Source organism: Oncorhynchus gorbuscha, unplaced genomic scaffold (assembly GCF_021184085.1).
Source record: "Oncorhynchus gorbuscha isolate QuinsamMale2020 ecotype Even-year unplaced genomic scaffold, OgorEven_v1.0 Un_scaffold_726, whole genome shotgun sequence".
In the NCBI taxonomy this organism is placed as follows: Eukaryota; Metazoa; Chordata; class Actinopteri; order Salmoniformes; family Salmonidae; genus Oncorhynchus; species Oncorhynchus gorbuscha.
This window is the reverse complement of record NW_025745781.1, coordinates 209,260-263,802: the sequence shown is the minus strand read 5'-3', so window position 1 is coordinate 263,802 and position 54,543 is coordinate 209,260. Positions and strand designations below refer to the sequence as shown.

Below are 54,543 nucleotides of genomic sequence, written 5' to 3'. Positions count from 1 at the left end.
TGTCAAACCCACGAGTTTTTCCCAAGGCAGCTCCATCTCATTTACACATCTTGACACCTCTTCATACAAATCATGCCCCGTAGTTGTGCCATGCATAGGACGTAAAGCCAAAAACTCCTCTGTCACGCTTAGGCTGGAGTCCACTCCGCGGATGAAAATTGACAACTGGGCAATGTCAGAAATGTCGGTGCTCTCATCCACAGCCAAGGAATATGCAATGAAATCTTTTCCCTTTTTCACAAGCTGCTCTTTTAGATTGATGGACAACTGGTCTACTCTCTCGGCAATGGTGTTTCTGCTCAGACTCACATTTAAAAAGAGTTGCCTTTTTCTGGGCAAACTTCGTCACAAACTTTAATCATGCAGTTTTTGATGAAATCCCCTCCGTAAATGGCCGGGCTGATTTAGCGATCTCTTCTGCCAAAATAAAACTGGCCTTGACAGCAGCCTGGCCTTGTGATTTGGCTTTTTTGAACAGAGCCTGTCGAGATTTGAGGCCTCGTTTTAATTCCTCTGCCTTTTGTAGCCTTTGTTCCATGTCCATATTCTTGTTGTTGTCCGCGTGTTTCGTTTCATAATGTCGTCTCAGATTATACTCTTTCAGTACCGCCACACTTTCTCCACACAGAAGACACACAGGTTTTCCAGCTACCTCCGTGAACAAATACTCCGACTCCCACCTTGTTTGAAACCCCGGTTCTCAGTGTCCACCTTCCGTTTTGCCATTTTTGATGGGTATCTGAAAGTTAATTTTACTGTGATGCTGACAACTGCTGTGCCAATAAATATTGAAATGAAGCAGCCTACTGCTCGGTGCGTCACCGTTGCATTGTGGGAAATGTAGTATTGGTGCGTGTAAAAGATCTGCGGGCTGCCGGCTTGCTGCGGTCTGCGGGCCGGTTCTAATAATAAATCAAGATCATCCCAGGGGCCGTAAAAAACCTTCTCGCGGGCCGGATGTGGCCCGCGGGCCTTGACTCTGACATATGTGGATTAGAGCATCAGGTTATGTGTAATAACGAGTCGATTAGAAGGATTATTTGTTAAAGACTTATGTCAGAACACAGGTTAACAGTGTATTTTTCTACGCTATTTCTTAGTGAAAGTCAATCTGACACTCAAACATGTAACTAAAACCCCTCTTTCTCTGTCATATAAACCAGTGGAGAATCCGGTGCAGGAAAGACTGTCAACTAAGGTGAATGCACTAATTTGTAAGTCGCTCTGGATAAGAGCGTCTGCTAAATGACTTAAATGTAATGTAAATGTAAACACCAAGCGTGTCATCCAGTACTTTGCCACCATTGCAGTGTCTGGTGGAGAGAAGAAGAAGGAAGTAGACCCCAGCAAAATGCAGGTAGGTTGTTCTTGTGTTTGCCTTTTTAACACATTTCAAGCAATGAAGAAAAATTTACTTTAGCACTTTACCAGTTTTTGAGCAACTTGTGTTTGTCTCAATCAGGGGTCTCTTGAGGATCAGATCATTGCAGCAAACCCTCTACTGGAGGCTTACGGTAATGCCAAGACAGTGAGGAACGACAACTCGTCTCGCTTTGTAAGTATGAAGGGCATACTGTGGAAGTTAACTTATATTGGAAAAATGTATTTCATTAGTTCCCTATAGTATACACTTTAAAATTGTATTCTTGATTTTGCTATAGTAAGAAAATAAAAATATCAACCCCTACCAATTTTCTTTAAATGATTTGCAATCCACTTAATAATTCACATTTCCTGTTGCTGCAGGATTTCCTCCCCTGCTGTAGCAAACTGGATCCTACATCAAGATCCTATATATGTATCAATAGACCCAACATCTGTCCAACAAACTGTAACGTTTAAAGGGGTCTATCAAAGTAAAATGTTAAATTAATTTGTTGGCCTATTTCTAACCCCCATAATCTTCAACAGGGTAAATTCATCAGGATTCACTTCCAAGCTGGTAAACTGGCTAAAGCTGACATTGTGACTTGTGAGTTGGTTTTGATTGTGTCTCAATGCTTTCCTAAATTCACACAGATTCTTTTTTGGAGATCATTAATCAAATGTAATTTTATCCCATGTTCTCTTCTCTCTTTCTCTGTGTGTCATTCACTCATTCACTCATTCTCTCTCAGACCTGCTGGAGAAGTCCAGAGTGACCTTCCAGCTGCCCGATGAGAGAGGCTACCACATCTTCTTCCAGATGATGACAGGCCACAAACCTGACATAGTTGGTACGACAAAGTAGAGGTCCAGAGAAAATGATTCCCACCCAGATTTTCCCCTAACCCTACCACTCCTCCCCTAACCCTATCATCCCTACCACTCCTCCCCTAACCCTACCACTCCTCCCCTAACCCTATCATCCCTACCACTCCTCCCCTAACCCTACCACTCCTCCCCTAACCCTATCATCCCTACCACTCCTCCCATAACCCTACCACTCCTCCCATAACCCTACCACTCCTCCCCTAACCCTATCATCCCTACCACTCCTCCCCTAACCCTACCATCCCTCCCCTAACCCTATCATCCCTACCACTCCTCCCCTAACCCTACCACTCCTCCCCTAACCCTATCATCCCTACCACTCCTCCCCTAACCCTACCACTCCTCCCTAACCCTACCACTCCTCCCCTAACCCTACCACTCCTCCCCTAACCCTATCATCCCTACCACTCCTCCCATAACCCTACCACTCCTCCCCTAACCCTACCACTCCTCCCCTAACCCTACCATCCCTCCCCTAATTGGAGTTAACAAATGGACAACAATACTTAGGCTTCTACTTCCAGTTTATACATACTATATACATTTTACATACACAATGTATTTTACAATAGTTGTCTTTTGTTTGTTATTTGTCCCATGCTTCATCTACCCTCAACCCCTCCACACTATAATCCACACTAATAATACTATTACAATGAGTACATGCAAGGTAACAAGGCATCTAGACATGGGTCAGGTCTCTGGGAAATATCTATAAAGTTATACACTGTGATGCACTAGTCCACAAGTCTCAGTCTCCTCTTTTGATATTATTCATTATATACTACATGTATCCTTGAGTCCATCTATTGAGTAAAGGAGGGAGAGATACTGAAGTTAGAACAGCAGAATTCTAAGAGATTTAACTGACAAGCTGTTCTCTGTTGTCCACAGAAATGGCGCTCATCACCACCAACCCCTACGACTTCCCCATGTGTAGTCAGGGACAGATCACTGTGGCCAGCATTAATGACAATGACGAGCTGGATGCCACAGATGTGAGTCAAACAAAGGGTTAACCAAACTCTAGATATGGAATGGATAGGACCACCATACACACTGAATGCACTGTGCAATTCCAACTTGGTGGTAGTTGGGAATCTTCATGTATTATTTTTCACATAGCAAACTACCATTCAGTTCATCACTGTTGTACTTCCTCTTTAATGTCAGGATGCCATTACCATCCTGGGCTTCACTAATGAAGAGAAGCAGGCCATCTACAAGCTGACAGGAGCTGTATTGCACCATGGCAACTTGAAATTCAAGCAGAAGCAGCGTGAGGAGCAGGCCGAGCCAGACGGCACAGAGGGTGAGTCCCACTCATAGATATACATTATATAAAGCATTAGTCCCATTCCCAAAGATAGAAATATACTGAGTGCATAAAACATTAGGAACACCATCCTAACATTGAGTTGCACCCCCTTTTGGCCTCAGAACAGCATAAATTTGTCAGGGCCTGGACTCGAAAACGTGTCGAAAATGTTCCACTGGGGTGTTGGCCCATGCTGGCTCTAATGCTTCCCACAATTGTGTCAAGTTGGCTGGATGTCCTGCTGGTGGTGCATCATTCTTTATACACACAGGAAATTGCTGAGTGTGAAAACCCTGCAGCATTGCAGTTCTTGACACACTCAAATCGGTGCGTCTGGCACCTACTACCATACCCTGTTCAAAGGAACGTAAATATTTTGTCAGGCCCATTTAGCCTCTGAATGGCACACATACACAATCCATGTCTCAACAGTATCAAGGCTTAAAAATCCTTCTTTAACTTGTCTCCCCCCTTCATCTACACTGATTGAAGTGGAATTAACAGGTGACATCAACAAGGGATCATAGCTTTCACCTGGTCAGTCTATGTCATGGAAAGAGCAGTTGTTCCTAATGTTTTGTACACCCAGTGTAGTCAGGCAGGAGTTATTTTTAAGACACAATTCCAACCTCCAGAAATGATTTGAAATGATAGATATGTGAGAAAACCTAAACCTAACCCACAAAAAAGATAGCCAAACTATTTTGTCAGTGTGAAATCAGAAACAAGTGATCTTGTGTCCCTGAGTCTGTTGTTGTTGGTTCTCTCTCCAGTGGCTGATAAAATCGGCTACCTGCTGGGCCTGAACTCAGCTGAGATGTAGAAGGCTCTGTGCTACCCCAGAGTGAAGGTCGGCAACGAGTATGTGACCAAGGGACAGACTGTGCCTCAGGTAAGTCAGCCAAACAGAGCATCTACCATTTTCTGAGCACCATAATTATTTTGGGGATGAGTGCATAGCTTTAAAAAAAAAAGTATCTTGTTTTTCCCTAGCTCTTATCAAGAGACATGGTCAATATCTCACGTATTAATTTGAGGTATTATCATTGCAGGTTAATAACTCAGTCAGTGCTCTGGCCAAGTCCATCTATGAGAGGATGTTCTTGTGGATGGTCATCCGTATCAATGAGATGTTGGACACCAAGCAGCCAAGGCAGTTCTATATCGGTGTGCTTGACATTGCCGGGTTTGAGATCTTTGATGTGAGTATGAGACCAGTACAAGACAATTAGTTCTGATTGAGATGGATTACAACCTTGTATGATGAAATGATCCCTTTTAAAACTCCATCAACAGTACAACAGCATGGAGCAGCTGTGCATCAACTTCACCAATGAGAAACTGCAACAGTTTTTCAACCACACCATGTTCGTCCTGGAGCAAGAGGAGTACAAGGAGGGAATCGTCTGGGCCTTCATTGACTTCGGCATGGACTTGGCTGCCTGCATTGAGCTTATTGAGAAGGTAAGATGTCTGAGGATTATAATGGTATAGCGTATCTGTTGAGAACTCTGTTGAGAACTCAATGTTTCCTAAATGAATATAACCCGCAAATAGAATGTTTGCAAAAGGAATAAATGTGATCCTAAATGGAAATATCACTAATTTGATATACATCTCTTTTCGTAAAGCCATTGGGCATCTTCTCCATCCTTGAAGAGGAGTGCATGTACCCCAAGTCTTCAGACACCACCTTCAAGGACAAGCTGTACTCCCAGCATCTTGGCAAAACACAGGCGTTTGAGAAGCCCAAGCCTGCCAAAGGCAAGGCAGAGGCCCACTTCTCCCTGGTGCACTACGCCGGCACTGTGGACTACAACATCACTGGATGGCTGGAGAAGAACAAGGACCCCCTGAACGACTCAGTTTGTCAACTGTACGGGAAGTCAGGAGTCAAAATTCTGGCTGCCCTGTATCCTGCTGCCCCACCTGAGGGTAAGACTGGCATCACGTCAAAATATTTAATTTAAAGCACTTGTTACAACCAAATGTTCTTTAAAGTCTTTGAATGTATCACACTTTCTCAGGGTTTATTACTGGGTTAATTTAATCATACAATAGGTGTTATTCTACACAATCTCATTGGCAGCATTTGACTCTAGATAAGTGTGAAGTTAACCAGAGATTATCTGGTTTATAATTAGTGTGCTTGCTGAATACAAGACCACTCTAGATTTCTTACATACTCTTCTAATTATTATATTCATTCCACCCGCTCTAGGAAATGTACTTTTCTAGTTATATTTAACTTTTCCACATTTTAACAGATAAAGCCAAGAAAGGAGGCAAGAAGAAGGGTGGTTCCATGCAGACTGTGTCCTCCCAGTTCAGGGTGAGCTTTTGAAATGTGTAGATTCAGTCCTTCAAAAGGTGCATTGATTATCATAAATGATGTCTGAGAAAATGCTTTGTAACCCTCTTACAGGAGAACTTACATAAGCTGATGACCAACTTGAGGAGCACTCATCCTCACTTTGTGCGCTGCCTGATCCCCAATGAGTCAAAGACTCCAGGTACAAGAAATATTGAGTTAAATATGTCATCTTATCAGTATAGTAGCAGTAACCTTAACAATCCCAATATATAACCTGTTTATGAGTATTAAAAGAGACTTGTTTTGTTTTACCATGTCTGATGGAGAACTTCCTGGTTATCCACCAACTCAGGTGTAATGGTGTACTGGAGGGTATCAGGATCTGCAGAAAGGGATTCCCCAGCAGAATCATCTATGCTGATTTCAAGCAGAGGTACACAAACATAAATTCACACATGCTCACAGATCTGCTCCAAGGATAAGCTTACCTTTTACGTAATATAACCAACCTACAACTGCACATATGTAAATAATCTATCTTTATTCAGGTACAAAGTACTGAATGCCAGCGTCATCCCTGAGGGCCAGTTCATGGACAACAAGAAGGCTTCTGAGAAGCTGCTTGGGTCCATTGATGTGAATCACGAGGATTACAAGTTTGGACACACCAAGGTCAGTCAAAAACAACTGGAATAAAACAACAAAACACAACTGGAATAATAATTTAAACCGGTACCATATAAAATCTCTCCAGGTGATCTATCCATCCTTTGTTCTTTCTTCTTCATTTAACTAATGGAAAAGGTGGAAAAACATTGTACTGTTTTTCTTCAAAGTCATGCATCACAAGTATAGAAGAGAAACTAAAGTCATTATCATGTACATTGTGTTAGAGTGGTATGGCTGCAGTTATCTGCATCTGTGTACATTATTAATCTACAATTGTACAATAACTAACAACTTAGAAACAACCCATCCCGTGGTTTGTTTGTAACCATTGCAGAGTTAATGTTGTTTAAATCAATCTAGTGGTGTTGTTCCCCTCTTTTGATTCAACCCTTTCTATCTGTGGTTCCATTGACCATGTTAACCTGTGTCTCAGGTGTTCTTCAAAGCCGGTCTGCTGGGTGTCCTGGAGGAGATGAGAGATGAGAAGCTGGCCACTCTGGTCGGCATGGTCCAGGCTCTCAGCCGTGGATTCCTCATGAGGAGAGAGTTCACCAAGATGATGGAGAGGAGGTGAGGAATAGTAGCCATCTTGGCAAAGCTTTCTGTCAACCACCTGTATCTAATGCATTATGATTACATACTGTATATGCTGTGAGTTGTTCAGAATGAGAAAGTACATCTTATAATGGTCTACTACAGCTTTTGGGTTAATTCATTTAGTCCAGAAATGGATGTAGCAACTAAGGATTCTAGCTTTATAGCTGCAGTTTGGGATTTGGCTGTTCAACTGTCATTTACATTTTTGGTATTTACCTTTTCATTCTTGAAGAATATAAAATGTCTCATGAGCTTAGAATGCACGACCTGTCAGATTTGACATCTAGAGCACTGTCTATGAATTTAGGAGGGGTTACATTTCCCTCGCCCCATTCCTCAACTGTAAACAAACAGTGGCAGGTGGTTCTGTTTTGTTGTTCATCTAATCCCAGAATGTAGCTTTAAGCATGTCACTCACCATGTCACTCTGTCCTTTCTGTCAACCAGAGAATCAGTTTACACCATCCAGTACAACATCCGCTCATTCATGAATGTCAAAACCTGGCCATGGATGAAGTTGTACTTCAAGATCAAGCCCCTGCTGCAGAGCGCTGAGACTGAGAAGGAGCTGGCCAACATGAAGGAGAACTATGAGAAGATGACAGCAGACCTGGCCAAGGCTCTGGCCACAAAGAAGCAAATGGAGGAGAAGTTGGTGGCCCTGACGCAGGAGAAGAACGACCTGGCGCTCCAAGTCGCGTCTGTGAGTGACCCGGGCACATTTACATACATATGAACAAACATTTGCATACACATGAATACACATTTGTATTTCCCATGTTATATATCTCTTGAATGTCTATTGATTTGCTCTGACCTCTTTGAGTGACATGTATACTTGGATACAAAGTAAGGCCTCTGATTTTGTTTCTGCTGTTCTGAAACCAGGAAGGAGAGAGTCTGAACGATGCTGAGGAAAGGTGTGAGGGGCTCATCAAGAGCAAGATCCAGCTGGAGGCCAAACTCAAAGAGACGACCGAGAGGCTGGAGGATGAGGAGGAGATCAATGCTGAGTTGACTGCCAAGAAGAGGAAGCTGGAGGATGAGTGCTCTGAGCTGAAGAAGGACATTGATGACCTGGAGCTCACCCTGGCCAAAGTGGAGAAGGAGAAGCACGCCACTGAAAACAAGGTCTTGTGTCTTACTATAGACAGTCTAACCAAACAATAATCCAATCAATAATCAACTCAAAACATAGCTTAACAGAAATGGAATTCACGTTGTATTGTGGGTGCAGGAACAATTAGGACACAATAGTAGAATTTCAGTTGTGGGGTACTCCCCAAATGTATTGCATGTTCTGCTCCCCTCTCATGGGTCGGCAAGTAGTCTAGTGGTATTGGACTAGTAACAGAAAGGTTACCCGAGATGACAAGGTAAAACATCTGTCGTTCTGCCCCTGAACAAGGCACTGTTCTTTGGCCATCATTGAAAATAAGAATTTGTTCTTAACTGACTTGCCTATTTAAATAAAGTTTTTTTTATTTTATGTCATGTTTGACTTCCATTCAGTAGAGGGGCATGATGAACACTGCCACCTAGTGTTGAATCTATAGTACAGTAATTGTTGAGGCATTTCTAATCTAAATTAATTGAAGGCAACATATAACAAACTAAATCTCCCCATTATGGTAAAGTATAATTATGTTGTGGCCATTTCAGGTTAAAAACCTGACAGAGGAGATGGCGTCTATGGATGAGAGTGTTGCCAAGCTGACCAAGGAGAAGAAAGCCCTCCAAGAGGCCCACCAGCAGACACTGGATGACCTGCAGGCAGAGGAGGACAAAGTCAACACTCTGACCAAGGCCAAGACCAAGCTGGAACAGCAAGTGGACGACGTGAGTGGAGTTTGACATTTTGGCCATGATAGTATGTAAGATTAAATTATCTTCAGTTGTTTAGATTTGAACAATATATGTGTTTTATCTTCTAGCTTGAGGGTTCTCTGGAGCAAGAGAAGAAGCTCCGTATGGACCTTGAGAGATCCAAGAGAAAGCTGGAGGGAGATCTGAAACTGGCCCAGGAGTCCATAATGGACCTGGAGAATGACAAGCAGCAAGCTGATGAGAAAATCAAGAAGTAAACACAAACAAATGACTACAGTATTACCTGCTATAATGGTTGTTTTTGTTTTTTACACTATCGAACCAAAACCAACTCTGCATTTGACATATTTGTGTTTCTTAGGAAGGAGTTTGAGACCACCCAGCTCCTCAGCAAGGTTGAGGATGAACAGTCTCTGGGAGCTCAGCTGCAGAAGAAGATCAAGGAACTCCAGGTACAGTACAGGATATAAACTCCAGTACAGAAAAGCACAGACTTGAACCATTTCCTTTAAAAAAATGGACACTTTTTCTGTCAGCAGACAGTTTTCCAGGTGGCTTCTGATGGCTCAGTAGGTTGGAAGATGGTGTTTCTTGTTGGTGCTTCTTACCATCCCCACTCAGCCCTCAATGACAACATACATGTTAAAATGGCTCATATCCATGTAGAGTCCTCTGTCTAACTTCTTACCTTTGAGGGTTTGGCTTCTGCATGGGGCACTGTCTACTGAATATATTAGTGTAACTGGGTTTTTATTAAACACATTCATGCAATATATACATACTGTTACTCTTTTGTGAGGTTCAATTGTTTCAACTGTATTGTAGTGTTCATCCACCTGCTCCTGCCCCTGTTCTAGGCCCGTATTGAGGAGCTGGAGGAGGAAATTGAGGCTGAGCGTGCTGCCAGGGCTAAGGTTGAGAAGCAGAGGGCCGATCTCTCCAGGGAACTTGAGGAGATCAGCGAGAGGCTGGAGGAGGCCGGAGGCGCCACTGCTGCTCAGATTGAGATGAACAAGAAGCGTGAGGCTGAGTTCCAGAAGCTGCGTCGTGATCTTGAAGAGTCCACCCTGCAGCATGAGGCCACAGCCGCCGCTCTGCGCAAGAAGCAGGCCGACAGTGTGGCTGAGCTCGGGGAGCAGATCGACAACCTGCAGCGCGTCAAGCAGAAGCTGGAGAAGGAGAAGAGCGAGTACAAGATGGAGATTGATGACCTCTCCAGCAATATGGAGGCCGTCGCCAAGGCTAAGGTGAGTAGTGATGTTTTGATCAAGCAGTGTTGAGGAGGGTCAACTACATCACCATTAAAGTGACATGAAGTTGACAGGAGTCACATATATAAAGTAATGATGGAACGTGTTTCACTAACAGGGCAATCTGGAGAAGATGTGCCGTACTCTTGAGGACCAGCTGAGTGAGCTGAAGACTAAGAATGATGAGAATGTTCGCCAGGTCAACGACATCAGCGGACAGAGAGCCAGACTCCTGACAGAAAATGGTACCATCAACAATGATCAACAACCCAATGCTTTCCTTCAGTAAAACACAATAACGTGTTGGGGGCTATATCCACATAGTCCACTCCACATACATTGTGAACAGTACAGTAGAAACTAACATTGCCCTATGATACTTCAAAATACATTTTCAATCTTAGAGAACAGAGACCCTATTAACAAGATGTCCCTCTGTCCCTGCAGGTGAGTTTGGTCGCCAGCTGGAGGAGAAGGAAGCCCTGGTGTCTCAGCTGACCAGAGGCAAACAGGCCTTCACCCAGCAGGTGGAGGAGCTGAAGAGGGCGATTGAGGAGGAGGTCAAGGTAAGGGACCCAAGATGGACTCCACCGTCCACAGAGTTTATAGCCAAATCTTAATATAGATGGTGACTACACCACCCTGTCTCTCCACCCTCAGAGACTTCTACTGTCTCACCAACCTCAGAGACTCCTACTGTCTCTCCATCCTCAGAGACTCCTACTGTCTCTCCACCCTCAGAGAGTCCTACTGTCTCTCCATCCTCTGAGACTCCTACTGTCTCCTACTGTCTCTCCACCCTCTGAGACTCCTACTGTCTCTCCACCCTCAGAGAGTCCTACTATCTCTCCACCCTCAGAGAGTCCTACTGTCTCTCCACCCTCAGAGAGTCCTACTGTCTCTCCACCCTCAGAGAGTCCTACTGTCTCTCCACCCTCAGAGAGTCCTACTGTCTCTCCACCCTCAGAGAGTCCTACTGTCTCTCCACCCTCAGAGACTTCGACCATAATGTGTTTGACTATCTCACTCATCTCTCCTTGTCTTTCATTCTCACAGGCTAAAAATGCACTGGCCCATGGTGTCCAGTCTGCCCGCCATGACTGTGACCTTCTGAGGGAGCAGTTTGAGGAGGAGCAGGAGGCCAAGGCAGAGCTGCAACGCGGCATGTCCAAGGCCAACAGTGAGGTGGCTCAGTGGAGGACTAAGTATGAAACTGATGCCATCCAGCGCACAGAGGAGCTGGAGGAGGCCAAGTGAGTCGCACGCAACAGAAACACTCAGATATGGTGTGGATGGTGAGGGTGGTAGGGGGCTCTGAGAAAATGTTACATCAATATGTATTGTAACATTTCTTTCAGTCCCTAAAACCTCCCTCTGTTGTCCAACAGGAAGAAGCTGGCCCAGCATCTGCAGGAGGCGGAGGAGACCATTGAGGCGACCAACTCCAAGTGCGCCTCCCTGGAGAAGACCAAGCAGAGGCTGCAGGGAGAGGTGGAGGACCTCATGATTGATGTTGAGAGAGCCAACGCAATGGCCGCCAACCTCGACAAGAAGCAGAGGAACTTTGACAAGGTGAAAATGAATAAACCTCACCTTCGGCTGATATTTACTGTTTGAAATATGATGAATTGTAGTATAATTGTAGCATATATTTCTGATTCAAAACTCTTCATCAATGACATCTGATGAAAATCCCATGGATTCCCCTAGGTTCTGGCAGAGTGGAAGCAGAAGTATGAGGAGGGCCAGGCTGAGCTGGAAGGAGCTCAGAAGGAGGCTCGCTCTATGAGCACTGAACTCTTCAAGATGAAGAACTCCTATGAGGAGGCTCTGGATCATCTGGAGACTCTGAAGAGAGAGAACAAGAACCTGCAACGTGAGCATTTGACAGCAGTTCTATTTGGCTCATGTTTCATTAGCAATATTAATTGCTGTTAATATGATTCAATGTCAACTTCAGTGCATTGGCGATATCCAGTGAAAATCTCCCAAGTCTAAATTGCTTCTGTGTGTGTGTGTGTGTGCAGAGGAGATCTCTGACCTGACTGAGCAGATCGGAGAGACTGGCAAGAGCATCCATGAGCTGGAGAAGGCCAAGAAGACCGTGGAGACAGAGAAGTCTGAGATCCAGACCGCTCTGGAGGAGGCTGAGGTACAAACTGCAGCTGTTTGATGGGAAAAGCACTGTTACACTAGCCAACGCCAGCTACAGTCCAATAGTCCCTATATTGGAGTTTATTGTAGTCATATATATTTAATTCCTACATCCAAATGTATTGAACACAATTGGCCTGACTGCCTCTGTTTGTCCAGGGAACACTGGAGCACGAGGAATCCAAGATTCTGCGTGTGCAGCTGGAGCTGAACCAGATCAAGGGTGAGGTGGACAGGAAGATCGCTGAGAAGGATGAGGAGATGGAGCAGATCAAGAGGAACAGCCAGAGGGTGGTTGACTCCATGCAGAGCACCCTGGACTCTGAGGTCAGGAGCAGGAATGATGCCCTGAGGGTGAAGAAGAAGATGGAGGGAGACCTGAACGAGATGGAGATCCAGCTGAGCCACTCCAACAGGCAGGCCGCTGAGGCCCAGAAACAGCTGAGGAATGTCCAGGGACAGCTCAAGGTAAAGGGACTGGGACATCAGGTTCAAACACCTGAACATGGAGAGGGATTTGTGAGAGATGTGTTTGTAGATTTGTGAATCTGTAGAAAATAATAGAATAGAGGATTTGAATAGAGTGGTTTATGTACTAAAGGTAGCGATACTGGGGAAATTCTTACCAATGAATATTTCTATCACTGATCGATCCTATCACCTCTACTTCCACAAGTCCTAATGAACCTATGTCATTGTGAACCCCAGGATGCCCAATTGCACCTTGATGACGCCGTCCGTGCTGCAGAGGACATGAAGGAGCAGGCAGCCATGGTGGAGCGCAGAAACGGTCTGATGGTGGCTGAAATCGAGGAGCTGAGAGTTGCTCTGGAGCAGACAGAGAGAGGCCGCAAAGTGGCTGAGACTGAGCTGGTAGACGCCAGCGAGCGTGTTGGACTGCTGCACTCCCAGGTATCTGTCAAAGCCGTTTCTAATGAAACTCAACCAAGCATACTATTTAAACACACCTGGAATTTGACAGTGCTTGCTTTAGATGTACAGAATTTCAGTCTTGTGACTTGCAAGTTATCTTGAGAGTCAAACAAATCGTCTTCCTCCTTCAGAACACCAGCCTTCTGAAGACCAAGAAGAAGCTGGAGACTGACCTGGTGCAGGTGCAGGGAGAGGTGGACGACATCATCCAGGAGGCCAGGAATGCAGAGGAGAAGGCCAAGAAGGCAATCACTGACGTGAGTCCTTTAATTACATCAACTTGATTTGTCCCCAAGTGCCAATGGTAGCTGGGCTGGATAAGAACAACAAAGATCTGCGAGGGACATTATGATTGGTGCATAAATTAAACAAACTACTATTCTAGGCGGCCATGATGTCTGAGGAGCTGAAGAAGGAGCAGGACACCAGTTCTCACCTGGAGAGGATGAAGAAGAACCTGGAGGTCACAGTCAAGGACCTGCAGCACCGCCTGGATGAGGCTGAGAATCTGGCCATGAAGGGAGGCAAGAAGCAGCTCCAGAAACTGGAGTCCAGGGTGAGATACCACCACGGTGGATTAGGGTGGATTGAAAGACGGATTGCTGGAAATGTATTTGATCATATAAAAATAAACAGGAACATTGTTTAATGACTTGTTCTCACAATAACCCACCTAGATTCTTTGCATCAGGGACCACCCCTTTTGTGGTAGCGAATTCATCAGGGACCCCCTTCATAATATCAGAACACAACTCCTACTTTAAAGTGCATCAAAAATAGCATCCACGCAGATTTACTATGACTTCTTCAGTGCATGACTGGACTAACCAAGTCTCGGGCCCTGGGAAATAACATTTTTAAGTCCCCCTTGTTTGCATCTGAGAGAAAATGTTGCGGTTTTAAAGCTTAAATTACTATTACATTTAAATTACTATGGATTTATGATCACAACAAAACAAATTATAATAATTGTACACTTATTTAGTGGAGTTGATCCAAGACCTTTAAATAAAAAGGTATTGGATCAAGACTTCTTCTAATCTGCCATTTCGATCATAATAATAATAATAATTCCCAATAAATATCAACACAGAATATAATATACATTCATCGAATTAATGTCATGGTAATAATTTATCTCTCTATTGTTACGTCTCATTCAACAACCGTTGCTAGGGAAGCTAGCGTTGCTATGCGGGGCTACCAGCTAGCAGGCTAATGGCTGAATTAGCTTTTAGGCTAGCGGACTAGCGGAGGTTAACCTAGCGGAGTTTAATAAGTTCGTAAAACCTGAAAATACAACATAACATCTCAAACATATGTACACATCCAGAAACTTTGCCGTCTTGAATATGGTGTTTTTCCACTCGCTTACCTTCAAAATAAAGACATTAAAATGTATTTATGTCGGTGCTTCTGTCTTGCTGTTGACTCAAATGGCGAACTCCTCTCAACTGCCAGAGCGCGAGCTCCATAATAGAAGCAATGTCACAACATTAAAACATGCGAGTGGCGACCTCTAGTCGCCGCACTGGTACTGCACCATACACCACAAAACTCATGACAAAATGTTTGAAAGTCATATTTCAAATACAAGAAGAATTGAGTTGTGAGCCTCCCAGACCCGTTTTTTAATCTAAGAGTTAATAACATAAATTGTGGATGAATAATATTACATTGTACTGTATTGCACCCTCTAAACGTTTTCCAAAGATCCCTGGCTGTTTAATCTGTTCTTGCTATAAATAAACATAAACAAATTGAAATGTAAATTCCACTTTGAGAACCACTGACCTCGATAATGAAAAGTTGTTGTTATAATTACAGAGTACATAGGAACAGATAACAATTGTGCCTCCTTGACTGGGTAGAAGATTCTACCGTTTTACAAATAGTTGTTAGGTCTGATTTGATTTCACCACCTCAAACAAATGCCTACATGTATTTGTTCCACAAAGGTGCGTGAGCTCGAGACTGAGGTGGAGGCCGAGCAGAGAAGAGGTGTAGATGCAGTCAAGGGAGTCCGCAAGTATGAGCGCAGAGTCAAGGAGCTCACTTACCAGGTAAGAGAAAGTGCCTTCTTCACACACTTGACACTAACACAGACAGGTTTGTGTATAAAACTCTTGTGACATTGATTCTTTGATCTTCTCTCACAGACTGAGGAGGATAAGAAGAATGTTAGCAGACTTCAGGACCTGGTAGATAAGCTGCAGATGAAAGTGAAGGCCTACAAGAGGCAGGCTGAGGAAGCGGTGAGTCACAGACTAGGTCAAATACTCTGAAAGCATACAATGGAAAATGTTTTTTTTTCCCCCTACAAAACGTAATGTCCATACAGTTTAGTTGAAGTGTTGCTACAGCACACCAGTCAACAATGATAATTGATAGTGCAAGTAAATGCTGAAGAAATTATGCACATTTTTGAGTGCCTCTTATGTGTTACCAACTTAAAGGAGATTGAATATTAATTAGCTGGTCTAGTGGTAGTGCTGGAGGCAGCGGTTTGTTCCCGTTCTGACACTCACTTTCTCTGCAGTATCATATATCTCCCTGTATACATTGCTATCCTAAATCTGCCAATATGTGTTTTTCTGAAAATAATATTTTTATTTGCTACCTGAAGCTTCAAACGCTAATGTTCTGCTCTCCCTCCCTTTCCTCACCCAGGAGGAAGCAGCAAACCAGCACATGTCTAAGTTCAGGAAGGTTCAGCATGAGCTGGAGGAGGCTGAGGAGCGTGCTGACATCGCTGAGACTCAGGTCAACAAGCTCAGAGCTAAGACCCGTGACTCTGGAAAGGTACAGAACTACATTTACATTTACATTTAAGTCATTTAGCAGACGCTCTTATCCAGAGCGACTTACAAATTGGACTGCTGCTAAACCTGTACCTGACTCATGTTCAGATATGACCACATCATCACCACCTATGATTCAGTCTTCTCAGAGGTCAATACTGAACTTTTACACTCAACTGTATTGAAGATCTCTAAGAAGAACATCCCAGGAAGGGCAACAACAAACAAAAAAATATTATATAGGACTTATAGTATATATATACAGTACTTCAAAATTGAAAATCCAAGCTGAGCACTGAGCATTAAATGCTTGATCCAAATATTTATCATGTTCATTATTATTACTGATCCATTATATTCTATCCATATATTTATCATGTTTATTATTATTACTGATCCATTATATTCTATCCATATATTTATCATGTTCATTATTATTACTGATCCATTATATTCTATCCATATATTTATAATTTTCATTATTATTACTGATCCATTATATTATTTCTTTCTTCTTACAGGGAAAAGAAGTTGCTGAATAAACAAGACCAAAGTATTGAAGATCAAAGTCTTACCATTTTCCTGTGTATCATAAAATATGATTTTCATGGTGAAATGTTGAGCATTGATTAAAAACATGTGGATCTACATACACTTCCTTTGTGACTGTGGACTTATTACTCAGCAAACAGATGTTTAATACCATAAAATATTGTACTTTAATTAAAGGAGCAATCTGGGATTCCAAAATCAACAAAGTGTTTTCCCCAAAAAAAGCGGTCCCTTTTTTTGGTAAACAGCTGAGGGGTGAGGCCAGAGAAATGGAACCACTCTCACTATTCATACTGAGCTATGGATCACAGGGACTGACCTTCCAAACATCAGCATGATCATTTAAACTATGGACAGGCCCAAATATATATATATAAATAAATATAAAGTTATATATATATATAATATAAATGTTTCAAAAAGAAAAAGACATGAGCAGCAGATGTATGCATAACCATGGTAGCAATTGAAAGGAAACAATTTGGAGATTGTTGGGAAATTCTCAGAACAAAGTTCTAAGGAAACAACAAACCGTATTTTTGTATATGAATGTTATCACATATTATGCAAATATGAATCTATTGTAAAAAAAAACATTACTTAAACATACATGGTAATCGAGCATCTGACCAAATTATGTGAGACTTTAGTTCTGGGTTCAATTGATATTATGCCCACATAAATGGGGAAAGAAATGACGAATGTGATATTGATTTATCATTAGACAATTTGCATTATCCAATAGATTTTCGGCAGATATAGACTTCCATAATAAATAGCGTTCCCCTACTGTCCTCAAGTGTGAACATTTTGGTAATACACCTTCTGAACACAGTAATAGACCTTCCAAACACAGTAATACACAGTTTAAACACAGTAATATACCTTCCAAACACAGTAATACACAGTAATATACCTTCCAAACACAGTAATATACCTTCTAAACACAGTAATACACCTTTTAAACACAGTAATATACCTTCTAAACACAGTAATACACCTTTTAAACACAGTAATAGACCTTCTAAACACAGTAATAGACCTTCTAAACACAGTAATAGACCTTCCAAACACAGTAATACACCTTCTAAACACAGTAATACACCTTCTAAACACAGTAATACACCTTCTAAACACAGTAATACACCTTCTAAACACAGTAATACACCTTCCAAACACAGTAATAGACCTTCTAAACACAGTAATACACCTTCTAAACACAGTAAAACACCTTTTAAACACAGTAATACACCTTTTAAACACAGTAATAGACCTTCTAAACACAGTAATACACGTTCTAAACACAGTAATACACTGTAAAGAGAGGAAGAGGCAAAGCGAGAGGTTTCACTCTCCAAAATCTGTCCAAAATGTGTTCCTATGGGTTCATTTTGGACCTAAACTTTCCCGCCTTTTGGACAACGACTCGCATTGTTATGACGGAGACATGAGTATCTCGTTATTATATATAGCTATCTATATATATAGCTAACTCCAACCTTGCGGGGATATACTGGATACATTGACTCCCCACCCCGCATGTGTTAAATTTGCCAAACTAACAAGAAGTCTTAGTTTTCATCCTATCCAGCAGGTGGCGGTAATACACCATTGTTTTATATATTCCGCCCTTAAAGAAGAAGAAGAACGCATCCGGAAGTTTACATCCTTGGTTTTTAACCTTGCGTGTTCTTACTCAAGTCAAACAACTGTCGATAAAGACTTTTAGCCACAACGTTTGAAGGTGAGTTTGTGATATGTTGAACTAATTATGAGCGCGCCTGAAGCATGACTTCCATTGACAATCGTCGGTGATAGAGCAAATGGTGTAATAACGGGTACCGAGGGCCAATAACGTAGCTATCTACTGTTAGCGTTAGCTACGGAGCTTGTTTTCTTACTAGCAGGCTGGACACATGACATTTTTAACAAGGCTTTTTTTCTAATAAAAACTAGTTCATTGCATGCGCCGTGGAGCCCAGTTTAATAATATGACCATATTTCCTAACTACTTGCTGTCAATTTGGAGTAATCACGAAAAACAACAGGCCTTATTGTAGGGACATTTTCACCCTGCCAGTTCTATTGAGCACCAACCTGCCTTCCGAACGTTCTATTCCGAGCTTATTGTTCCGCGTCACAATGCCTGCTTCGCTATCGTTGGCAATGATACATGCTCATGTTGTTTATAGTTCAAATGTAAACAACAACACAAATACTCATGGAAATCTGAGGTCGGCAGGTTGGACCGTTGGACTAGTAACCAAAAGGATCGAATCTCCGAGCTGACAAGGTAAAAATCTGTCGTTCTGCCCCTGAACAAGGCAGTTAACCCACTGTTCCTTGATAGGCCATTATTGTAAATAAGAACTGATTTGCCTAGTTAAATAAAATACATGTAATTATGTATGTCTGGGCAGCGTGCTTGTTTGTCATCGATCACTAGACCAGAAATATTTATACATTTTCACTTTTCCCTACTTTCTCATTACGCAGACATAAGCACAGTTGACACCATCGAGGTGCGGATATTTACTTTCTACGAAAGTTGTTTTTCCCCCAGTTTCATCAGAGGAACAGATTGTAGTGGTAAAATAAAAAGGATACAGTTTTTTTTGTTTTTTTAAACATTTAGGCGAAATTGAATTCTAAGCATCACTCCAGTCAAAACAGGCTCTGCGAACATTCAATTCCATTAATTTGCTATGGGCTCGCGCTAGTGTTCCAGCTTAGCCAACGTTCTTTTGCTGTTTTTCAGCCTTGGGTGAATTTTGACTCATTCTATTGTCCAGCCTATTACTAGCTGTGAGGCAAAACATATACAGTACAACCATTTTTTTTTAGTAGCTATTTAGCTAACTCAAGTTGAGGCTACCTGGTAGAACCCATGCAGTCTGATTTCACCTCAGAGAAGTTATCAGATATATGGAACGAAAACAATTAGCTAGGTTTCTCTGGATAGTTAGCAAGCCAACTCTACCTGTGATGAGAAACATGGAAGCTAGATACCTAGCTAGCTCGCTATCTGTGACATTACAAAATAAGTGTTTGGAATGTAACTTGACTTAGAGTGGAGGGTGATTTTCACTCTGCTATCTGCCTCTTATGACTATACCACCTTCAGATCCACCTACCTACTAGCCTGCCACGGCTGAACCCAAGTCTATGGAGTCCCCAGGTTCTGGCTGTGGTGTTCCAGCCCAGAGAAGCTCACAGCAGGGTCCAGAGATGGTGTCAGTGAAGCTGGAGGACTGCAGTCAAACACTGGAACTCAATGTGATTGTGATCGGGGAAGAGAGAGAACTTCAAGTAGAAGATCAGAAGGTAGAAGTTAAAGAAGAAGAAAAGGTGGTGGAGGAAAAGAGAGCAGTCAAAGAGGATGAGATGGATGTTAAAGAGGACCATAAGGAGATAGAGATTAAACAGGAGGTGGAGGAGAAGAGAGCGGTCAAAGAGGAGGAGATGGAGATTGAAAAGGAACACAAGGATACAGAAGTCAAAGAAGAGCTGGAGGAGAACGCAGTCATCAAGGAGATGGAGGAGAGAGGTGTGAAAGAGGATGAGGAGACAGAAGTCAAAAAGGAGAGAGGACTAGAAGAACAACAGGAGAGAGAAGTCAAAGAAGAAGAAGAAGAGGAGAACAGGGACATGTCTGATCCAGACCTAGAGGAAGAGGAGGCAGCATTAGATAGTATCACTGACCCAGGTAAGTTCAGGTGTGGAGTACAGAGAGAGGTTGGTGCCTTGGCGGCCACAGGTGATTCTAAAACTCTTATTGCGTGTCTGCTTGCATCATCAAGACTAGTAAAACCCCCTCCAATGCTCTGTTCCTGATTCTAACCCTTCATCTGTCCATATTCCCACAGGAGAGCGCCCCAACCCAGGTTCAGACGGTGAGCCCAGTTCCACAGCATCAGGAAAGCATCAACAACACCAACGGAGGAACTCAAGACAGAAACATCACCACTGCATGGACTGCTTCACTAGTTTCTATGATCCAGAGGAGTTGAGAAGGCACACTTGTAGGCCCCACCCCTGCTCAGATTGCAGAGGCAGTTCCGTGTGTCCAACTCACATCATACCATGCAAAAAGACTATCAAAAGAAAGAAGACTTACCCCTGTGGTCAATGTGGGAAGAGTTTTCAGGCACCAAGCAAACTAAAGAAACACCAGATAACTCACACAGGAGAGAAGCCTTTCCACTGCTCTGTTTGTGGAAAGAGTTTTCCTCTTTCACAGACCTTAAATAGACACCAGCTGATCCACACAGGAGAGAAGCCTATCCACTGCTCCCAATGTGGGAAGGGCTTTAAGCGACCCGATTCCCTGAAAAATCATCTTAGAATACACACGGGAGAAAAGCCTTTCCACTGCTCTCAATGTGGGAAAAGTTTCAGTCATTCAAACTACTTAAAGACACATCAGCGAACTCACACAGGAGAGAAGCCTTACCACTGCTCCCAGTGTGGGAAGAGTTTCAATCAGTCTTCAGATCTAAAGATACACCAGCGAACTCACACAGGAGAGAAGCCTCACAAATGTTTTCAGTGTGGAAAGAGTTTTAGTCATTCAAGCTACTTAAAGACACACCAGCGAACTCACACAGGAGAGAAGCCTTACCACTGCCTTCAGTGTGGGAAGAGTTTCAATCAGTCTTCAGATCTAAAGACACACCAGCGAACTCATACAGGAGAGAAGCCTTATCACTGCTCTCAGTGTGAAAAGAGTTTCAGTCAGTTTTCAAGTCTGAAGACACACCAGCTAACTCACACAGAAAATAGGTCATACCACTGCTCCCATTGTGGAAAGGTTTTCAGTCTGTTGCACCACCTAAATAGACACCAGCAAACTCACAAAGGAGAAAAGACTCACCAATGCTCTCGATGTAGGAAAAGTTTCAGTCAGTCATCAAATCTGAAGACACACCAGTTAAAGTATCACAGCCCTGACACCGGACAAAGTTCTCTTGCTTTAGAAGAAAGTCAACTTAAAACCACAGAAGTAAAACACATGTAAACATGTCTTATGATGTTAAAGGAGCAGAGCAGTTTTAATAAGGTTGAAATAACACTTTTAAAATATATATATATTTTGCCTGGATTTTCAGCCTATTTAGGTGGGATAGAGTTTTTGGCCCAGCGTGTGACATCACAATCTGATCTGACCAATCATATTTTATTTGCATATGTATCCTCTTATATTGAAGAGGTAAGTGGGGTAGGCTCTAGTGCAGGGTTCCCCAACTGGCTGCCCGCGGGTGGTTTTGATTGGCCCCCCATGTTTTCTGGTTAAAAAAATCTAATAATGTATCATTTTTTATGGACCCTCTATTTCTGAAACTATCCGCCGCCATTGTCGCAACCCCTATTACCAGCCTGTTCAATCTCTCTTTCATATCGTCTGAGATCCCCAAAGATTGGAAAGCTGCCGCAGTCATCCCCCTCTTCAAAGGGGGAGACACCCTGGACCCAAACTGTTACAGACCTATATCCATCCTGCCCTGCCTATCTAAGGTCTTCGAAAGCCAAGTCAACAAACAGGTCACTGACCATCTCGAATCCCACCGTACCTTCTCCGCTGTGCAATCTGGTTTCCGAGCCGGTCATGGATGCACCTCAGCCACGCTCAAGGTACTAAACGATATCATAACCGCCATCGATAAAAGACAGTACTGTGCAGCCGTCTTCATCAACCTTGCCAAGGCTTTCGACTCGGTCAATCACCATATTCTTATCGGCAGACTCAGTAGCCTCGGTTTTTCGGATGACTGCCTTGCCTGGTTCACCAATTACTTTGCAGACAGAGTTCAGTGTGTCAAATCGGAGGGCATGCTGTCCGGTCCTCTGGCAGTCTCTATGGGGGTGCCACAGGGTTCCATCCTCGGGCCGACTCTTTTTTCTGTATATATCAATGATGTTGCTCTTGCTGCGGGCGATTCCCTGATCCACCTCTACGTAGACGACACCATTCTATATACTTCCTCATTCACTCACGCCGCCAAACTTACCCTAGTAAAACTGACTATCCTACCGATCCTCGACTTCGGCGATGTCATCTACAAAATTGCTTCCAACACTCTACTCAGCAAACTGGATGCAGTTTATCACAGTGCCATCCGTTTTGTCACTAAAGCACCTTATACCACCCACCACTGCGACTTGTATGCCCTAGTCGGCTGGCCCTCGCTACATATTCGTCGCCAGACCCACTGGCTCCAGGTCATCTACAAGTCCATGCTAGGTAAAGCTCCGCCTTATCTCAGTTCACTGGTCACGATGGCAACACCCATCCGTAGCACGCGCTCCAGCAGGTGTATCTCACTAATCATCCCTAAAGCCAATACCTCATTTGGCCGCCTTTCGTTCCAGTTCTCTGCTGCCTGTGACTGGAACGAATTGCAAAAATCGCTGAAGTTGGAGACTTATCTCCCTCACCAACTTCAAACATCTGCTATCTGAGCAGCTAACCGATCGCTGCAGCTGTACATAGTCTATCGGTAAATAGCCCACCCATTTTTACCTACCTCATCCCCATACTGTTTTTATTTATTTACTTTTCTGCTCTTTTGCACACCAATATCTCTACCTGTACATGACCATCTGATCATTTACCACTCCAGTGTTAATCTGCAAAATTGTAATTATTCGCCTACCTCCTCATGCCTTTTGCACACAATGTATATAGACTTTTTTTCCTACTGTGTTATTAACTTGTTTATTGTTTACTCCATGTGTAACTCTGTTGTCTGTTCACACTGCTATGCTTTATCTTGGCCAGGTCGCAGTTGCAAATGAGAACTTGTTCTCAACTAGCCTACCTGGTTAAATAAAGGTGAAATAAAAAAGAAAAATTAAAGACTTTTAAACACCAGCCAATCAGCTCCAAGTGATTTGAATTTTGAAAATCTGTTCCCACGCATAAGATACATATATATATATATATATATGTGATCATATACAAATGTAAGCAAGGTTTGAAATTATGTTTTAATAAAATGTTATCTGTTTGGGCTTCCTGTATTCAATTTGTTCTGGCCCCATGACCATCCTCGTGAGAAAAAAATATCTGAATCTCGATGATGATCCATCCCTGTTCTAGAGTCTATAGGCGATCCTATCCACCAATCAGGGCTAAATATAGTCCCATTTGTGTCAACACGCCCCCACAATCAGACTGAGCATTCCAACAGCTAAAGGAGACTCAGAGAAATAAATGATAAACAATATAGTTGGAGTTATTTTCATGAAAAACACAGTGATGATTCATTAGACATAGTGATGATTTACAAATAAAAAGTCTACATTAACATTTATAATATAGGTAATATATTCCATTTAGCAGCCGCTTTTATTCAAAGTGACTTACAGCCATGCATATGGTTGGTCCAGGGACTCCAACCCACTACCCTGGCGTTATAAGCACACCGCTCTACCAACTGAGCTGCAAAGGACCACCTCTCCTGTTATTCTACAGTAGAGCAGGGAGTCTTGTTTTCTCCATCACCTCACCTGTTATTCTACAGTAGAGCAGGGAGTCTTGTTTTCTCCATCACCTCTCCTGTTATTCTACAGTAGAGCAGGGGTTCTTGTTTTAGCCATCACCTCACCTGTTATTCTACAGTAGAGCAGGGGTTCTTGTTTTCGCCATCACCTCACCTGTTATTCTACAGTAGAGCAGGGGTTCTTGATTTAGCCATCACCTCTCCTGTTATTCTACAGTAGAGCAGGAAGTCTTGTTTTAGCCATCACCTCACCTGTTATTCCACAGTAGAGCAGGGAGGAAAATATAGTTGGACATTTTATCCTTTAAAAGAAATGTATTTCTGTTAAGAAAACATGTATTTCATTATACCCCCAAATATTTGCTCTGCATTAAAATGGCCTAGAGGAGTGTCCTAGTTTAACAGTAACAGGGTGTCCCAGTTTGACAGTAACAGGGTGTCCCAGTTTGACAGTAACAGGGTGTCCCAGTTTGACAATAACAGGGTGTCCCAGTTTGACAGTAACAGGGTGTCCCAGTTTAACAGTAACAGGGTGTCCCAGTTTGACAGTAACAGGGTGTCCCAGTTTGACAGTAACAGGGTGTCCCAGTTTGACAATAACAGTTTGACAGTAACAGAATGTCCCAGTTTGACAGTAACAGGGTGTCCAGTTTGACAGTAACAGGGTGTCCCAGTTTGACAGTAACAGGGTGTCCCAGTTTGACAGTAACAGGGTGTCCCAGTTTGACAGTAACAGGGTGTCCCAGTTTGACAGTAACAGGGTGTCCCAGTTTGACAGTAACAGGGTGTCCCAGTTTGACAGTAACAGGGTGTCCCAGTTTGACAGTTGGTGATTGGCATACTGGGACACATCAAAATGTACATTTTCTCAAAAGGTGAGATTAGTAAGAAATACATTTACAGTCATTTTGTTTACAATTACACCCCATTACAAAATATGTTATGAGACACTGAATATCTTTCCTTCGTTTAAAAAAAAAAAGCTTTACATTACTTACCTCAGAACACTGTCATTTTACTTACCAGTAAGACTCCAGAGACGTGTCATTAGACGGGAGGCCACGCCCACAACGATGACATCATACCAATTGAACCCATTTTTTTTTTAAATCATCACATACTTCCACACTAACTGACAGGCATTGATTGGTGGTTATGATAGTGTATACATTTAAATATATCCATTACAAAGCTTAAGTGTCCCACTTTTACCAGCTGTCACACAGCGAAGCTTAAGCTGTCCCACCAATACTCACCCTACATTTGGTCTCCAGTCTATAGACTACCGTAAAACCACTTAGGCTACTACTCTTTCGACTGTACACTACAGAATTCACACTGAATTAATTTGATGGAGCGTTGGTGGAGCGCTGAAGGACTGCGTCTCTCCAACAGCACACTAAAGAGGTCGTGCTGGGCATGGACAACCTAAATATTTTGCGCCAATGCCTTTGGAAAGTGGGCACTGGTTATTACGGGGTGGCATCAACGCTCACCTAAATAGCCCTAATGCCACTGTGTGAGAGAAGTTATCATTGTTTTTTGGGCAGAATAATGTGAGTTGTTGGAGGTGCGTCTTGGTCAGTTTAGCACGGAAAATGCTGCCCGCGTAAAACTACCGCTGGGGCTTAGTCATATAATTACATATAATAGAATCCCTTTTAATCAAATAGCATCTCTGTGAGTCATAAAGATTTGTCATTTGACTTTATAAATCTATTGCCTTTTATTGTGGCATAAACACAACCAGGCATGATGTTTTAATCTGGTTGTAAAACAATCACTTCAAATGCCTGTTTTACTAGGCTACCCACACACGTTCACCCACTAGCAACATATTTCCAGCCTTTGAACACCAAGTGTCATGAAGTTTGGTGATTGTCATTAGGCCAATATTTATGCCTCCACTGCTGTCCGTGCAAGTCTTGGTGTCAGCCACTTGTCTCTGCCTTGGTAAAATGTCAGTGTTTCCGTCGAACCAAATGGCATTTTGGAGCAGAGGCTATACCTATGCTCATTTTTCATGACTCCGACATGCAGTAATGATATAAAAATGGTGTAATAGCCTAATGTTTTCTTTATTGTGATAGGCTCATGTTTTACTGTAAGGAGTTCCCCTACTATTCCGGACCTCACCGCCTTACTTTCACCCCTGATGGTTGCTGACATTGTTTGTAAAATTCACTATGTGAAAAATTAATGGTGGCAAGACGAGTGGAACCATTCCCGTGTTTGACCGCTAGGTTTTATTGGGTATTATGACGTGCCCATTGTGGGGGACAATTCCCTTTTCTGCAAATTTACATTTATTTTTTTTGTTCTCTAGCTTACTACCATGCAGTAGGTGGCGGCATGCACATTCAAATTGTGTCAACGCCTTTATACCATAGAATAAGAGATGTAGAACGCGGAAGTTACGTTCCTGATAGTTTTCCTCTCGTTCCCTGTCAACAATTGGCGACAATTAATCTTAGCTACTCTACAACTTTTAAAGGTGAGTTTATGATCTGTTGAGCTATTTATGAGCGCAAATAAACCCCGACTCCCATTGCAAATCCTCAGTGAAAGTCAAATTGGTGGAATGATGTCTACCAAGGGCAGATATCTAGCTATTATACTCTTAGCTAGCTTGTTGTGTTACCAGCAGAGTAAAAGGTGAAGCATTTTCCACCACCTTTTAGAAGATAGTCAATTAGCTAACCTAATATGTTACTCTTAAGGAGTCTACCCTTACTCTTAAGGTCCAAGCTCCTTATGGTATTTTCAGAAGTAGATTGGCTCTGGCAGCCAAAACAGCCAAATACTCCATAACGTGAATCGATTCTCTATTGCGATACGGTTTTAGAAACATAAAGCCATCTACTTTCATATGACATCAAAAATAATTTCATAAATGCAAAATGTACACTGTTGTAACAGGCTTTATCACAGTTGCAGCCGACAGTATTTTTCAGTTACAACACGTTTCAGGCGGCCTTCTTCCGTTACACACAGGTGCTATGAGCATGCTAATGAGCACAGGTGGTCCCTCTTGTCTTCTGCAAACACGTGCAGTAACATGGAGATATGGCTGTGTGGGAACCCTAACCCTAAAAAAGGTGTGTAAAAACTCAAAAGATACTAATGGTCCCTGTAGCTCACAGAAGATACCTTACGAATGTATGCCAATGACTTTAAAAAAAATTATATTTTATTATATTACTTATTTTTATTTTTTTATTAATATCAAATCAATACATAAAGCACATGAGAGAACACAAGCATACATAGATTACAAACAATAGACAATCGAGCTCTTATGAGTAATTGAATGGAACTGAGAGTCATGATCAAGGGCTAGCCTGAGGCTACCTAGTAAAACCCATGCAGTCTGATTTCACCTCAGAGTAAATAGATATACGTTTGGGTAACAATTGGCTAAATGTCTCATTGCGTAGTAAGTCATTAAAGTTAACTCAACCTGTGATGAGAAAAGTTGAGAAAAGTTGTAATTTTAACAACTTGCTATAGCTAGCTAGCTAGTAAGCTACGACTTTAGAAAATGTATTTGGAATGTAGCGTCAGCTAGCTATGTGTAACTCACCCTTCACTGCCTCTTGTGACTAAACCACCTTCAGATCCACCTACCTACATGGGCCTACTATGGCTGAACCCAAGCCCATGGATTCCCCGGGTTCTGTCTGTGGTGTTCCATCAGAGAAGCTCACAGTGGGGTCCAGAGATGGTGTCAGTGAAGCTGGAGGACTGCAGTCAACCACTGGACCTCAATGTGATTGTGATCAGGGAAGAGAGAGAACTTCAAGTAGAAGTTAAAGAATAAGAAGAAAGGGTGATGGAGGAGATGAGTCAAAGAGGAGAAGAGAGGAGTGAAAGAGGAAGCTGATATACAAGTCAAAGAAGAAGAGAACAGGGAAGTGTCTGCTCCAGATCTAGAGGAAGAAGTAGATAGTATCACTGACCCAGGTAAGTTCAGGTGTGGAGAACAGAGAGAAGTTGGTGCCTTGGTGCCCACTGGGGATTCCAAAACGATTATTATGCTTGAATCAACAAGTATTTTAAAGCCCCCTTTTAATGCTCTTACTGTTCCTGAAAGTGTTGTCACGATACCAGAATTTTGACTTCGATACCAGGTTTAGTATCACGATACTCAATACCAAAACGATACCACAGCAATTTTGTTGCCATTTCCATAGTTACAGAATGCCAATTAATCCAGACAGAATGCTCTGTTCAATCGTTGGGCATTTGAGTCAAATATCATTAATTTAAATGTTTCACATCAGAATTTTTCAGAGACACCTATTAATGCATTAATCAATTAGACAATCAATTTGACTTTGTTTCTACCGAATGAATGACATTGTATTTTTGTGTGAAATCTCTAATTGGCAACCCATCCCTTATTGACACAAACAAACATTACAATAATTCACTATGGTAATTAAATTATAATTATTCCTGCGTTCTCTGCATTGCACCTCACATAAATAGTGAACAAATATTTTTTAACAATACATAACAGTAAATAAGATTATCCAAAAAATAATTACATCCCTAGAGCAGTAAAATATATATGTATATATATACACACACACAGTTGAAGTTGGAAGTTTACATACACTTAGGTTGGAGTCATTAACTTTTCAACCACTCCACAAATTTCTTGTTAAACTAGTTTTGGCAAGTCAGTTGGGACATCTGCTTTGTGCATGACAAGTAATTTTTCTAACAATTGTTAACAAACAGATTATTTAACTTAATTCACTGTATCACAATTCCAGTGGGTCAGAAGTTTACATACACTCAACTCAGTTGGCTGTGCCTTTAAATAGCTTGGAAAATTCCAGAAAGTGATGTCATGGCTTTAGAAGCTTCTGTTAGGCTAATTGACATCATTTGAGTCAATTGGAGGTGCACCTGTGGATTAGAGGTCGATCATTATGATTTTAACTCCGATTGGAGAACAAAAAAGGGCCGATACCGATTAAAATCGCCCGATTTTTAATATATATATTTGTAATAATGACAATTACAACAATACTGAATAAACACTTATTTTAACTAATATAATACATCAAAATCTATTTAGTCTCATAAATAATGAAACCTGTTCAATTTGGTTTAAATCATGCAAAAACAAAGTGTTGAAGAAAGTAAAAGTGCAATATGTGCCATATAAAAAAGCTAACGTTTAAGTTCCTTGCTCAGAACATGAGAACATATGAAAGCTGGTGGTTCCTTTTAACATGAGTCTTCAATATTCCCAGGTAATAAGTTTTAGGTTGTAGTTATAGGACTATTTCTCCCGAATCCATTTGTATTTCATATACCTTTCACTATTGGATGTTCTTTTAGGCACTATAGTATTGCCAGCCTAATCTTGGGAGTTGATAGGCTTGAAGTCAAACAGCACAATACTTGAAGCACAGCAAAGAGCTGCTGGCAAACGCAGGAAAGTGCTGTTTGAATGAATGCTTACGAGCCTGCTGCTGCCTACCACCGCTCAGTCAGACAGCTCTATCAAATATCAAATCATAGACTTAATTATAATAACACACAGAAATACGAGCTTTAGGTCATTAATATGGTCAAATTCGGAAACTATCATTTTGAAAACAAAACATTTGATTCATTCAGTGAAATACGGAACCATTCTGTATTTTATCGAACGGGTGGCATCCCTAAGTCTAAATATTGCTGTTACGTTGCGCAACCTTTAATGTTATGTCATAATTATGTACAATTCTGGCAAATTAATTACGGTCTTTGTAAGGAAGACATGGTATTCACACAGTACGCAACGAGCCAGGCAGCCCAAACTGCTGCATATACTCTGCTTGTACAGAGAAGTGACACAATTTCCCTAGTTAAAAGAAATTCATGTTACTGGACAATATTAACTAAATATGCAGGTTTAAAAATATATACTTGTGTATTGATTTTAAGGAAGGCATTGATGTTTGTGGTTAGGTCCACACTGGTGCAACGACAGTGCTTTTTTTGCAAATGCGCTTGTTAAATCATCACCTGTTTGGCGAAGTAGGCTGTGATTCGATGATAAATTAAAAGGCACCGCATCGATTATATGCAAACGCAGGACAAGCTAGATAAACTAGTAATTTCAAACATGTGTAGTTAACTAGTGATTGTTAAGATTGTTTTTTTACAAGATAAGTTTAATGCTAGCTAGCAACTTACTTTGGCTCCTTGCTGCACTCACGTAATAGGTTGTCAGTCTGCCACGCAGTCTCCGTGTGGAGTGCAATGTAATCAGCCATAATCGGTCTCTAAAAACGCTGATTTCTGTTTGTTATGAAAACTTGAAATCGGCCCTAATTAAATCGGCTATTCCGATTAATCGGTCGACCTCTACTGTGGATGTATTTCAAGGCCTTCCTTCAAAGTCAGTGCCTCTTTGCTTGACATCTTGGGGAAATTAAAAGAAATCGGCCACAATGTCAGAAAAAAAAAAAACTGTAGACCTCCACAAGTCTGGTTCATCCTTGGGAGCAATTTCCAAATACCTGAAGGTACCGCGTTGATCTGTACAAACAATAGTACGCAAGTATAAACACCATGGGACCACGCAGCCGTCATACTGCTCAGGAAGGAGACGCGTTCTGTCTCCTAGAGATGAATGTACTTTGGTGCAAAAAGTGCAAATCAATCCCTGAACAACAGCAAAGGACTACTGCAATTACAAGCAGGACTACTTCAATTACAAGCAGGACTACTCCATCCAGATGCAAGTGAGATACTTGGGTCATTATATTACCACAATTAAAATTATTTTACAATATTGAACCCATTTGGTCAGAATTCACATATTAAACCTGTATATACAGTCGCTAGTGAAGTCTACACACCTCTTGCCCAGTATTCACATTAAGCTGCCTTCAAATTAAAAACATTAAGGACACATGCTCTTTCCATGACAGACTGACCAGGTGAAAGCTATGATCCCTTGTTGATGTCACCTGTTAAATCCACTTCAATCAGTATAGGTGAAGGGGGGGAGACAGGTTAAATAATTATTTTTAAGCCTTGATACAATTGAGACATGGATTGTGTATGTGTGCCACGGGTAAGACAATATTTAAGTACTTTTGAACGGGGTATGGTAGTAGGTGCCAGGCGCACCGGTTTGAGTCAAGAACTGCAACGATGCTGGGTATTTCCTGCTCAAGTTTCCCATGTGTATCAGGAATGGTCCACCACCCAAAGGACATCCAGCCAACTTGACATAACTGAGCTTGTATTTATTATGGATGACCATTAGTTCCTGCCAAAGCAGCAGCTACTCTTCCTGGGGTTTATTATGGATCCCATTTAGTTCCTGCCAAAGCAGCAGCTACTCTTCCTGGGGTTTATTATGGATCCCATTTAGTTCCTGGCAAAGCAGCAGCTACTCTTCCTGGGCTCCAGCAAAATAAGGCAGTTATATGAGATAAAAACATTGCATTTCACAACACATTAAGTGTGTGCCCTCGGGCCACTACTCTATAAATGACTTCAGGCTGCATGTATTTCTGACACCCAGTTTTGGATCACGGCCATGTTAGAAGGTCACTGGCAGGGGGTAATACTTTTGACTACTTGTTTGTCTAAAGATCTGTAAATCTTGCTGTAAAACACTACATCTCCCCATTTGATCCAACTGTTTCTCCTTGTAAATGTATTAGATTAATATTACATTTATCCCTCCATTGACTTCACTCTGCATGCTGAAAGGTGAAGACCTCATACCTTTACTGTGGACCACAGAGAGATCTGATACAGGCCAGCACATTATTTTGACCTTATTAGTCAACCACGAGGTCCTCACATTGCTGACACCGTAATAGATTTACAGCGAGATATGTGACCTGGAAAATAAGATCTGAATTAACCGAGCCAAGACTGGTTGTTTTGTGGATCCATGCCACAAGCATCTGACCTTTCATGTCCAGATTTTTACTGGCTGTGACATTTTAATGGAATGATTTGTGTAAAAAGAAATGCTGACATAAGCCAAGCCGCTGGGGTGTCTAAGCCAAACGCCTGTCTGTGCGTTTACTTGACAGCTACCTACACAAATAGCTAGCTAGAACAAAGTGTTAATAAGAAATTAATTTAAAAATATTAAAAACAATACAAATAAGTTATCCAGTAGACATCTACTGAGGGAGCTAAGAGCTGTGTTGTCAGTCATATATATATGTATGTTATCCAGTAGGCATCTACTGAGGGAGCTAAGAGCTGTGTTGTCAGTCATATATATATGTATGTTATCCAGTAGGCATCTACTGAGGGAGCTAAGAGCTGTGTTGTCAGTCATATATATATATGTATGTTATCCAGTAGACATCTACTGAGGGAGCTAAGAGCTGTGTTGTCAGTCATATATATATGTATGTTATCCAGTAGACATCTACTGAGGGAGCTAAGAGCTGTGTTGTCAGTCATATATATATGTATGTTATCCAGTAGACATCTACTGAGGGAGCTAAGAGCTGTGTTGTCAGTCATATATATATGTATGTTATCCAGTAGACATCTACTGAGGGAGCTAAGAGCTGTGTTGTCAGTCATATATATATATGTATGTTATCAGTCATCTATGATAAGAGCTGTGTTGTCAGTCATATATATATGTATGTTATCCAGTAGGCATCTACTGAGGGAGCTAAGAGCTGTGTTGTCAGTCATATATATATGTATGTTATCCAGTAGGCATCTACTGAGGGAGCTAAGAGCTGTGTTGTCAGTCATATATATATGTATGTTCTCCAGTAGGCATCTACTGAGGGAGCTAAGAGCTGTGTTGTCAGTCATATATATATATGTATGTTATCCAGTAGGCATCTATGAGGGAGCTAAGAGCTGTGTTGTCAGAGGCATCTACTGAGGGAGCTAAGAGCTGTGTTGTCAGTCATATATATATGTGTTCTCCAGTCCAGTAGAGCATCTATATAAGAGCTGTGTTGTCAGTCATATATATATGTATGTTATCCAGTAGGCATCTACTGAGGGAGCTAAGAGCTGTGTTGTCAGTCATATATATTTATGCATGTTATCCAGTAGGCATCTACTGTAAGAGCTGTGTTGTCAGTCATATATATATGTATGTTCTCCAGTAGGCATCTACTGAGGGAGCTAAGAGCTGTGTTGTCAGTCATTTCTAGGCATCAGAAAAAAGGAAAAGAAAGAGGACAACAAAGTGAAGAGCTTCTATTGTTGTCAGTCATGATCTTGCCAGCTAGCAAACGTCCACCGTATAGCAGCACTGTAGAAACTATTACACTCAACTGAACGACTTGATTAGTGTAGTGTTAGCTAGCTACATAGTTGTCTTTGCTGTCTTCGTATCCAAGATAATTGTGTAGTTTAGAGCGTGTAGTCTTAGAGTGATTATCTTAATTTACCGTTAGCTAGCCAGCTAGTTGTCAACGTCACTGCTAGCTAGCCAACAGCCCAACTAATAGAACTTCCGCAAACAACCCAGATAGTATCACATTTTTCATTTCATTTCATTACAGCACAACGGTTTGATTTGTTTGATTAGCTAGCTACATAGCTTCAGCTACAGACTAATGAGTCTAGAGCGTTTTCTAAGCTAGCAGCTATTGTCATTAAAAACATGTATCAACAGTGCTAGCTATCAAGAGCACTGTAGAAACTACTCCTCAACGTTTAGTGTAGTGTCAACAACGGCCACTGTCAGCTAGCCTACAAAGTCAACAACGGCCACTGCCAGCTAGCCTACTTCAGCAGTACTGTATCATTTTTAATAATTTTAGTCAATAAGATTCTTGCTACGTAAGCTTAACTTTCTGAACATTCGAGACGTGTATATCCACTTGTCAGCATTAGCGTAGCCTCTTCTGTAGCCTGTCAACTATGTGTCTGTCTATCCCTGTTCTCTCCTCTCTGCACAGACCATACAAACGCTTCCACAGTGACCCTGCCAGTTAATAACAGTTATCAGGGCCTGGAACTCCTGTTCATCTCAGCCTATGCCTCCCTCCAGTCCCTCGACTTCTTGGCATCCAAACATGGATCACCACAGATAACACTGCTACTTAATACGTGTACAAGGCTTCTGGTCAGCGGGGTGGTGGCATAGGGATCATCTCTCCCATGTGGTCATTCTCTCTTTCTCCCCTTACCCATCTGTCTATCGCCTCCTTTGAATTTCATGCTGTCACAGTTACCAGCCCTTTCAAGCTTAACATCCTTATCATTTATCGCCCTCAGGTCCCCTCGGAGGTTCATCAATGAGCTTGATGCCTTGATAAGCTCAGGACTGGGTGACTTTAACCTCCCCACGTCCTACCTTTGAATTCTCTCTGCCTCCTTCTTTCCACTCCTCTCCTCTTTTGACCTCACCCTGGGCAGGCAATCGCTTAACCTCATCTTTACTAGATGCTGTTCTTCCAGCAACTCCCCTCCAAGTCTCCGACCACTTTCCTTTTCCCTCTCGCTCTCAAACACTTCCCACACTGCCCCTACTCGGATGGTATCGCGCCGTCCCAACCTTCAGCTCTCGCTACTCTCTCCTCTTCCATCCTATCATCTCTTCCCTCTGCTCAAACCTTCTCCCACCTATCTCCTGATTCTGCCTCCTCAACCCTCCTCTCCTCCCTTTCTGCATCCTTTGACTCTCTATGTCCCCTATCTTCCAAACTCAACTCCCCTCCCGCTCCGTGGTTGACACTCAATGCGAGCTCACAGAACAGGGCTTGTCCTGGCATCCTTTCACTCCCTCCTCTCTACATTTTCCTCCTCTGTCTCTGCTGCTAAAGCCACTTTCTACCACTCTAAATTCCAAGCATCTGCCTCTAACCCTAGGAAGCTCTTTGCCACATTCTCCTCCCTCCTGAATCCTCCTCCCCCTCCCCCCTCCTCCCTCTCTGCAGATGACTTCGTCAGATATTTTGAAAAGAAGATCTGGCGACATCCGATCCTCAAACTTTGCTAAGTCAAACAACACCGCTACACTGCCCTACCCTGTGCTCTGAAGATGAAATCTCGCCTCTTGTGACGGCCGGCCGCCCAACAACCTGCCCGCTCGAACCCTATCCCCTCCGCTTTGGAGACCTTCTCCCTTCACCTCGCTCATCAAAACTTCAAGAGAGCATTGCACCCCTAAAAAACCTACACTCGTTCCGATGTCAAAACTACAGACCAGTATCCCTTTCCTCTCAAAACTCTTGTGCCGTCCTTGGTCACATGAATGACCTTCTTGAAAATCAGTTTTCAAGACTACATTCAACTGTTCTTCTCTGTATTGGAGAAAAGCTAACTCTCTCTCCTCTGCTCTCATCCTTCTAGACCTATGCCTTCGAACTGTGAACCATCAGATCCTCCTCTCCAAATCTCCGGCATGTCCTACCTGATCGCTCCTACCAGAAATCACCACGCGCTCTCATGGTGTCCCCCAGGGCTTGTTCTAGGCCCTCTCCTATGTACTCACATAACCTCACATGGTTTCCTATCATTGCTATTCTTCAACCAGGTGGCGAATTATTCTGGCAGACATATTGTGGATGACGGAAACTTCAGCAAGACGGAGCTGCTTTCCTCCCGGGGAAGGACTGCCCGTTCCATGATCTCACCATCACGGTTGACAACTCCATTGTGTCCTCCTCCCAGAATGATCCTGGACAACAAACTGTCGTTCTCAACTAACATCAAGGCGGTGGCCCGTTCCTGTAGGTTCATGCTTACAACATCCGCAGAGTACAATCCAGGCACTTGTCATCTCCCGTCTGGATTACTGCAACTCGCTGTTGGCTGGGCTCCCTGCCTGTGCCATTAAACCCCTACAACTCATCCAGAACGCCGCAGCCCGTCTAGTGTTCAACCTTTCTGATCAGGGCCTGCTCGCCTCCCTACCACTGAGGAAGTACAGTTCCCGCTCAGCTCAGTCAAAACTGTTCGCTGCTCTGGCTCCCCAATGGTGGAACAAACTCCCTCACACGCCAGGACAGTCAATCACCACCTTGAAACCCCACCTCTTTAAGGAAAAGTAATCCTTCTCAATGCACTATTGTAAAGTGGTTGTTCCACTGGATGTCATAAGGTGAATGCACCAATTTGTAAGTCACTTAAATGTAATGTAATGTAAATTTCCCAGCCACTTCAGTAAAAAGGCAGATCTCCATAAGACTAATTTGCGAGCACAGACTTGAGTCGTTTAAAGGACCCTTAAAATGTATTGGATCAAGAGTTACTATCCGATATTCCCAAGGCCCTGCTAAAATACGACATATGTACATTAACAATTTTATAAGGACAGTTTACTCAACTGCTTAATGACATCTGTCAGTTAATAACAGTATATCAGGGGCCTGTAACTCCTGTTCTGGACAGCCCATCCAGTTAATAACAGTATATCAGGGGCCTGGAACTCCTGTTCTGGACAGCCCATCCACATGTGGTGCAGGCTTTAATTCCGTCCCAGCACAAACACAGCAGGTTCAGCTAAATCAACTTGTTGTGAAGGGTCGTGACACTTAGGAGGGGATTTGATTAAACTGGCCTGGGTTACACTGGGCTATGGTCCGTCACGTGACCCGAGTGAAGCCGGTGAGGGATGCTCATATTGAAAAGCGATCTGCGCTACTTGGTCATATTGTCAATAAAGCAGCATGATACATCGTTCAGAAACACAGATATTTTCCATAAAGTACATGTTTGAATTTTCAAACTAGTTTGTATTGGGAAGACAGCCTTTTTATTAAAAAATAAATAAAATCAATTTGGCATGTGTCAACACATCCTACTCATTACCCCACGTATTAACCTACGTGACCTTTGATTTGAGCCGACTTCACCGTCGACCAGAGTGATATCTTGCAAGGCAGCTTCCAAAATGAATGATTCACTTTTCAAAAAACATCCAGCAAGAGATTTTTTGGGGGGCCTTTCAGAGTTGTAAAAGTATCTATATTATTCTTTTTTGGGGGGGGGGTAAATTTTGGGTAAAGAAAAAGCTAATCACTAGAAATTCAGCTAAAAATGTGTTTAATTTAGGAATTTCAAATTATTACACAAAAAAAGATGTGATCATGTCCCAATGTAATCAAGGTATGAAATTGTGATTAGTTGGGGTCAGTTTGCAGCTGAATCTATTTGGATACCCCTGAAGGCCCTTCCCTCCACACCAGGGGTATGTCACGCCTTGGTCATTGTATTTTGTGTTTTCATTATATATTTGGTCAGGCCAGGGTGTGACATGGGTTTATGTTGTTGTATTTCGTATTGGGGTTTTTGTATTATTGGGATTGCGGCTGAGTAGGGGTGTTGTATGGACTTGGCTGCCTGAGGTGGTTCTCAATCAGAGTCAGGTGATTCTCGTTGTCTCTGATTGGGAACCGTATTTAGGTAGCCTGGTTTCGCTTGGTATTTTGTGGGTGATTGTTCCTGTCTCTGTAGTTTCACCAGATAGGCTGTAATTAGATTTTCACGTTCCGTTTGTTGTTTTTGCATTTGTATAGTTATTTCATGTATCGCTTTCTTCATTAAAGACATGAGTAACCACCACGCTGCATTTCGGTCCGACTCTCTTTCTACAAACGAAGAACGCCGTTACAGGGTATTGTTTAGTTGTATTATTTTGCTAAACATTTAGTAAACTGGGAGGGGACCTACCATAAAGGAATACTTAGGGATTTTGGAAATTAAGACCTTTATCTACTTCCCCAGAGGTAAATGATCTCGTAGATACCATTTTTTTTAAAATGTTTGTCTGCATGCAGTTTGAAGGAAGTTGCTAACTAGCATTAGTGCAATGACTTGAAGTCTATGGTGTAGCTGCGCTAATGCTAGTTAGCATTGGCTTACAAAACGACCTCTAACTTCCTTCATACTGGACACAGAGACAGACAAATGGTATCCATGAGTTAATCTGACTGGGGAAGTAGATAAAGAGCATCATTGCCAAAATCCCCAAGTATCCCTTTTAATTTGTCCAATAGAAATTCTTGTTGATGCAAATCGTTTTTCGTTTGGAGTAAACGGTTTCAGTGGCAAAACGTTTTGCAACAGACCCAACGTATTGCAACTGAATTCAACTAATGAAAACACCCATGTTATTTCTCCCTATTCGCCTTTCCTCTGCCTTTTTCACCTCTCATTTCCCATACAAGCCGTATGCTACTACCTACCTACCTAATAGGTAATAGTAATAGTTCATGCTTGATGAGGCCATGAGGTGACCTGATTCCTTCCTTCCTTCGTGCGTAACATGAGAAAGGAAGTTTGTTACATTAGACATTTGTCATTTAGCAGACGCTCTTATCCAGAGCGACTCACAGGACCAATTAGGGTTAAGTGCCTTGCTCAAGGGCACATCAGATTTTTTTCACCTAGTCTGCTTGGGGATACGAACCAGCAACCTACTGGCCCAATGTTCTTAACCACTAGACTACCTGCCATCCCTAAGTTCCTTTCTAATATTATAAATGTGCATTTGGAAAATATTCAGACCCCTTCTCTTTACACATTTTGTTCCATTACAGCCTTATTCTAAAATAGATTTGTTTTAAGTCCTCATTCTACAAACAATATCTTGTAATGACAAGGCAAACTGTTTTTTTTTTTTTTTTTAATTTTTTAGAAATGAGCTCTGAGACAGGACTGTGTCGAGGCACAGATCCAAAAGAAGTCTGCAGCATTGAAGGTCCCCAAGAACACAGTGGCCTCAATCATTCTTAAATTGAAGAAGATTGGAACCACCAACTCTTTCTCGAGCTGGCTGCCCGGCCAAACTGAGCATTCGAGGGAGAAGGGCCTTGGTCAGGAAGGTGACCAAGAACCCGATGGTCACTCTGACAGAGCTCCAGAGATCCTCTGTGGAAATGGGAGAACCTTTCAGAAGGACAACTATTTCTGCAGCTCTCAGGGCTTTATGGTAGAGTGGCCAGATGGAAGCCACTCCTTTTTTTCCAGTTTTACTTCAGTATTTTATTGCAAACAGGATGCATGTTTTTGAATATTTTTTTATTCTGTACAGGCTTCCTTTTGAATCTTTCATTATGTTAGTATTGAGGAGTAAGTAAAATGTTGATCCATCCTCATTTCTCCAATCACAGCCATTAAACTCAACTGTTTTAAAGTCACAATTGGCTATGGTGAAATCGCTGAGTGGTTTCTTTTTTCTCTGGCAACTGAGTTAGGAAGGACGCCTGTATCTTTGTAGTGACTGGGTGTATTGCTACACCATCCAAAGTGTAATCAATAACTTCCCCCTGCTCAAAGGGATATTCAATGTCTTATATATTTTCTACACATCTACCAATAGGTGCCCTTCTTTACGAGGCACTGGAAAATCTCCCTGGTATTTGTGGTTGAATCTGTGTTTGAAATTCACTACTCGAATGCGGAACCTTACAGATAATTGTAGGTGTGGGGGACAGAGATGAGGTAGTCATTCAAAAAAATCATGTTAAACACCATTATTGCACAGAGAGAGAGTCCATGCAAATTATTATGTGACTTAAGCACATTTTTACTCCTTTACTTTTTTTAGGCTGTAAAGGGGTTGAATACTTGACTCAAAACATTTCAGCTTTTAATTTCCATGACATGATGGGCTATTGTGTGTTGGCCAGTGACACAAAATCCCAATTGAATCCAGGCTGTAACAACATAATGTGGGGAAACATCAAGGGGTGTGAATACTTTCCGAATGGACTGTATTCATAACCAGCAGTCTATGGTCTAGCTAGCGGTATACTCACCACCACTGGGGACCAACAAACTCCAACCACCTATTCCTCATGATAGGGTCCTTTGGCTGGGCATGCAAAGTATACCCTGTGCATCTGCTGGAAGCATTACAGGGTCAGTTCGTATAGGGCTTTTCAGTCTCAAACGGCCATGATCCTTTGAACGCGTTGGGGGCAATGAAACAACAGAGCTCCATTCATTGAAGGGACTCGAAGTGGGCAGAGGGGCAATTTGCACTTGGAGAATGGCAAAAGGAGGCATGATTTGTTGACATAATTGTAATCCAAACCCAACCTTCATTTACTTGTGACGCACTGAAGATCAAATTCCATTTTAAAACCAGACTGAGGAGGCAGGGTAGCCTAGTGGTTAGAGTTGGACTAGTAACCGAAAGGTTTGTACCTTGTCAGCTCGTGGGTTTGAACTCGCAACCTTTCGGTTACTAGTCCAACGCTCTAACCACTAGGCCGTGTTTGAAAATAAGAATTTGTTCTTAACTGACTTGCCTAGTTAAATAAAGGTAAAATAAAAAAGCCCATTTCAATGCTCTGTTCCTGATTCTAACAACATATCTGTTCATATTCCCACAGGAGAGAGCTCCAACCCAGGTTCAGACAGTGAGCCCAGTTCCACAGCATCAGGAAACCATAAACAACACAGACGGAGGAACTCAAGACAGAAACATCACCACTGCATGGACTGCTTCACTAGTTTCTATGAGCCAGAGGAGTTGAGAAGACACACTTGTAGGCCCCAACCTTGCTCAGACTGCAGACCGTTTTATTTGTCCAATTGACCTTAAATCACACCAACAGACTCTCAAAAGAAAGAAAACTTACCCCTGTGGTCAATGGGGGAATAGCAAACTAAATATGCACCAAGTTACTCAAAGGGAACGAGTTGAACTACTGCTCTTTTTGTAGAAAGAGTTCCCTCTTTTACAGACCTTAAATAGATACCAGCTGAGCCACACAGGAAAGAAGCCTTTTCACTGCTCAGTGTGGGAAGGGTTTCTGATGGTCATAAAGTATGAATACACACTGGTGAATGTATCACAGGCCTGACACTGGACTGTTGCTTTAGAAGAAAGTCAACTTCAAACCACAGAAGTAAAACATGCAAACAGCATTTACCAACCGCAACTGTTATGTGACAATAGAGCAGGGGTTCTTGCGTTAACATGAACACTACTTGTCATCAGTACTCAGTATATACTTACCCTGCATTATCACTTCAACTCTGGGCAACATGTAATAATTCCTTTAGTATCCGGTAAAAACTCGATGTCTAACAAATTATGGTACATGGTAATTCAGATGTTAGTACCACTGCTGCAAACAAAACTTCCACATACCAATGCTAACGATGCTAGTTAACTTTGCTAGCTTGCTCTATCTGTGACTGGCCTGTCCTGACTCTTTTTTAAATATAGTTTAACTATTTAATTCTCTAGCGTTTTGGTAGTGGCAGAAGGGAAGAAGTATCAATACTATATAATTTTCAGCTTCCTTATATTTTTTGAATTATTGGAAAGCCGTTGAGTTGCTGGCTCCATACCTACAGTATCTAACTGACGGCAGCACAAATATAACGTCACTTCCGCTTTTAGAAACGCGGGCGGAAGTTTACGTTCCTGCTTCTTTTCGTCGCGTGTCCTTACTCAGCCAAGCAACTGACGACAGGGCTATTTTTAAAGGTGAGTTTATGATCTGTTGAACTATTTATGAGCGTGAATAAAGTCTGGCTTCCATTATCAATCGTCAGTGAAAACCCCATTGGAAGATTAACCGCTACTGAGGGCCAACAACCTATCTACTGTTAGCTAGCTAACGTTAGCTTGTTTTGTTTACTAGCAGTGAAGAGGAGCAACAGTCCTGAACTATTTTCCACCACGTAAGGCTTGGCGATAATTTACTTCTGGGTAACCGAGATTAGCTAGAAATCGACAACAAAAAAATTCTCATCACTTCAATAGCCCCAATGTAGACCCACCCACATTACTTAGTACTAGCTATACTACTTACAGTAGCTACGATTTCAAAAATAAAAGGACTATGTGGACTGTATAGGCTAGTTCCGGGGTGTTGCAGCATCGGTCAGAACACATTTAGGAGATGGAGGTTGATAATCCACGTTGAGGGTATTTATAATAAACACAGTTGCATATGGGGGAAGGGTTGGAGTTGGCGCCGGTAGCACAGTAAGGTAGGAAGTGGCGGTCTAGAAGACTAGAGAAACGCATTAGGAACACAACAAAGGTGCATAAATCATGAAGTAACGCCATATGACTAGGCTTAACATATAGGTACACATGTATGAGACTGCCAGGACTAAACATGACAAAGGGGGGCATTAGCATATCAAACAGGTCATGGTTATACGGAAGGAAATTGGCAACACAAACAAACAGGAGAGTGAACGTGACACGGAGCTCGAACCTAAAAGAGGGGCTACTTCGGTCGCATGGACATGGTTTGGGTATGAAAAAAGCCCCAGAAACCCGTCCTCTGCGAAATATGCCGCAGGCCGGTCCCGCAGTCACGTATTAATGCCAAAATAACGTGCAAAACAGGGAAGCCCCCCAAAATATATTTAAGGCCTCTATTTTTGGGGTAGTGTTTTCTATTTACATACACAATATTTTGTTACTTGCTTAAATTGAAAAATTGCAAAGGTTCTAAATAAAAGCAGAAAATCAAATAAGTAACTACCTTTTTGAGTTCTAATTTAAAATGTAATAATAGGCCTTTACATGTGGTCGTTTTATATAAACTATTTATTCATTATTTACAGAAAATGCTATATCGGGATATGAGATTTTGGACATAATCACCCAGCCCTACCACTGTATAATAAAGGCACTTACATCATGTCACACAAGTTAGGATAGAGCCACCCCGTGGCATCTACAAAGGTAAAGGTAGCATGCTACTTGTATTAGAGACCAGAGGTGATTAGAGTGGAAACAGGTGTGGAGGAAAAGGGGGATACCTAGGCAGTTGTTCAACTGAATGTCTTCAGCATTTAACCCAACCCCTCTGAATCAGAGAGGGGCAGGGGGTTGCCTTATTCGACCTCCCAGTCTTCGGCGCCCGGGGAACAGTGGGTTAACTGCCTTGCTCAGGGACAGATTTTTACCTTGTCATCCTGGGGATTCGATCCAGCAAGCTTTTAGTTACTGTGCCAATGCTCTAACCTGTGGGACGTGGCCTGAGGTAAAAGGCAGAGAGGTGATTAAAGAGTGGGAACAGGTGTGGAGGGAAGGGGCGTGGCCTGAGGGAAAAGGCAGAGGTGATTAAAGACTGGGAACAGGTGTGGAGGGAAGGGGCGTGGCCTGAGGTAATTGATCAATTGTAATGCCCTATAAAATATGCATTGCGGAGAACACGGACAGAATCCAGACATTAAAACATATTTAAAAAAAGATAAATGTATTGAACTTAGTAGAACGTTCATTAATTTGCCCAAGTTAATCATGAGACTGAATGCATTATTGATTCTATTTTCATGCAACTTTCTGAAACATCACAGGAGTGTGTGTGTGTGTGGTGTGGGCTGAGTGAGTGCCTATAGGCTAAGTCTTAGTGCTGACCCCATTTTAGTCAACTGGTCCATTGTTTGGCTGTTGGTCGTCCGATATTTCTTTAGTAAAAAAAAACAATTAATTCATGGTGCCACCTTTCTGATTGGCTCCTGTCTGAGTGGACTGATCCATTGTGGAGGCCGTGGGGATGGTCCAGTCTCAGTCTAAGACGTGCTACTGTAATTGTGTTATATTGTCAGAACAACCGAACAACACTAATAAAACATTGGTTTAATAACATGCACTTTCTCTCACATTGGATAGCGGTCACTGCCCGCAGGTCTGAAACACATCAGTGGCACTGTTGAATTGGTGCCTTTTCCTAGACCATGTTGCTATGTGCATAATAGCAAAGTTATCCAGCATATAGGTGTTGAGAACGATGAGGTGGAGACAGGTAGCCAAGTGGTTAGAGCATTGTGCCAGTAACCGAAAGGTTGCGAGATCAAATCCCCGAGCTGACAAGGTAAACATCTGTCATTCTGAACAAGGCCGTTAACCCACTGTTCCTAGGCCATCATTGTAAATAGGAATTTGTTCTTAACTGACTTGCCTAGTTAAATAAAAGTAAAATAAATCATCCATATCTCTAGAAATAAGACAGACCCTGCTTCTGTTGCCGGTCTGAGTGTTTGTTTAAAAGCCTACTGATTCCGTGAGCACCAAGCCTCACACAACCACACGTCGGATAAACTATTTCACAAATTTGGCTGTTTTTAATCTTTGCTGTACTAAATAAAGGCTTTACACTTTCTTTCGTTAGACCAGATCGATTGTTTTTACACTGTTCCAAATGGTCTGGAAAATTATATAATAACCCCCCCCCCCCCCAATATCCTTATTATTATTCTGATGATCGTTATATTAAGTCATATCATTAGTAGGCTTAGTATAGCACCATCGATCTGTAGACCTAAGAGCGCATCCGTAGTCTTTAATACCGTCATTTACTAAGGTCTATATTTCAATACTTCTATGTAGGCTACTGTGTCAATCATTTATTCATTCATGTCATCACACGAGTCATTCCTGATTTAGAAATGCAATCAAGCATTTCTGTTTTTAAAATAACAAAATCGACCATTGAATAAATAGCCTTAAAATCGTGTAAACGTTCCATTTCGGAAATTGCTTTCACAAATTAATGCAACGCTTTTTTAGTCTATGCTGTAATAAAGGCTTTACAAAAAAAACAAATTGACAGACACTCTGTTGTGCTTATCATTTGTTTGGTGTTGTTTACGTTGTTCCAAACGGTCAGAAAAAGTATATTGTAATCTATCAGCACCTGTTTGGCACAATATAATATGCACTCAGTGCTGGCTACTTCTTTTTTATAGATCTCCAGTATTTTCCACAACTAGTCACATTTATTCCACATAATCTGACTTCCCCTTTACCCCCTGAGTAACCTGTAAACAATTCCCCGTTTCGAGTTAATTTGTCATGTCCTCTGCATCCATTTTGCTGTCAAATGTTGCCGTCACGGTATTTGTTATAATCAATGTATTATTGTGATTTTGATATGCTTTAGGTCAGCCCCTATTGCTTACAGGTTGAGGGAATAAGGACGTTTTTTGCTAAACAAATGAAGGATTTCGTTAACAACTTTTCAGTCAGAAATGGCTGTAATTATGTTGCAGCTTCAGCAACACGGACGAGGCGATAAACACTGATGTTCTGTGGTGGTCTCTGCAGCAGGGAGGAGAGAGAGACAGACAGGGTGATAAACACCCAATTTATTTTTAATAGAGCTCTACAACTGGCAGTCCGGTAGGAGTTTGAAAATAAAAGAAAGCCGCACACTCTTGGAGCTCAGATGCAAAAATTTAATACCAACGTTTCGACAGCCAAGCTGTCTTCATCAGGGTATAATCACAAACACTGCGGGATGACTCGTTTTATATAGTGTCAAAAGACACAGGTGTCTGTAATCATGGCCAGGAGTGGCCTAATATCATTGGTTAATAATCAAATATTAAAATGGCATACAAAGAACAGCATACAAACAAATGGATAGCATACGATCATAGATTAATTTGACTATACAAGTTTACACACAATTACAATGGCAAAGTCACAATAATCACAAGAACGGCTTCAGATCAAAGTCTACGTTGAGACCGAAGTCCGGTAGGAGTGCCATGATCATTTACAACACTTTTGAGTGAACAAAAATATAAAATGCAACATGTAATGTGTTGGTCCCATTTTTCATGAGCTGAAATAAGACCCCAGAAAAGTTCCATATGCATACAAAGCTTATTTCTCTGAAATGTTGTGCACAAAGTTGTTTACATCCCTTATAGTGAGCATCTCTAATTTACCAAAAATAATCCATCCACCTGACAGGTGTGGCATATCAAGAAGCTGATTAAACAGCATGGTCATTACACAGGTGCACATTGTGCTGGGAACAATAAAAGGCCACTCTAAAATGTGCAGTTTTGTCATACACCACTATGCCACAGATGTCTCAGGTTTTGAGGGAGGGTACAAATGGCATACTGACTGCAGAAATGTCCAACAGAGCTGTTGCCAGATAATTTAATGTTAATTTCTCTACCATAAGCCACCTCGAGTTGTTTTGGAGAATTTGGTAGTACATCCAACCAGCAGACCAGGTGTAACCATGCCAACCCAGACCTCCACATCACTGACACCTTCACCTGCGGGATGTCGTGGAAATGTTCCTCTATTTACCAAATCATGAGCGCAAACCACACACAAGTCAGAGTTAGTTATCAAAGTCCATCTTTAATTATATGAGCTCTATCACAACCCTGTGACTCTCAGATCAATTCAGTGTCTATCAATGAATTCTCTGAGAGCCCCACTACAATGCAACTGAGATCCTTTAATAGCAAAGAACACACATAGTCAGACAGCATAGACATAATAAATCGTTCAGCTTTGTCTCCTTACTCAAACCCTAGAACCATAAACCAACCCTCCATATCAACAGGCATATATAAAATTGTCATTTAGATGCAACCAATTCTAAATACAACCAATCCTGGACAAACTCACAGAGAGGAGAATGATTGCTATAGGTTAAGATAGGGACAACATTAGAGGGAGCATAGAATGATTCCAGACACTGCCATCCTCCTTTCCCCGATGGGAAAAGTAGGGAGTGACTAGCCCACATACACAGTGGAGCAAAATATATGTTTACACACGATGACACTTTGACCTCTCCCCTGTATGCGGCCCATGCAACTTAGTCTTGACATAGAACAGATACTGCAACCCTGCCACAGTATTATACAAAAATAACATTCTTGATGAGAAGTAACTTACAAACATATGATGAATATAAAACATCTTACCTATGTTACCAACCAATTCTGATTATTCCACAACAGGGATCGTCCTGAGAAGGGGGGTGCTGATGTGCATTTCTGTCTGTAATAAAGCCCTTTTGTGGGGAAAACCCATTCTCATTGGCTAGGCCTGACTTTGAAATTGTTGCATGTTGTGTTTTTATATTTTTGTTCAGTATAGTTTCAGCTAGCTATGTGCAACTCACCCTCCACTGTATCTGCCTCTTATGACTATACCACCTGCAGATCCACCTACCTTCTAACCTGCCATGGCTGAGCCCAAGTCCATGGAGTCCCCGGGTTCTGGCTGTGGTGTTCCATCACAGAGAAGTTCACAGCAGGGTCCAGAGATGGTCTCAGTGAAGCTGGAGGACTGCAGTCAAACACTGGAACTCAATGTGATTGTCAAAGAGGAAGAAGAGGAGACAGAAATCCAAGAAGAGGTGGAGGAGAGAGCTGTCAAAGAAGAGGTGGAGGAGAGAGTGGTCAAAGAAGAAGAAGAAGTGGAGGAAAGAGCAGTCAAAGAAGAGGTGGAGGAGAGAGCTGTCAAAGAAGAAGAAGAAAGAGCAGTCAAAGAAGAAGAAGAAGAAGAAGAGGAGAACAGGGAAGTGTCTGCTCCAGACCTAGAGGAGGAAGAGGAAGAAGTAGATAGTATCACTGACCCAGGTAAGTTCAGGTGTGGAGAGAGGTTGGTGACTTGGTGGCCACAGGGGATTCTAAAACCCTATTATAGTGCTTCTACTTGTATCAACAAGTATTTTAAAGCCCCCTTCAATGCTTTGTTTCTGATTTTAAAGGTCTTTTCACACCAACTGCGTTACATATTCTGGGAAAAATATGGATTCTGATTTTTGACACACAAAACCATCAGAGTTGGGGTCAATTCAGGAATCACACTGAAATTCCAATTCTCTTCAATGCTTTTCCATGAGGAAATGTTGGAATTGGAATTTGGTTTACCTTCTGAATTGAAACGGAATTGACCCCAACCCTGAAAACCATTCACAAGTCTGATGTGTTTTCCCCCACACTTTAATTCTATATTTGTTCAGCATCAAACGCTGCTGCAGAGAGGAAGGACTGTGTAATGACAGAAATAATATTGTACTGGGGCAATTCCATCATAAATCAAATCAAATCAAATTTATTTATATAGCCCTTCGTACATCAGCTGATATCTCAAAGTGCTGTACAGAAACCCAGCCTAAAACCCCAAACAGCAAACAATGCAGGTGTAAAAGCACGGTGGCTAGGAAAAACTCCCTAGAAAGGCCAAAACCTAGGAAGAAACCTAGAGAGGAACCAGGCTATGTGGGGTGGCCAGTCCTCTTCTGGCTGTGCCGGGTAGAGATTATAACAGAACATGACCAAGATGTTCAAATGTTCATAAATGACCAGCATGGTCAAATAATAATAAGGCAGAACAGTTGAAACTATTGTCCTGAGTTGAATTGTCCTGAGACTTTTTACTTAAAATATATGCCAAACAAAAACCCATTGATTTTCAAGCGTTACCAAACCATACAACTCTATGCACAAGGACTACTTTTAACAATTTCCTCTGAATATTTTTTTTAAATAAAAATACATTTACTGGAAGAACTGTGCAGATGCAAAGTTTAGAAACAGTTTGTGTCCACGTTTTCCCAAAACTCTTAAATATCTGCTCTGAATTTAGATTCAACAATATCTGTAGAAATCATGGGGTCTCAGCCATGACATGACACATTGTCTTTGGAAAACAATATATTTTGGTTATTGAAGTGGATTTACACCCGGTAACGGAATTGTGGTAAAGGACTTTCATCATGGACTCCTGATCTGTACTACACAGAAATGGAGATAGTGACATTCTTATCCATAATTCTTTATGGTGATGTACCCTAAATAGGTACATAAAAGGTGTAACTATGCAATATCCTACTTTGGGCATGATTCTACACTGGCTAGCTATTTTAAGGAGCGCTGCCTCCAAACGACCAAATTAGGTCGTTCCGGTCTGGACCAAATCTGAACGAATCATAAACGTCTAGTGTACTTAACTCTGTTGTACTGAACTATACTCTACTTTGCTGTCCAAACCTGTGAACCCAATTGTGTTTTGTGACTACTATGATTATCCATTGTAGCCAATTACAATTATGTTACCGATTTTTCAGGAATTATGTTACTGATTTGGGTCATTTCGAGTTTTAAACTCTTTTCTGATATAAATTTTCTTTGAATCATCAAAACATAAAAATGTATTAATAGTTCTACCTTTTACTTGTTATTTCTGTGAACTGTCATTATCTTCCTCATGAGGGAGAGAAATTAGACAATATCTTCAAGATATGTGGGTTTCTGGTAACAGAATTACAAGACACAAGGCAATGTTTCTTAAGCTTACGGAAGGGCGAGAAGTTTATCCTAATCTAAATAGAAGTGTTAATATTAGTTGGCGTCTTTACTTCCTTATTGTGTTCTGATGTATTTCTGATACCGTAAGACTTGTTTTTACCGAAGACCCCTTTACCATCTGTTTGGCGAGTAATCTTTACTTATTTCACATTTTTAGGATGAAATATGTTTAAAATGTGTATATATGGCTTAATTTCACAAATAAAGAACACCTTTCATTTGACATCTAATTTGACATGCTCCTATGAACTTCACATGTTGGTGCTCATGGGTCCTTTTACAGAGAAATGACCTGGTGCTCATGGGTCCTTTTACATAGAAATGACCTGGTGCTCATGGGTCCTTTTACAGAGAAATGACCTGGTGCTCATGGGTCCTTTTACAGAGAAATGACCTGGTGCTCATGGGTCCTTTTACAGAGAAATGACCTGGTGCTCATGGGTCCTTTTACAGAGAAATGACCTGGTGCTCATGGGTCCTTTTACAGAGAAATGACCTGGTGCTCATGGGTCCTTTTACATAGAAATGACCTGGTGCTCATGGGTCCTTTTACATAGAAATGACCTGGTGCTCATGGGTCCTTTTACATGGAAATGACCTGGTGCTCATGGGTCCTTTTACATAGAAATGACCTGGTGCTCATGGGTCCTTTTACATGGAAATGACCTGGTGCTCATGGGTCTGAATAAAATATTGACGGATTGCAGAAGGACGATATTTCGCAATTGGTGTGAAAGGCATCAAACATCACATGCTCGTCGTATTTTCCGAATTATTAGGACAAAAAATGGACTTTGAGAAATAAGCCTTAACACCTTAATCTGTTCATATTCCCACAGGAGAGAGCTCCAACCCAGGTTCAGACAGTGAGCCCAGTTCCACAGCATCAGGAAACCATAAACAACACAGACGGAAGAACTCAAGACAGAAACATCACCACTGCATGGACTGCTTCACTAGTTTCTATGATCCAGAGGAGTTGAGAAGGCACACTTGTAGGCCCCACCCCTGCTCAGATTGCAGAGGCAGTTTTATTTGTCCAACTCACCTCAAATCAAAACCGACAAAAAAAAGAAAGACACACCCATGTGGTCAATGTGGAAAGAGTTTTCAGACCCCAAGCAAACTAAACATACACCAGCGAACTCACACAGGGGAGAAACCTTTCCATTGCTCTGTTTGTGGGAAGAGTTTCTCTCTTTCACAGAACTTAAATAGACACCAAATAACTCACACAGGAAAGAAGCCTTTCCTCTGCTCTCAGTGTGGGAAGAGTTTCAGTCATTCATCAACTCTGAAGACACACCAGCTAATTCACACAGGAGAGAAGCATCATCACTGCTCTCAGTGTGGGAAGGGTTTCAGTCGGGCAGGAGACCTAACGAGACACCAGTTCACTCACACAGGAAATAAACTTTTCCACTGCTCTCAGTGTGGGAATGGTTTCAGTCGAGTAGCAGCCCTGAAGGTACACCAGCAAACTCACACCGGAGAGAAGCCTTACCACTGCTCTGTTTGCGGGATGAGCTTTTCCCTTTTACAGACCCTAAATAGACACCAGCTTACGCACACAAGAGAGAAGCCTAATCACTGCTCTGAGTATGGGAAAGGTTTCGATCACTCATCAAATCTAACGACATATCTGTTAAAGTGAGTTCTGCTGCTTTTGTAATGGGAATAGGCCCCCCCCCAAAAAAAAAAAAAAAAAAATAGGACAGGGGTTCTGGCATTAATGTCCACACAACTTGTCTCTGGACATCTGGATCACTGCTCAGCGGTTACCTAACCTATTGTTTTACCACTTCAACCCTGGGTAACATCTTATAAACCTTGAGTATCATGTAATAAACACTGAATGTTAATAAATGATGGTAATCATGGGTATAATAGGTAGATATTTGTGGAGGTGAAGGAAGAATGGGTGACAACCTTTTAACTTGGGTGTCATGTTATAAACACTGTAGCTATATTATGAAATAAAAATGATAGTGGCGAAAGTAGAGGATTCAAAGTCATGTGTTTGAGTATTGTATATTGAAATAATGCTTGTGGGTCACGTTGACATTATGGGGTATTGTGTGTAGATTGATGAGGAAAATAAATAAATAGTTAAATTCATTTTAGAATAAGGCCGTAACAAAATGTGGAAAAAGTCCAGGGATATGAATTATTTCTGAATGCACTGTAAGGTGGTATTTGGGCTTCATTTTTCAAGATTTTATTTTTAATCACACGCTTTTTATAAAAGTTACGCAGTCGACCATAATGCAACACACTTTGAAAGGCGGTGACCCGAGGATGACTTTACAAAAGTGATCCGCTTGATCTTGCCCAGTGACTGGAGTCAGGAACGTGTGCACGTGCGTGCAATTTGAACGCATGGGAATGGAGCTGCTGCATATGGCGATCGGCAACTCATACCCTGGCGCCTCTCCTGAGGTTTTGATGCAGTTTTAGCACTTTTTGGGGTTTTTTTTTGAATGAAACCTCCCAAAATCGTTGAGATAAAACATTAGAAAACAAAAAATAATTGAAAATCTGTGTGTGTATCCTATCTAATCATCTATCTCAGTCAAAAGTTTTAGAACGCCTACTCATTCCTGGGGTTTTCTTGATTTTTTTACTATTTTCTACATTGCAGAATATAATAGCAAAGACATCAACACAATGAAATAACACATGGAATCATGTAGTAACCAAAATAAGTGTTAAAATGAATTTTTTTAAAGAATTTGTTCTTAATAACTGACTTGCCTAGTTAAATAAATTAACAAATCAAAATATATTTTATATTTGAGATTCTTCAAAGTAGCCACTCTTTGCCTTGATGATAGCTTTGCACACTCTTGGTTCTTTCAACCAGCTTCATGAGCTAGTCAAAGGTCAGTCCATCTGTAAAATTTCAAAAACTTAAAAAGTTTCTTAAAGTGCAGTCGCAAAAACCATCAAACTGGCTCTCATGACTCAACGCACCTCCAGGCTGTGTAAGGGCTATTTGACCAAGAAGGAGCGTTATGGAGTGCTGCATCAGATGACCTGGCCTCCACAATCACCCGACCTCAACCCAATTGATATGGTTTGGGGTGAGTTGGACCGCAGAGTGAAGGAAAAGCAGGCAACAAGTGCTCAGCAAATGTGGGAACTCCAAGATTGTTGGAAAAGCATTCCTCTTGTAGCTGATTGAGAGAATGCTAAGAGTGTGCAAGCTGTCATCAAGGCAAAGGGTGGCTACTTTACAGAATCTAAAATATATTTGGATTTAGTTAAAATGTTTGGGTTACTTCCTGAATCCATATGTTATTTCATATATTATATAGTCTTCACGATTATGTACAAACGTTTGACCGTACTGTGTGTAATATATTTCTTTAAAACAGGTTTTTATTTTCATAACAACTATTTTTATTAGATTATCACAGGGTCCAATTTACTGGGCATCAAAAGTTTATTGTTGTGAACATTTTGCCCCTTTCAGTACTCAACAAAAAAGGCTAACTTCTGTTTTTAGCAGCACTGATTGAGGCTTTCCAGCCAATTGTGTCAATGTATTCATTACTGGAGGCTTTGATCAAAACAGGCTAACTTGCTGAGCTTAGCGTTTTTTTGTCGCCGACAGAAAACCAATACCAAACCAATCAGGTGGTTGTGAGAAAACTAAGCTTTGGACTTCATTGATGACGTGATGCTGATTAAGTGTGCTACCGTTGAGCTATAAAAGAACTGGAGACGGCGTCTAAAAATTGCCGACCGTTGTTTTCAACTTAAATTTAATCACGTTCACATCCGCTGTTTTGTGGAGACAGACATCTTCCTAGACCCGGTTTGCAGAGCCGACAGCGCATGCGCACTGGAGCCCAGCTGAAGCAGCGATGACGTGACCAGAAGCACGGCAGCCATTGGATGAATATTAGATGTTAATATCTTCGGGTGTGAGTGATGGGGGAAAAAAATCTAATAATCGGGGGTTCTCCGTGGTCTTTTCCAGCATGATCATTACACAGGTGCACCTTGTGCTGATGACAATTAAAGGCCACTAAAATGTGCAGTTACCTCACAACAGCACAGATGTCTCAAGTTTTTAGGATAGCGTGCAATTGACATATTTTGATTTGTTAATTTATTTAACTAGGCAAGTCAGTTATTAAGAACAAATTATGTTTAAAAAAAAATCAAATTACTCCGACCCCGGGCAAACATGGATGACGCTGGGCCAAAATGTGCTCCGCTCTATGGTACTCCCAATCAAACTGACATGCTGACTGCAGGAATGTCCATCAGAGCTGTTGCCAGAGAAGCCACTTCCAACGTCGTTTTAGTGAATTTGACAGTACATCCATCCGCCCTCAAAACCGCAGACCATGTGTAATCACACCAGTCCAATACCTCCACATCCGGCATCTTCACCTGTGGCATGGTCTGAGACCAGCCACCCTGACAGCTGATGAAACTTTGGGTTAGAAATAGTCTTAGGGAAGCTCATAGGCTTGTCGTCTTCACCAGGATCTTGACCTGAACTGCAATTCGGTGTCATACAGGCTTCAGTGGGAAAATGCTCACCTTCGATGGCCACTGGCACGCTGAAGAAGTGTGATCTTCATGGATGAATCCCGGTTTCAACTGTACCGGGCTGATAGATGGCAGACAGCACGCATGGCGTCATGTGGGTGAGTGGTTTGCTGATGTCAACGTTGTGAACAGAGTGCCCCATGGTGGCGTTATGGTATGGGCAGACATAAGCTCCAGACAACATAGCCATCGCTAAAATGCAATTGCGTATTTGAATGCACAGAGATCCCGTGGCCCATTGTCATGCCATTCATTCGTCGCCATCACCTCATGTTTAAGCATGATAATGCACGAGCCCATGTCACAAGGATCTGTACAACATTTCCTGGAAGCTGAAAATGTCCCAGTTCTTCCATAGCCTGCATACTCACCAGCCATGTCACTCATCTCATTGATATAAAGAATGAATAGGCTACATTTATCACTCAAACAAAGTGTTATAAGTGAGTGCACCAAAAACCTATTTCCAGGGTGTATATGCATCCTCTTCTCAGTGCCGCCTCTTGCAACACCACGGGTAGGAGAAGGGTATCTGCGAAAGTAATGCTTTGACGCCAGGTGTGCTCAAATTGTTGCTATTTTATAGCTAGCTAACATGTTACTGAACCATGACGCTAGCATATTGACATGCATATGTTATTAAAAGACAGCAACGTATTCACAAAAAAAAAGTTTATAGGCAAATCATTAGTTAGCTAACTTAACTAGATATCACATTAATTGTGCAAAAGTATAGCTAACATTAATTAGCTAAGCGCTAGCCAGTTAACGTTAGCTATCTAGA

The 54,543-nt window shown here is 41.8% G+C and overlaps 1 protein-coding gene, 1 long non-coding RNA gene and 1 pseudogene across 3 annotated transcripts in view; all 3 read left to right on the top strand.

Annotated features, from left to right (window-relative positions):
• LOC124019935 overlaps window positions 1–16,764 on the top strand; it is a 31,280-nt pseudogene extending 14,516 nt beyond the window's left edge. Inside the window, exons 10-40 of the transcript XR_006835877.1 lie at window positions 3,148–3,251; window positions 3,427–3,565; window positions 4,345–4,463; window positions 4,624–4,773; window positions 4,868–5,035; window positions 5,203–5,506; window positions 5,839–5,903; window positions 5,997–6,084; window positions 6,201–6,318; window positions 6,434–6,557; window positions 6,988–7,124; window positions 7,599–7,854; window positions 8,040–8,282; window positions 8,814–8,990; window positions 9,086–9,231; window positions 9,340–9,430; window positions 9,836–10,225; window positions 10,347–10,473; window positions 10,676–10,794; window positions 11,285–11,481; window positions 11,617–11,800; window positions 11,939–12,104; window positions 12,256–12,380; window positions 12,542–12,850; window positions 13,091–13,294; window positions 13,447–13,572; window positions 13,701–13,871; window positions 15,274–15,378; window positions 15,475–15,570; window positions 15,986–16,117; window positions 16,638–16,764. The product of XR_006835877.1 is annotated as a myosin heavy chain, fast skeletal muscle-like (transcript). The remainder of the gene's footprint in view (window positions 1–3,147; window positions 3,252–3,426; window positions 3,566–4,344; window positions 4,464–4,623; window positions 4,774–4,867; window positions 5,036–5,202; window positions 5,507–5,838; window positions 5,904–5,996; window positions 6,085–6,200; window positions 6,319–6,433; window positions 6,558–6,987; window positions 7,125–7,598; window positions 7,855–8,039; window positions 8,283–8,813; window positions 8,991–9,085; window positions 9,232–9,339; window positions 9,431–9,835; window positions 10,226–10,346; window positions 10,474–10,675; window positions 10,795–11,284; window positions 11,482–11,616; window positions 11,801–11,938; window positions 12,105–12,255; window positions 12,381–12,541; window positions 12,851–13,090; window positions 13,295–13,446; window positions 13,573–13,700; window positions 13,872–15,273; window positions 15,379–15,474; window positions 15,571–15,985; window positions 16,118–16,637) is intronic.
• A 3,288-nt stretch (window positions 16,765–20,052) lies between these two features.
• Window positions 20,053–21,685, top strand: LOC124019937 (zinc finger protein 501-like). The gene is made up of 2 exons (XM_046335379.1): window positions 20,053–20,374; window positions 20,535–21,685. Exons 1-2 carry the CDS (start codon window positions 20,053–20,055, stop codon window positions 21,683–21,685), a joined length of 1,473 nt encoding a protein of 490 aa, XP_046191335.1.
• A 4,894-nt stretch (window positions 21,686–26,579) lies between these two features.
• LOC124019936 lies at window positions 26,580–47,291 on the top strand. Its single transcript, XR_006835878.1, has 5 exons — window positions 26,580–26,664; window positions 27,165–27,268; window positions 27,788–28,133; window positions 40,475–41,580; window positions 47,040–47,291. It is a non-coding gene; the product is annotated as an uncharacterized LOC124019936 (long non-coding RNA).
• Window positions 47,292–54,543: the final 7,252 nt, after the last annotated feature.

What these genes read in the sequence shown, in the direction of transcription:
- LOC124019937 (XM_046335379.1), top strand. Translation starts at nt 20,053, where the DNA reads ATGGATGTTAAAGAGGACCATAAGGAGATAGAGATTAAACAGGAGGTG. An exon ending in AGATAGTATCACTGACCCAG is followed by an intron (nt 20,375 to 20,534) that starts GTAAGTTCAGGT and finishes ATATTCCCACAG; the next exon opens with GAGAGCGCCCCAACCCAGGT.